General features: G+C 36.3%; 2 protein-coding genes, 1 long non-coding RNA gene, 1 other non-coding gene and 3 pseudogenes across 13 annotated transcripts; 3 read left to right on the forward strand and 4 right to left on the reverse strand.

Moving 5' to 3' along the window:
• Positions 1-12,423: 12,423 nt before the first annotated feature.
• On the reverse strand, positions 12,424-13,329 carry LOC147503524 (uncharacterized). Its single transcript, XR_015220203.1, has 2 exons — positions 12,888-13,329; positions 12,424-12,742 (listed from the first exon to the last, which is right to left on the reverse strand). It is a non-coding gene; the product is annotated as an uncharacterized LOC147503524 (long non-coding RNA).
• A 3,877-nt stretch (positions 13,330-17,206) lies between these two features.
• Positions 17,207-17,713, forward strand: LOC147503525 (uncharacterized). The gene has a single exon (XM_086604880.1). The coding sequence runs from the start codon at positions 17,207-17,209 to the stop codon at positions 17,711-17,713; it is 507 nt and encodes a 168-aa protein (XP_086461006.1).
• A 2,136-nt stretch (positions 17,714-19,849) lies between these two features.
• LOC147503526 (nicotinamide/nicotinic acid mononucleotide adenylyltransferase-like) lies at positions 19,850-24,278 on the reverse strand (annotated as a pseudogene). Its single transcript, XR_015220204.1, has 6 exons — positions 24,001-24,278; positions 21,566-21,650; positions 20,872-20,951; positions 20,545-20,646; positions 20,266-20,324; positions 19,850-20,187 (listed from the first exon to the last, which is right to left on the reverse strand). The product of XR_015220204.1 is annotated as a nicotinamide/nicotinic acid mononucleotide adenylyltransferase-like (transcript).
• A 737-nt stretch (positions 24,279-25,015) lies between these two features.
• TRNAT-UGU (transfer RNA threonine (anticodon UGU)) lies at positions 25,016-25,087 on the reverse strand. The gene has a single exon. It is a non-coding gene; the product is annotated as a tRNA-Thr (tRNA).
• A 1,028-nt stretch (positions 25,088-26,115) lies between these two features.
• LOC147503528 (DEK domain-containing chromatin-associated protein 4-like) lies at positions 26,116-35,099 on the forward strand. Of its 7 annotated transcripts, none has more exons than XM_086603970.1 (6): positions 26,133-26,524; positions 26,673-26,758; positions 26,938-27,057; positions 27,573-27,616; positions 34,525-34,580; positions 34,674-35,099. In XM_086603970.1, exons 1-5 carry the CDS (start codon positions 26,485-26,487, stop codon positions 34,535-34,537), a joined length of 303 nt encoding a protein of 100 aa, XP_086460096.1. In that variant the 5' UTR covers positions 26,133-26,484; the 3' UTR covers positions 34,538-34,580; positions 34,674-35,099. The 7 variants fall into 7 exon arrangements, with proteins under 7 accessions (XP_086460098.1, XP_086460091.1, XP_086460096.1 ...); XM_086603969.1 differs by having other exon boundaries at positions 26,134-26,524; positions 34,670-35,096; XM_086603972.1 differs by lacking the exons at positions 34,525-34,580; positions 34,674-35,099 and adding an exon at positions 28,767-29,194 and having other exon boundaries at positions 26,116-26,452; positions 26,713-26,758.
• A 333-nt stretch (positions 35,100-35,432) lies between these two features.
• Positions 35,433-55,349, reverse strand: LOC147503529 (patatin-like protein 6; annotated as a pseudogene). The gene is made up of 16 exons (XR_015192754.1): positions 54,911-55,349; positions 54,768-54,828; positions 54,539-54,632; positions 53,194-53,375; positions 40,045-40,241; positions 39,671-39,774; positions 38,966-39,094; positions 38,741-38,880; positions 38,366-38,536; positions 38,251-38,274; positions 36,781-38,162; positions 36,411-36,553; positions 36,292-36,334; positions 36,111-36,159; positions 35,936-36,016; positions 35,433-35,721 (listed from the first exon to the last, which is right to left on the reverse strand). The product of XR_015192754.1 is annotated as a patatin-like protein 6 (transcript).
• On the forward strand, positions 46,810-52,984 carry LOC147503530 (nicotinamide/nicotinic acid mononucleotide adenylyltransferase-like; annotated as a pseudogene). Its single transcript, XR_015192755.1, has 8 exons — positions 46,810-46,843; positions 48,267-48,352; positions 48,990-49,073; positions 51,339-51,423; positions 52,034-52,113; positions 52,327-52,453; positions 52,672-52,730; positions 52,809-52,984. The product of XR_015192755.1 is annotated as a nicotinamide/nicotinic acid mononucleotide adenylyltransferase-like (transcript).
• Positions 55,350-68,469: the final 13,120 nt, after the last annotated feature.

Here is a 68,469-nt window from a genome sequence, read left to right on the forward strand (position 1 = left end):
GTCTGATGGGGTGTAGGGTGCAACCTGATGAGGTTGTATCCTCCACCCTTGCCAAGTCATTGCACGGAAAGATCGAATAATACTATTGGTGGGTCATACAATTAATCGAATCGTAATCCAATCCGCGAAACGTGTACAAAAATAGGAAAGAAACATAGCATAATACGGAAATTAGAACGGGCATAAGAAGATCATTATGCCTCATACTATGGGCTCGTGCTAAACTAGACATCAAGGTTCTGGAAGGTCATGGCACATACGTCCCGTGGCTAAAGCAAGGAAGACGCTGCAAGTGGCATCATTCACGTAAAAAAACCATTCCCCTAAAATGTTTAGCATGATCCAAAACATAACAGTTCCTATGTTCATGGACAGGCTACCAAAAGCGACGTTATAGTCCCCTTGGTCCTCGATACGGAAAATGCCTGCCCTATACGACTCATGCAAAAACTCATAAGTGTAGACATGCATATTATCTACCCAATAACACCATAGGTCTTGTATTTCACCGGGCATAGCAAGTCCAACAACAAATGCTAGCAAGAACCTGGTAATTTCCATTAGTTCATCATCAATGTTGATGGAGAACACTTGTTCTCCATCTGGTCTCTCAAAGAAAATGCAGTTATCGGTAAAATAAGATGCTAGTGTTGGAGAATAAAGGTCAGCAGGTCTTACCATAAGCGGTTCCAAGCCTACGTATGTGATCGCCTCGCGAAACCAAGCACCATAAGTAGTGCTTTGGAACAAATCTTTGAAAGACTGTTCCGGTATTATTGTAGGAGATGTCATCTCAAAACGATGCTCTGAAACAGCTACAAATGATCCGGGAACAACCCGCATAAAACTGGAAATTTTTGTGTTTACGGAGGTCGGTAGCGAGTGCGCTTCCACTTGAAGCGCTGCGCGCTCGATGATTTTGAGTTCCAGGTGTTTGAAGCGAGTCGCGCTCACCTTGGGCGCGGGTGCGCTCTGTGCAAAATTTCTGACAAATGAGTAGGGCGCGAGTGCGCTCCTCTGGGACGCAGGTGCGCTCCGAGGTGCTGATGATTGAAAAATGAGACGAAACGTGGGAAACGTGGGAGTGAAAGGTGAGTGATGGAAGTTAGGTGTAGTGTGGGTTATGAGTGTAGAATGAATGAAGTTTATATAGGTTTTAAGTTGCTAAAACGGATCGGGAAGTTACCAAAAAGTTTTTACGGCAGTTTCCGGAAATACTAAAATTTCCAAACCCGAAAACGGAAACAACTCATATTCTTGATTCTAAAACAACTCTAGTATCTTTTAGGTTGAATTTAGGATAGAACCTACCTATTTTATCGAGATTTCATCCTAACCAATATTTATTCATAGATATGCCTAATCGGCCATATTCTCACCCTGACTCCGAAATAACTTCTAAAAACGAGGGTCATATAAAAATCATGCTGGAATAGATAACACCACCCCCCAAACAATTTGGGAAGGTGGGATCAATATTAAACAACCACGCACAATAAAAATAACCGCATTATATTAAATTTTTCATTCGAAGTACATTTCATTACAAAATTCAAATTACGGAATTAAAACTTACATTAAAATAACTAACAATAATAAAACTACAAATAAAAATCATCAAGCTATACTATCCCTAAACACGTCAGTACTGGTAGCGGAGGGCACACGCTCAGGAGATGGCTCCTGAGCTCCCGATGGGCCAGCACCATTCGTCTTTTGGCGACGACGCTCGTGCCTCGATGATGTATCCTCAGAAGGAGAATCCCCGTGAGGTGGGAAGCGTGCAAGAATATCGGCCCGAAACTGGCGCTGAGGTTCTAGCTCAGTCCTCATCTGTTCCCACCGCTCATCCTCTCGCTGGGTACGGATCTCAAAGTTATGGTGGATAGTAGCCTGTCGAGTCCGGAGGTCTTCGCAGATAGTGTTGAGTGAACGCATGCCACGATGAATCACAGCCATGCGTTCTGCATCTGACCAACACCTCTCCAAAGCATCAGCATCAAAACAAGTCAAGTCCTTCTCATCCTCTGAGTCATTCTCATTTCCACCATCATCCTCGTCCTCTACCCTATCCTCAGGCAACCTCCAAACTCGTTGGACACAATCCTTATAAATACGAGGATTTCGGTGTAGGGTGAGATAAATCCTATCAGACGTCGGAGTCACTCTCAACTTCAGCATGATCTTGGTTATCAAAACAGGGAGAGGTGCAATAGACTTCCCTACTCCCCTAATCATGTTAAGCAAAAACTCCAAGATACAGAACTTCGTGATTTCGCTCTCCCGAGTATCCATAGAATGTGGAGGCAGTGCAGACCCATGTCGCTGACCTTCTCCTTCCCTAGGACGTTCTGACCAATCCATCGAAGCCGCAGCCCGGTGGTTTTGGTTCCGAGGGGCGCTGGCGATTGAACACAATGCGAGCTCGCATTGTAGTTCCTTTCGGTAACTGTCGTGTTCATCAACGGCTCGACCCCATTATATTGGGACTCCTGTAATGTGGCATCCAGATGGATTCTAGGCGGAATGCCTAGAATCTCAGCCAACAACCCAGCAGTTACTTCCTTCCTCCTCTTTGCCACCGTAACAAAAATTCTACTCCCCTCCAACTCCCTCGTGTTGTAAAACCGTCGGATTAACTCTTCGTGGTAAAAGGCTTCGGTCGAGTACCACAAGCTATTCCAATCTCTACTAATCATTTCGTCGCACCGTAAAAACGCGAAGCGAAGGTCGCCGATAAATGCTTGCTCCGGCAAAATTTGACGTTGTTGAGCCATTGGAGTTTGAACTGATTTGGGGTTTGTAGAAGGTGTAGGAAGCAATGAGGAACAACCTCACTGGAACAACAATGGTGGTGATGTGGTGGTGGCGCGGTGTTGTGAATTTTTTTTTTATTTTTCGGTGGTTTTTGGTGATTTAAATTGGTGGAGGTGGTGGTGGAAAGATTTTAGAGAAGATTTGAAGTTGATTTGAACTGTGGGCGTGGGTTTAATTAGGTTTCTTTTTAATTTTTGGTTTTAGGTTTTGAATTTTTTGTTTTTGTTTGTAAATGGCGGTTTGAGAAGATGAAGAACGCGACTGTTGGGGTGAAGCAAGGGGCGCAGGTGCGCGCGGGTTGGGCCCAAGCCCAATTCGAATTTTTCAAATTTTGCGATTTTTAGCGCAACTTCAAACTAATATTGCCGCTTCGTTACCGGTCCGATTTTTGCGAATGAGATATGAAAATGATCAGGAGAGAATTTCCAATCTAATGATCCATAAAACACTCTATTCCGACCATGGATGACATATTAGATAGTGGAAAACACCTCAAAGTGCGTGCATGACGTAAGTTATGCGAACGAATGAACTCTAAATTCATAGATTATGTCAACCCGAATCGAAATACAATTAAACGGCCTAAGCAACTCTAATGGGACATCAAATATTCGAGGACAGAAACACGAACACCCCACCCCCAAACAAATTTTTTACAACAGAATTTAGAAAATTTGTTTTTTTTTAAAAAGTGGGTCTTTTAAAGTCAGATTCCCGAGACTCCCAAGATTACTATGTTTATTATTTAATATTTTTTTTACTTTTATAAGGAAAAACAATAAGCAATAAGGACATAATTCACCCCATAGAGAAACATGACTCAAAAATCCGAGAAAACATGCAAGAGTGGAAAACGTGAATTATGTTAAATGTGGACTTAGGATCCGGTACTTACAGCCACACACTCCATAGGGAGGGCCCGGTTACCTTAATGATGCACTCGCCAATATATGGAAATGAAAGGAAATGCACCAAACACAAAAAATTGAGTCATTTATAGTCAGATACTCGAGACTTTATCTAAACATATGTATGAACATGCAGTTTATCATATATCAACAACCGAAATAGTTGTGGATAATTCCATAAATAAATATCACAAAAAACATACCCAAACACAATCAAGCACCAAGATTTCCTATGACGCAACCTAGTGAAATGAAAGCGAAGTCGGATAGACCTATAATGTAACCTAGCATGCACCTTCTTTTTCATCTTTGAACGAGAGGGTGTCCTAGTGAATAAGTGTGGAAAAGTGAATGGTTGTGAAAGATATGGTGGATATGGATAAGTTGTAGAAGAAAAGCATGTAAACAATGAGGATGTAGGTTTAGCACAAAACTCATTCATGGTATAGGTAGGGACTGTCTCAAGTCTGAAAATGAAGGTGTCAAATGGTTTGTCCTTCTGAAGTATTTGTTTACTAGGTGGATTTAAAAAATTATGAAGCACAGGAGAAACAAAAGGATCGAGTGCAAACTCGAGATTCCTTTGAAAGGGTGGAATGAGGGGAGTCGGGGTGGATGTTGTGCAAAGTAGTTCTTGATAGGGTGAATCATCACCTACTCAAAGAAACTCATCGAATTCCTCATCTAGATTGGTTATATCCACATTACTATGGTAGTCCTCTATATCTTTGAGAAAGTCATCTATCTCGTCCTCATCCATAATATGTGTATCGACTAGTGTAGGGATGAAAATGTTGGAGTCTGAACTTCCAAAGGAAAGAAATTTGGGCATATGATTATCAGGGAACGTGTTGTTGAAATAATCTCGAGCGAAGCTCTCGATCATGCTAACCTCTCCATCCATAGGCGAATCGGGTAAATGTGTTTTGTTTTAAAAACATTTACTTCAACAAAGAAGATGGCCAAAAGACATGGACATTGAACCATCGCGACAATGAATGAGCGTTGCCGGTTGCCGGGAAAGGGCCCTAAGATGATCGGACACCAGTCGTTAGCGACTTCAGATCGAGGATGACAAAAAATCAGCCGGATAGTAGAAATCCCTGAACTTTTACGGCATATTTTCGACCACACCCTTAGGATACTTAATAGACCGATCGACTAATTGCAACGCCATTTTAGTGGGTTGCATCTCGCCTAGACCTATTTGTCTATACAAATAAAACGGAGTAAGTTAACACTAGCCCCTAGGTCTAATAACGCCGTCGTCGTATAGGAATCTCATAAGGTGCATTGTACAGTAGGACGACCAGGGTCCTTGTACTTAACAATCTCATTATGTTCAGATAGAGTTGGGAATTGTTCTGTTAAAAAGGCGTCTTTTGGTATATTGGTCTTATGCCTAGTAGTACACAACTCCTTAAGAAACTTAGCATGGTGTGGTAGCTTTTTAATAGCTTCGAGGAAAGGAAGGTTTATAGTTAGATTCTTGAAAACGTCCCTAATCTCCTCATAATTTGTATCCCTAGTTAACATGGCTAATTTTTGTGGAAACGGTGGTTTCTCTCTATATTTAGCAATGGTATCACCTGGATGTTTAACCTTGGCTTTTTGTTTCTTAGGTTGTGTTATAACTGGTACCTCTACAGTGGTAGGCTCTTTAGTTTCTATTTCGGTATCTAGTAAAATAGCAGGTGTAGGGGCTACTGGTGGGGTAACTATAGGCATAGTTACTTTGTTATCAACCACTCTGCCAGAACGGAGAGTGGTGATGGCATTTAGCTCACCTACATTTTCATATTCATTACTAGTATTATCGGTTACCTCAAAGGCTGTGTTTGTTGTTTTAGGATTAGGTATTGCGTGACCTGGAAACACACTTTTGGGTTGGGCTTTATCTTGGGCCAACTGTTGGCTTAAATTATTAACGGATTGTAGAAGCTGTTGGTTAGATTGAGCCATGGTTTGGAAAAGTTTTTGGCTCACTTGTATGAAGGTGTCAAGACGATCCGGTTGTGTGGGTGTAGTAGTCACGGGGTGGTGTGGATCGAACTATCTCGCGTAAATTATTTATGGGCGGATTTTGATAGTTATTATTTACCTAACGATACCTCTATTAGCATTATAATTATTATAACTACCTTGACCTTGTGCTTGACCTTGTCGAGGTTGCACTTGGTTGTTATAATTATTATAATTACCCCTCGACCGCCCTTGTCGTGGTGGAGCTTGGATAAACCGTGCGTTGGCCTAACATATTGATTATTGTACCCTGGAGGTGTGAAGTGTTGGTTATTTCACCAACCGGAGTTAGGATTTTGTCTCCAAGGGGGGTTAGGTTCACTATTAATAGAACAAGCCTGTTCATAGGCTATAGGACAGTGGAAGTTGGGATGCTCGGGGGCTCCAACAAACTACATGGATTTGAATTTACATTCATGACGGGGATAGGCTTTTGTTGAACAGAAAATGGCTTCTACCTTTTAGCGAGTGATTCGATTAGAGTTTTAAGCTCGGATCGTGTTTAATTTCAAACATACCGGGCGGCCTTAATCAGTATTAGAAGAACTAGCGGAGCGGTGGATATCGTCACTACCCCAAGTTGTTATTTCGCTTAGTTTGATCCTCTAAAAATTTATAAGCCTCCGAGGCTCCTTTACTTAAGAAACTACCCCCCATTCATTATGTCAAGGACTTCTTTATGGCGGTGTAGAAGTCCTTTGAAAAAGGCACGAACTAACGTGTCTTTCGCTAGGTTATGATGTGGACACTCTATAAGGAGATCGGTGAAACGATTCCAAGCCTCTGAAAATGATTCATGAGGATTTTGTCTAAAGAAATGAATCTTGGAAAGCATCTCATCCATCTTTAGGGGGGGTAAAAATGTTCCATAAACAAATTTGAACAAGTTTAGCCCTACGAGTCCACGAGAATTAGGGCGCTTTGCAGTTAACCAAAGACGCCTTTATCGGCTAAAGTGAAGGGAAATACCCTGAGTTTAATTTGTTCAACACTCACCGTAGGATGGTGGAATGTTGTAAGAACTTGTTCAATCCTACGCATGTGCTGATAAGGTTTTTCATGGTCTAAACCATGGAAAACGGGTAACAAATTAAAAATATTTGGGGGGATTCGGAAATCCCCCACTGGGTCTACTAGAACGATGCAAGATTTGGGGCTATCGCTCAAGGTTTTGTAGAAGTCAGAGAGAGGAGTCTCTCCTTTTTCAGGCATTATATCAGGTGGTGTGTGTGAAATAGTAGCTAGACGTGTAGTGAGTGGTATACTAGATAGGCGTGCTTGTTGATGTTGCCGTGTAATTATGTTAGGTGTTTTTGTTCGACCAGACCTTAATCTCATACAAGGTTAAGACCAAACTTAACTAAACACGACAACCTCCAAACAATCCTGATATTCTAGTATAAACCTCTAACATAAGATGTGAGGTATGGAAGAAAGGAATACCTGATTGCGTCCTTGCTTCGCTTATGAATAGCGTCTTGTTTACCCGTGTTCAGTGTATATAACAAGTTAGAACACTGAAAAACTTGAAAAATCGAAGTTTGAATCAAACCTGTGGAAATCCGGCAAAATTCAAATTTCTCGAGCGCAGTGCCACTTTGAAGCCTTGAGTGCGCTCAGTGTAAACTTCGAGTTACAGTGTTTGAGCCCGGGTCACGCTCGGTTTGGGCGCGGGTCACGCTCAGCTTCCAGTAACTTCAGCGCAGGTCGCGCTCCTTTGGGGCGCAGGTGCGCTCCGTGCAATTTTTTTTTATTTTGTTCGAGGAAGTTTAATGCTGAAAAAGACAACCACAGTTAGAATTGAACAAGGGTGGGTGGGTGAAATGGGACTTTAAGAAGAGTACTTATACTACGAAAACAATGCGAAAGTGAAACTAAGATGGCAACGGCACCATTTGATAAAACATAAAAAGATAGAAGTTTACCTAAGAAATGAACGATAAAACTCAAAACGAAACTAAAACTCATTTACGTGCCTAATTTATCAAAGATTTCTACTCTCAATCCTATTAAGATATAGTGGAGTAAATGATTCGTTCCACTCCTAGTTCTTTCGCATGGTAATGTTCTCTACGTATAAATAATCTTAACTAAAGTCTAATGAGAGATTTACGAAATGAAACTAGACTACGATGCAACTACCCACAAGATGCAACTAGTCGACTATTTAAACAACTATGGGAATACTACGTTGATTCTATGATAAGGAGTTAGAGGGGGATTGATTCCACCTTAGCTCAAATCCACTAATCCACTAACGACATTTAATCGTCAGAATCCGAATTAAACCGTCTGAGAATAACTGGGTTATTCCTAATCCCTAATTACACATGGCATTTCTACTAATTCATAACTAGCATGTGAACGATTACACCCATTCTCATGGTGAACTAATCATTTCTAGAGTGGAAAGGAAATTACGACGACTCTACGATAATCGGAATCAAGCTTTCATCAAGGCTTCTCAACCCCCTCTAATGGAGGTTTAGCCGAGAATCATCACGCTATCATTCCCAATCAAATTCGAACAAGACATGATATAAAGATGTGAACTTTACTTGTTTAAACTCAATTCCAAACTACTCATGCAATAATTGAATTAAACTAATAATGACAAATAATTGAATCTAAGAATTGAACTAAATAAGTAAATGGAAATGAAACTAGATTATGGAGAACTAATTAACTTTATTTATCTAATGAATATCAATAACAATAGTTTAATACTGAATTTAAGGGAAGAATAAAAACTAATTAATTAATTTAAAACTAGATCTAGAACTAAGGTTTAATGGCTACTTTTCTTATCCTAACCTAATTTATTTTCTAACCTAATTATCTACCATTAACAAAGAGTCAAGCTCTTGTTTTTATACTTTCAGATCCAAAAATCGTGCATGGGCTTGGAGCCATGTTTTGGGCCAGAGAATCAGGCCCAAAACCCAATTCTTTCAGTCCAAAAAGGTCTCTTCAGCTGTACTTGGTTTCAACAGACTTTTCGTCCACTTCTGCTCCTCTGATTGGTTCAAAGCTTAAATCATTGGAAAGCTCTTTCCGAGCCGGTCGTTTTGACATAAGGTAGGCCCAATTCCGAGGTCTAAGTCCAAAGATACGGCCTTTGGGAGTTCTACTGACTTTGAATGATGTTTCTGCCCACGTCAACTTTTCAGCTTTTGACGGGGCTTTAGAAAGGCTTTATCTTCTTGAATCTTGGCCTTTAATCACAGAACTCCTTAGCAACCGACCTTTGCTCCTTTATCTTGCTAAAGTGGCACATTTCTGCACATAATGGACTTTGAAGCCTGAAATGCATAAAAACACGTAATCAGTATTAACTCTTAATTATTACTCACATAATTAGTCTAAAAGTATGACTGTTACAGGGTTAAAACTACAGTTTTGGGCTCTTATCAGATACCTACTCTACTGACGATTACACAGACGAAGAAGAAGAAGAAGAAGACGATTGGCTTCAGGATCCCTACTATACTGGAGATATTCCTATGAAGAAGAAGAAGAAGAAGAAGGATAATGACGAGGAGTACGATGACGACGACGATGATGGGAGTGCTGATGACGAGCAGGATGAGGACGATGATGATGAAGAAGACTGATTTTGTCTGGTCTTATTTTGTTGTTTAGGTTTTATTTTCGTTAGTTCCGTTCTCTGTTCTTATGTTGTTTTGTTTTACCCTTGTTTTCTTCTGCACTTGTTGATACATTTTGCACTATAATATGTCTATTATCTTTCTCATCATTTGAACCATCAAACTTCACTTTCTAATCTCAACAATCAAACTTCACTTTCAACAATACAGTAAAAAATGGCGAAAACGATTTTGCCCTTTGTTGTATCTGGATGAAACTGTATGATTTGATCCAAATTGGCAAAACCGATCTTGGCCCTTCATTTTCAAGTTTTCATCTCAACATAATCGTGTGGTTGCTAATTACAACAAATCATATCACGTTGGGAACCGACGGAACTGACGAAACCAAATTTGCTGGTCCACATGGTTCTTGTCTAGAAGTATGCACAAGCGCAAAACAGTCAAAAAGCCTTTGAAAAGTCAAAATGTGTGGGCATGGTCTAATTGAGAAGGAATTGACATTATCATGGCCTATTTGAGAAATTATCCTAATATGTTTGAGTGTTTGACTCGCATCCGAATACTTGATACCCTTTTTGAATTTTTTTACCATGATAAAAACATATGTAGATAGAGCATTTTTAACAAAATGCTAACAAAAAAAAAACAACAACATGACAATTTCCAAACTAAGATACAACATGCATGCTATTAAAATGAAGACTCACAATCAAAATGAAAAAACAATTGAACAAACACCATTTTACAGATAAGGCGCAACTTAGATTATTTGTTTGTAATCATGAAGCAATGAGATAAATACACACCTCAATCCATAGTACAAAATATCGCGATTTGTATCGAGATCTCAGCAAAGGATATGAATATATTGAAGATATGAATTTGATATTTTCTAATGGCAAAACTGCAAATATCCTCGATATTTCCTTAAATATTGCAAAATTTTAGTGATAATTTGATATATTGAAAATATCGTGATATGTTTATCTCCACTTTCACTTTCTCTCTCATTTCAACTTTTCTTTATGATATCAATGGCTTATCTTCTTCATGTACTCCAAGAGTCAAATTTTTTGCTAATATTTTACAACTTTTTGAGGAGAAAGAACAAAAAAAATAGATTGAAGTTTTTGTTTAGTGAATAAGGTAGATGATGTTGAACTCCCTCTTCTCATTCTCTTCTCTCCTTTTGTCTTTTTTCTTTAGATCTAGTTTTGAATTTTCTAATATAATTAAACTATTTTTTTCCTTTTATTTTTCAAATCAATCTTTCTATTTTGACTCCATCAAATATAATCTTTATATTTATATTTATATTTTTAATTTTTTTTGTTTATAGAAAATATCAATTTTGTTTCCCCATAAATCCAATTATCAATTACGATTATTCCTTCTTCTTAATTTTCTCATTTTCTCAATTCGATTTCCTTTTACAAATCAATATAAAGAAAATTAAACAAGGAATCAAGAATATTTTGTTTCACCTTATAACATATCCAAATAAATCATGGGTACCCATAAATCATTCCAAAGAAAATTAAGAATAATTGGGTGTTGATATGAAATTATGAAAGTTTCTATTAATTGGTTATATTGTTTCACAGATTTCTTTTCCTTTAATTGTTGATTATTATGTAATAAAAGTAATTGGAATATTTTGGTTATTGTCAATATATAAAAAAATATTGAGATATATCGTGGATTTTAATAGATGCCTCCATGTATAATATCGACACATCGAGCAATATTTCAACGATATATATCGAGTTTTTGGAGGTCGATATATTTGCCTATCGCGATACTTTGTTCTATGCCTCAATCAATGACCTAGAAGGATTTGGCTTCTTTCAATTCCGTAAGATGACATTGCTTATGATAACTGATCTTATTTGGAAGGTACAAAGCAAAAGCCAAATGCAGGAAACAACTATATGGGGAATCAGATTTGTAGTTTAAAATAAGTACAAGTATGTTCACTGCATTGTTAGCAATTCGGGATACGACAAAAATTCGGTAAGTGAATAATTCATGAATTATTCGGTGACTCAAAAAAACGGTACAGTCAAATATTCGGTCAAAAATTCGCAATACGGCAATTAAATGTTTTGTTGCAAAAATTCGGAAGTTAAAAATTCATGATATTATGTTAGTAAATATTAATAATAGTTGTCATTCTTTACAACATAACAAACATATCCAAATAATTTAACTACGAAAACGTTGAAACTAATTGAACGATCCACATAGGTACTTTCATTTATTTGTTATTGGATTGAAATTGCATTTCAAATTTCAAAATACACATATCATAGCATGACATTTTAAATTTTTTCCAAAAAGTATAAAAGCAAAACTTTTGGATTAATTTATCACTAAGAATGTAAGAGTGTGGGACTTAAAGTAAGAGTGAAAACATAAAGTACATAAAAAATAACAAAAGCGCAACCGAATTTTTATTATTTTTTTTTTATTTTTGTTTTTTTAGCCAAATTTTTAAAAAATTCGCCAAAAACCGTATTATACGTTTTAAGGCAAAAAATCGTGAATTATATTCCGAATCTTTCAAACATTCGGAAGTATTATACGTATTGTCCTTCAAAAATTCGATTCGCGAATTATTCGGCGAATTGCTAACAAGGGTTCACTGTTCACAATATATTAAGGTGGAATTCAAAATATATTTCTGAAAATTAAGAGTCAACCTGTTTGGCAACCTTTTCTACACTAGAATGGAAATTTCAAATATCCAAAATTAAGGAATTATATAATTTTCTATAGGGGGTAGAAACTTAAGATTTCTATATATTCAGAAATTTTAACTATTTGAAATAGTAAGTTTTGGAATTTATTTTCAATTCTAATTCGGAAGGACAATTTCCACACAAACGAATCTGTTTAAATTCCGTCAAATCAAGTGCATAATTGTCGTTACCATTGCGAAATACCAAAAAGGGCAAAAGTGAATTACTTGAAGAAAAAAAATGGCAATGGTGAGTTGGAAATAAATTGACACGTAATGGCAATTGCGAAATACCGCCGCGTAATGAAGTGGAGTCGATCCATTATAATCAACACAATCAAGATCCCCATTCATCTCAATACAAAACCTTAACGCCTCAACATTCCCATTAACCGCAGATACATGAATCGACATCCTACCAACCGAAACTGAATTAACTAACTTAACAGAATCTCCTTTTTCACACAAAACCTCCAATAAATCAATTATATTCATTTCTGCAGGATTATGCAAAAACAAGTCACCCCAATCATCCACACGACAACCCGAATCAATTAAAGCCTTAACAACATCAATATTACCTGAATTAACTGCAAACGATAACATTGACCACCTATCGGAATCCCTCTCATTAACATCACCACCTGCATCAATCAAAGCAGAAACAAAGCTAGAACATCCACTAACAACAGCACTCCTCAGTAAACTACTAATTTCTAACTGGGTACATCCAGAAAACTAATTTCAATAGTCTTAAATTGTCAACATCAAAACATGACCAAATTGTACCTGTATAGACAATGAAGACGAGTAGTTGAATTAAAATGGCAAAGCTATGATCTTTACCAAATTTCCTCAAGTACACCACTTAAAGCCCAACTCCAAGAACACAATCAATCTGATTAAAGACCACCAAAATTCTGAAACCCAGGTGGCAGAAGTTCTGCCTCTTGGATTAATCGGCAATTCAAATTTGCACCAGAAATTACAACGAGCTACTAAAGCCCAATTTCACAGTCCCAACTAAAGGAAATGTTTAACTAGATATCAAAATCAACATGCAATCTAATCATATTTAAGACATAATGAATTTTATGAATGAATGAATTGTTCTGAAAACTATTAAGATTACATATATATAGTGTTCAGTGTGTGTCGGTGTTAGTTACAAAGAATATCTTGTTTTGTCTTCGTCTGTTGTCCTAGAGCTTTTACTGCTGACTTTTATGTTGACTCTTGTTTCTGCTCAATTCCCTCCCTCAAGCTGAAGGGAGTAATGCGAACTAAAAGCTTGTTTGTTAGTAGATGGAATCTTTGGGATGAAAGAGCTTTTGTCAGAACATCTGCAATCTGATCTTTGGTATTGAGATATTGTATATCAATCAGATGTTGAGTAACTAATTCTCTGACGTAGTGGTAATCAATTCCCACATGCTTTGTTCTAGCATGAAAGACAGGATTGTTTGCAAGTGAAATTGCACTTATGTTATCATAATAGACCAATGGTGGTGTCCTTAAGGGTATTCTGAGATCCTTGAGCAATACACAAATCCAGTAAAGCTCACCTGCAGTGTGGGCAAGGGACCTCTATTCAACTTCAGTGGAAGATCGTGCCACTGTGTGTTGTTTCTTGGCCGACCATGATATTGGATTAGGACCAATGCATATAACAAAACCAGTTATTGATCTTTTGTCCATTGGGCAACCTGCCCAGTCAGCATCAATATATGAAAGCTTGTATGTCTAGTGATCCTTTAGTAAACCAAATACCAGTGAATGGTGCCTTTCAGGTATCTAAGTATTCTCTTTACAACTGCCATGTGAGTAGCCCTTGGATTGTGCATGAGTTGGCATACCAGGTTCACTGCAAAGGAAATGTCAAGACGTGGCCATGTAAGATATTGTAGAGCTCCTACAATGCTCCTATATTCAGTGGGATCAGCTAGTAGTTCTCCAGTATGATTGTCCAACTTGGAACTAGTAGAAATTGGAGTGGAAGCTGGTTTAACATTGGACATCTTTGTTTTGCATAGGAGATCAAAAGTGTACTTTGTTTGTGACAAAAATAAGCCTCTGAAATCTCTTTGTGCTTCGAAACCCAAAAAATAATGAAGAGAACCTAAATCCTTCATTGCAAATGACATACTCAATTGTCTTATAATATCAAGAGACACTTCTTGGGAGTTGCTTTTTACAAGAATGTCATCTACATACACAAGAATGTAAGTGATAAACTTGGAGTCTTTCTTGACGAATAGAGAGTGGTCAGCTTAAGAGACATTAAAACCAATAGACAATAGAACTTGAAATAATTCTTCATACCATGCTCGAGATGCCCGCTTGAGTCCATAGAGAGATTTTAGTAATTTGCAGACATGTGTAGGCTTCATAGGATCAGTGAAAACTTGAGGTTGTTTCATATAGACTTCTTCCTTTAGGTGACCATGTAGGAAGGCATTTGAAACATCAAGTTGTCTAATGTCCCATCCATAGTATACAACAATAGAAATACAATTCTTCTCTTCATAAACAAGCTCTAAATCATCTTGATCATCTCTTAACTTGTGAAGAACTTTTGTGGAAACAGAAATCTAGGGACAAGGATATCCCTGAAGGTGATAGGAATACAAAGTACTTTCACATTAAAACTCTGAGACATAGAAGATACAATAAAATTGAATGGTTGAAAACTTCTAATGATACTTGGATTTCTAATCCTAATGATATAGGTCAAACTCTTGTAAATCATTTTTCTAACCTTCTAAATGTAAATAAATCTGTTAATACTAGCCCTATTACCTCCCTCTTTCCTGCATATATTTCTATTGAGCAAAATATTGACTTCCTTAGACCTGTCACACCTGAAGAAGTAAAAAAGGTTATGTTCAGCATTGGTGGTCTGAAATCCCCTGGACCTGATGGGTTTCCTGCCATTTTTTTCCAATCATCCTGGGACTTGCTTGGATAGGAAGTAACAAAGATGGTCGCTTTATTCTTCTCTCAAGGTCATTCTCTAAAGCATCTTAATCAAATAAACATTGTTCTCATCCCTAAATGTCCTAATCCATCTTCTTGTAGTGATTTTAGACCAATCAGTTTGTGTAACATCTCTTACAAGGTGATATCCAAACTCCTGCCTAATAGACTAAAGACTATTATTGGCTCTTGTATATCTCCTTATCAGTGTGCCTTTGTGCCTAGTAGACAAATCACAGATAACATCATCCTTGCTCATGAGATTATGCACACTATCAAACATAAAAAAGTGAAGTCTGGCCTTATGGCTATAAAGCTTGACATGTCTAAAGCCTTTGACAAGGTTAATTGGAACACCCTCTCTTTTATCCCCACATCTCTTGGGCTTAATCAGAAGTCAGTCAATCTTGTCACCCAATGCTTTTCATCACCTCAGTTCTCGGTTATGATCAACGATACACCTCATGGCTTCTTTAACTCTTGCAGAGGGCTCAGACAGGGTGACCCACTGTCACCCCTTCTTTTTATTTTATGTATGGAAGTGTTAACCATAATTCTTAATGTAAAAACCCAAAATAACAAGCTTCATGGAATAAAAATCTCAAGAAATAGTAGTCCTATTTCTCACTTGTTGTTTGCAGATGATGCTTTCATTTTTTGTCGAGCAAATCTTGATGAGGCAACAGAACTTCTGGATGCTCTAAACCTCTTTTGTGAGATCACAGGTCAAGAAATAAATTTTGAAAAATCAGGTATCCACTTCAATCCAAACATGCCTTCTTCTGATACAACTAACATCATGCATTTGCTTCACATGCGGAAAATAACTATTGGTGAAAGGTATCTTGGTTCAACACTCTTTCTTGGTCAACCAAAAACTAGGATTTTTAATCATCTTATTGATAAGGTAAACATTAGAATTGCTGGGTGAAAAAGCAAGCTGCTTTCACAAGCAGCTAGAACTGTACTTATTAAATCTATATCATCTGTTATCCCTGTTTTTCATATGAGTACCTTCTGCTACCTAACACTGTGACCTCTACTTTGAATGCTATTCAGAGAGATTTTTGGTGGGGGGAAAATACTAGTAAAAAACATCCTTTGTATTTGAAGAGTTGGAGCTTTATTTGCCAATCAAAAAAAGGTAGTGGCCTAGGTATTAGAGATATGGAAACTAATAACATTGCTCATCTTAGTAAAATTCTTTGGAATATCATCACTAAACCAGACTCACTTCTTTCCACACAACTGAAAGGTAAATATCATCCTAGTGTGAATATTTTACCTACTGTACACAAATCTGGTTCATCTTGGTTTTGGCAGGGAATGCAAACAGTTTACAATATTATTGTCAAGAAAAATGCTATGTGGCAGGTAGGCTTAGGTAAGGATATAAATATCTGGACAGACTCGTGGATTCCTGAACTTTTGAATGGTACAATACCAATTACCACAGTTCATAATCCTCTGTACAATAAAGTTGCTGATCTTATAGATATAAATACTAGAACTTGGAAAATAGATATCTTAAATTCTCTTTTTGATATTAATACTTCTCTCAGTATTCAGAATATATACATTCCTAGGAATAATCCTGTTGATAAACTACATTGGACCTTAACCAAAAATGGACAACACTCTGTAAAATCTGTCTACCATCAGTTAAGCTTAAGATATGTCACCAATGTGAATCACAATACTAGTCTAGATTTCTGGAGAAATGACCTCAGACCTAGAGAAACTTTGTTTGCTTGGAAATTTTACCATTCTATTGTCCCAACATGAGACCATCTTAGTACTCTTTTCTATGTAGCTGATAAAACTTGTTTGCTATGTAACTCTTCTATAGAATTTGTACATCACTTACTCTTGGTTTGTCCTTTCACAAGAACTCTTTGGTTTTCAACACCTTGGAATTTCAAACTAATAGATTTTGAGAATTTGCAGGTGACAAAATGGATAGACATGTGGTACAAACCCCCAGTGGATTGGCCGATTGACAAAAATAATTGGACAAGTTTATATATATATATAACTGGATTATATGGCTAGAGCGATGTAGAGTGTTGCATGATAAGTCTAAACCTAACTGGACACATGTATATAGACTAGTACAGGGTTTTGTAAATGCCATGGAAGTTGGATTAGACCTTAATCTTGTAAACTTTCAACCTGTCCCTTTAGAAACATGGAAACCACCACGTATAGGGTGGGTAAAATTGAACATTGATGCCAGTTTTAAGAAAAATATACCCCATCCCATTAGAATTGGTTATGTACTTAGAAATTCTAATGGATGCTTCATTGCAGTAGGAACAGACAGAAGGAGGGGCAGAACTGCAAAAGAAGAAGAATGTAAAGGGGCACTTACAGGAATTCAATGGTGTCAAAAATTCAGCTCATCAATGAAAGTAGAGCTAGATGCGAAAGATGTATGCAACTTTTTGGACAAACAAGCATCAAGCATTTCCTGGTCTTCAAAGAATATACTTGAAGATGTACTAGAAGCTCTTGTAAATTTTGATAATATTAGTATTAAGTGGATCAATAGATCAGCAAACTTTGTAGCTCACAAGTTAGCGTCATATGGCCAAAATCTACCTCCTAGTTCTAAGTGGCTTACATTGCCACCTACCTAGTTGGTTGATGAACTATTTTGAGGATGATAGATATCTGTAATCTCTTAAGAATGATTAGTCTGATAGTTGTAGGTTTAGCTACAGGGCTAAAAGTCTCATTAGAATCAACTCCACTTTTCTGATGAAAGCCTTTGGCAACTAGTCTTGCTTTCAGTCTGTCAATGGTTCCATTTGATTTTTGTTTGATCTTGAACACCCATTTGTTATCAACTAGATTCATAAAAGAAGAATATGGTACAAGAGTACATGATACCATGATAATATTTAAGACAGAATGAATTTTATGAATGAATGAATTGTTCTGAAAACTATTAAGATTACATATATATAGTGTTCATTGTGTGTCGGTGTTAGTTACAAAGAATATCTTGTTTTGTCTTCGTCTGTTGTCCTAGAGCTTTTACTGCTGACTTTTCTGTTGACTTTTGTTTCTGCTCAATTCAATCAGTCAAACGAGCTCAGTATACCAGAGAGTTCTTCACCGTTTTCACGAAGGCAGAGAGAGATGTTTTGCAGGTTTTTGTTTTTTCTTTTTGGATTGGTGGAAAATCCACAGAAAATTTGTGTGTAAATTTGTTGTGGCAAAATTTACTCACCTCTCCCCAGAGTAAATTTTGGCACCAAAATCATTGCAAATTACAACTTGTGGCAAATCCAAAAAAAATTTGTCACGAGTCAAAAAACACATCAAACACTGGCAAACAAATGAATAGTGTCATTTATTTGCATTTGCCATGGCAAATGGGGTTATCAAACACAGCCTTAGATGGTTTTGAAGAACACTTCAATACTATATACTAACTTTCGGCATCATCTGTTTATCGATGGTAGAATAAAATTGGCATCATCTCTTTATCGATGGTAGAATAAAATTGGTTATAACAGTCTCAACATATTAACTAAATTCCCACGTAGGAGGGAGTCCACGCCATCGATATTAGAATTCTGGACTCCGCAGTTATAGGCATCCAAAACACATTAGAATTCGAAATCTCACCAAATTTGGTTAGGGTGAGAATTCTCATAGTTTCCAAAACAGTCATTTCCATGAAAAATAATAGATAAATTTCGAAGTAAGTCTAAACTCTTGAAAGTCAGTTCTAAACGCATCCTTGAATGACATAATATTCCATGGTTGTGAACAAATTAATAACTGAATTTTGCGCATTTTTAGCTCTTATAATACAGAAGGAAAATTGTTATGAATAGGGAGCTCTAATGATAAAAAAAAAAAAAGTTAGTTCAAGCGAGAGTATTACTCTCCCCTGCTCAAAGCAATTTAAGAGTTGCTCACTTTGGGGAATTTCATAATGCTTCTAAGATCCCAGGGGCATTCAGTTGCAGCAGCAAGGTTTGGTAGTTATGGGTTCTGTCAACCTGAGCAACAATGTCCCTTCCCTAGACATTTAATTGCATAGCAATGAGGGTGAGGTGAGCCCAGGTTATGAAGTGAGGATAGAAAACAGCAGTGTTCTAAAAAACGCTAGGCGGTAGTCAAGCAGTGGGAGAGGCCCTAACGCCTAGGCTTTCTAGGCAGTGCCTAGACGGGCTAGGCAGTTTTTTTTTCTTAATATATTTTATAATATAAAAAGTAATACACACCTATACTACAATAAATGAACAAAATCATTTACCATAACTCAAAAAATAAACACAAACAAAAATACTTATTACAAAAATGTGTAATAGTTGAAGAATATCAACTTCATATAAAAACATACTCTTTTTTATAGTGGCATATAATTTATATTAGACTTTAGTCTTTTAAACTCATTCAAATCTTTCGGCTACACAGGTCTTTAATTTTCGACATTTAATTATTCAAAAAAAAAAAACTTGACTGGACCGCCTAGAGGCCGATTAGTCCGCCTAATTGGTACGCCTATTTTTTAAACGATTTGGGCCTAGGCAAGCCAGTTGGGCACCGCCTAGTGCCTAGACCAATTTTTAGAACACTGAAAACAGAGGGGAACAATCAAGAAAAACTCGTCTTCTAAACTGTTCCTCTCCTCTCTCTCAAAAAAAAAACACCCTTCAGTGATTAGGCCTGGAACCCCGGAGCCTGCCCTAGTATAAGAAATTTATAGATGGAACCTACCATCCTGGTCCTGTACTTCCCCTACACTATGTCCAGATCAATGCCAAATAAAATAATTAATATAAAAACATTTTGCATGCAGTAGATTTAGATCCGCATTTTACATGAAAGAGACTGTACAAAATCACACTACCAACACACCTAGTTAACTTGTTTGTTTCACGTGAAATGCCTACGCCCACATTAATAACACCGTCCTAGTAAGAAAAGTCTGTAAATTCAATTCATGGGTTAATCATAAAGGTCTGAACCATGATTGATAGCCCACAAAACTCATTTGTTCGTTGAATCCAAATACAAAGATTGTTGTTTGACATACTCAATTACGTCATCTGGGGTTAGATATTTAATTGACAGCCTTCTCGAAATGCATTCCCTGCAATGAGAGACAAATATAAGACTCCTTATACAGTTTATTGGCTGGCTTTCAGTGAATAAAGTAAATATTATTTACCTTACTCTTGTTGAACTTATCTGATTTGGCACCAATTCGTCGACAACTTTGATGTTATTCTAGAGGGGAAAAAAATCATAGTAACAAATTTTTAGACTGCATTCCTCTATAGATTTCACACTGTGGTAATATTCACCCATGGACTGGAAGTGTATTAATAAGTACATAGATGGATGATATTATTTTGATTAATTAAATAATTGTGATTTATTGACGACTCATCATACATTACGCTAGAACAAAACAACAATGCGCAGTATAACCAAATATTCCTTTTACCTTATATTAATTCAAAATGTCATCAGCAGAAATTACCCTTTCAATGTCTTTTCCTTCTCTTCTTATGCAGACAACACCATAATCTCTACAAATAGCCCTGACCTAAAGAATAAGAAGAACTTAATCAAGTTTTTAGCATACATGAAAAAAATAACAATTTGTTCAATATGTAAAGTAAAAATTAGCATTAGCCCTCACCTCTTTGCCCTCAATAAATAAGAAATTTTTAATCAAGCAGGCGCGCAACAATTCTAAGGAAAAAAAATCTAAGAAAGATCTACTTATTTGAGACCAGTTCCACTATTTCCTTCATAAATGTTCAAGTACCTGTTCACGGATCCATACTCCAGGAATACCGAACGATTCAAGCAGATCAGAACCACAGACCAGTATTACCCTGAGGGACTCTATAGCACAAAACAAATTGTAGTCTTAAAATTTCACCAGGCACACAGTGAAAGCAACAGACTATTCCCATTATGTACCAAACATATCCCATGATAAATGACACTTCAAATTTAATCGTATTTACAATTAGGTGTTGTCAATATTAGAGGTACAATACTTGTTCCTAGAAAAAACAACTAAGAAGACAACAATGTCATAAATATAAATTGCACAAGATCTACCAAACTTGTTTTAAGAAAACCACGCTAGTCAATGAAAAGATACAACAGTGTGTCTCAAGTATTCATTACCACAAACTCTCCTTCACCTATAATATCTAACTTCTTAGAATCGTTGGATTTGGATTATGGATGTCAATAAACTAATTTGTGCCAAGTAGAAAATCAACCGGTTACAGGGTCCGTTTAGTGAGAAAATCATGAATGTCAAGTCCAATTGTCTAGAACCTAACCATCGCCACCACTATTTCTTAGCATGCACAAGGAATTATGAAGACCGAAAATTTGCATTTTGCATTTCTCTTTCTTATTTAAGATTAAAAGTACATGCAATGTAAGAGTATACATCCAAAGAAAGATTATGGACCTCAATGCACAAAATTGGTATAAGTTACCTCTAGGAATTGATTTGCTCTCACAAACGGAACTTGAAATTCTAGCCAAAACAGTTAAGGTGCGCTGGTAATTACTTTGTTTAGCCTGCAAATAAATTATAAAGCTTTCTCGATAATTAATTAATTTTCAATGTAATGTGAAATTATTATCACTTCAGATTAAAATCACAGTAAGAAATATACCCTATCTTCTAGAAAAATAACATGACATTAGTATACAAAAAACACGTGTTATTCTCTATTGAATACAAAGATTAATGTATCCCTCCAGTTGAAGAATCTTTTTTTTTTTTTTCTACCCATAGAAGAATTCAATTGGTTTTGGAAGCAAATCTAGTTCTAGAAAGTCATTAACATAGAAGACACGGCAACACTGATATGGGTTACAACAAAGAACTTATGACATCCAGGACACGGATATGGTACCTAACACTTTATTTGAAGAAGCTCAAAATCTGTTACTATACTTTAAGGTGTACGGGGTAAGTAACTTATGCCAAAACACTTGTTTACGTCACGGGAACACTTTGCAGGCAACATATCCACCCAATACATGCTTATTCAGACCTCAAGTTGTCTATGCAATCAATAAATGGAGCACTAGAAAAACCTATTTCTCAGTTGTCTCTATAGCAATGCAGTTTGGTCTAGCATCAAACAGGTCCTAGGAATTCGGGTATGTGACAACAATGTTAACATGGATTTGTTGAAGCTGATGCAAATTTGTATAAGGAATGATATATTTTCTGAAAAGCCTGAAATATGCAATGCTTTCATCTGTGTTACTATGTTTTATTTGGAAAGACCCCAAATCCAGAAGGTTCAGGAGCTCGAGCCAACCTTGGCATGTTGTGACAACATAATGAAAGAAATGAAAACCTAGCTACCAGGACTACTAAGTAGTATCAGGGATCATGTCAAGCAAGATCATTCTTAATAGACTTGGTATTATGGTGGAGTTCAAGCATGTGAACTTTAATCCAGTAGTCATGGATTGAGAATTCAAGTGTAACATTGGGGAAGTAAAAGTTATGATGCAATTACAGACGCAGATGTGATGCTGGTGAATTATAAGATATGAAGAGGGCAATACTCTCCTGACCCACACACACAACTTTAAAGGATATCAAACCAGACATTTACCAAGAACTATATGCTATATTGTTGGGACGCAGAGGATGCGACAAGCAAAACCAGAAGAGAATCATAGTTGAAACTGACTGTATGAGGGCAATGAACATAGTCAGAAAGATAGAAAATCTATCTTGCTATTGTGCTAAGTAGTAGCAGCTATGCATGAACTTTCACATTGGTTACATGCCTTAACTGTAAGCCTATATCCATGGGTGGAGCCAGGAAACTTTTACACATGGGGTACTTAGAGAGTCGGAGTAGCTCCGCGGAGTAACTGCTTTTTTCTCCCTCTTCAAATATCGTCTTTTGCGAGGTTTATAAAGTTATCATCTAGTATGAATCTAACTAAAACTACCAAAATTTGAAGTGGAGTAGTTCCTACTACTTGCTTTCACGGGTGACCACTCAAATGAGAATTTCGGACGAGTTAAGTGGAGACGCGGAGTCGTCATGCAGGATTTAACTTGCGCACTAAAATCAGACCCCATGTGAACTATTGAGCGTTAAACTGTAAATTTATCAAGTTGAATACTACAAAAGAACAAAATGATTTAAAAAGAGTCGAGCGGGACGCAGAGTCGTCATGTAGGATTTAACTTGCACACTAAAATCAGACCCCATGTGATCAATCGAGCATTAAACTGTAAATTTATCAAGTTGAATACTATAGTGAACATAATGATTTAAAAGGAATCATGTGTAGTTGGATTTAACATGTTTTTGTAGAAGTTTATAACCTAATATGAGCTAACCCTGACATGTGTTTTACAAGTTAAAAAGACAACGTCTTGTAACAGTCCACTACATGAAAAGAAACAAGGCAGTGGCAATGCAATAGAATTATTAATGTTAAATTATCGGTAGCAAGGCAATAGTATTAGTTAGTGTTCAAATTTTCACCTGGAGCACGTGCCCCAGGTCACTGTAATGTGGCTCCGTTAATGCCTGTATCCATCACTATATGGAAACCAATAGGGCAACATATCACTTAGCTAGTATTGGCAATGAACTAGATAGTAACTGTTATTTCACTCCTCTGGATTTGAAATACCGTAGATGATAGAGTGGCAAGCTTTATCCAAGATATTAATGTAGGGGTCTGTCTAACTCCAAGATTTGTTCAAAGAAAAAGAATATGAAAGTAGGACATTGTGAAGGTTGACAACTCGACAAACAGATACATACTGCTAATATAATTTCAAGACACAACCAGGAGAAAAAAGATGGTTATTCATAAACCTAGAAAAGACTATAACTGTCATAGAAAAGGGAAATCAAAGTATATTTTGCATATTAACTACCTCCCATGAATCCACCATTACAAAAGACGAGCTTCTACATGCTAGTTCACACAATTGAAGTCGATGTTCAGCAGATACCAGGCCCTATAAAGTACGCGAAATTAATAGTGGCTTCCATATTGCGACACGTAGAACGAAAATTAAATAAATAAAATGTACAGTAAATAAAAAATTTGCAAAACCTGAGATAAGAAAAATGTACGATAAAATAAACGATTACGTTTAATAAAAAAAAAATAATGTAGGTTATGACCTCAAGAGGCCTCATTCCTTTTTTTTTTTTTTTATTGGTAAGTCTGTTTTTAAACGAGATCATTCCTCATTTCAATGCCAAAAGGCATTTGTGACATATTTACTCAAATAAGATTCCTATAAATTCATCAAACTTCATAAAAATTTGTACCCCAAATCCATCAATATTCGTCCTCATTATTTTTTCCTTTAATCACAATCATTGCTTAGAAGGAGATCCTATCAGTGAGCAACGCTTATTCAAAAGACCAAAATACCTAATTCCTTTTCCACATCCTTTTGACAAAGGTACTAGAGATAAGAGGCACAATGTGCAACCAATACTGCTTTTGGTGCCTTTGAAATGCATAAAACCTAAATAACACTTCTCAAAAGAAAAAAAACAAGCAGACGAAGATTTGTATGTTATCATAATGAAATTTTAATCCATTGCTTTGATAACAGGCAACAGATGGCTACATACTCTTTTCATGTAGCCATCTGTTGCCTCCAAGAACATAACAACCGTCCAAACTCAGTGCATCTCTTGCCAGTATGCTATGGAAGCTCGCAGTTTAATATAATATAAGCTTTACCTATTAACAGCATCAAGTATGGTGGCATCACTACTCGGTGATGGGAAAGATAGTTTGTCCAAGGGCAGTGAAATATCCATTGTTCCTGAAACAATAATCACTTTGCAGATATTATTAGTCCATTGATTTCATTCATAATTCTGGGGAACAAAATTATAAAAAACAACAGATATTAATAAATTGAGAGAAGCTCCCAGTGAGGATCAAACTCGCGACCTTTCGCTTACAAAGCGAACGCACTACCACTATGCTATGCAAGCTCGCAGTTTAGTGGTTTTGCTTTTTTAGATTTCTATTGTTTATTATTTTTTATATAACGAAATTTACACGAGAAGGATTGTATGATGGCTCAATTACTGTATATTTTCCTTCGGGAATATTTGAACTAGTATACTGCATTGCAGTGGGGGCGTGAGCAAAGCCCCTGTGCATGCTATGGTTATTCGAAAAAAATAATAAATCAAAGAACCACGAACCTGCAAAGTCTCGGTGGGAATTTGATCACGGCCACAACAGTGATCCTCATAAAGAGAAATCTCATTACTAGAATTATGATAAACACAAACATCCCTCTGAGCAAGAACTGCCCTTTCAACCAAACACTCCAACCTTCCATCCGGCACAATAACATGTGGCGGAAACAGCTCTTCCAACTCAACCAACAACTTCCTCCTCCTCCTCTTCCTCAAATCCTCATTACTACTACAACAACTACCCATATCCTCATTTCCATTAAAAAAATCCCACCAGCTAAGTTATGTACTCTCTCCTTATCAACACCCAACACCGATATCCGTTTCCGAAGTATCGACAATGCCGATAAATGATCCCCAGTGATTTAAAAACTCGGTAAATATATGTTTAAACAATATAAATAAAGCTGATTAAGTAAACACCAAGGAGAAGTCCTCCCAAGATTTCAATGCCATATAGTCATTCATAATTAAAAGTAACGATAAGATCGAGAAAGAGAAGTACCTCTGCAAGCATGGCAACAACAAGGGAGCACAAATACATTACTGCATCATCTCAGGAACACCAAATTTCATAAGCTTCTTCAAAAATCAAGTTAGAAGTAAATAATAACCACAATAAATAATTACTTTCATAACCTAACACAAAAGTACCTTTGGGCCTATGTTTCAAACGTAAGCCCAAACTATTTAGCTCTCAGGTTGGAATGTACGGGTCGGTTTTTTAGCGGTTTCGGGTTGGATTTTATTATTTTCGGTTCTCTGTAGTATGAGAATTATAGAACATGGTAGCTTATTCGAACATCGTGCAGGCTGCATCAACTCTCTCAATCTACCTTTTGGTTTTGCAGTGTTTCTGGGTGTATTCTCATAATATTCTGAAGCGCTAAGAACAACATACTGTGCGTACAAATGCTAGTTGTATATAAAACCATAAGCAGTATCCCTAGTAGACCTGCATTTCACTTCTTTTCTGTATATAAAACCAATCTACCGTGCACGTCTGTGTCTATCCAGTTTTATGCCCCAGTAATACCGACCAAGAAAAAAATCCGAAAACATCAAGTAAACCACTTGGATCCTTTGTTCCACCTTGCTCGATGGATCTCCAGTCCGACTTAATTAGCGGGCAGTCTCTTGCAATGTAAATAAGTAAGTTGCAATTGATTGTGCGCTTCCATTGAATGATGCTAGTCCATGGTGTGGTGATGTGTTGCGTTGAAAGTTAGTCATCCTTTGTATATTTAATCTATTGGTATTTTCTGTGAATTGATGAGTAGTTTAGTTGTCAATTTTAGGGCGTGTGAAGCCATGAATTGATTAATTATCATTTCCAGGAGTCTTTTATTGTTCTTCTTAATTTCTTATATAGGTGCATTGAAGGATAAAAATATCTCTTTGATATTTTCCAGGCAACACACGTTAGAAGTAATGTATCCCAGTTTTCTGGCTAACGAGGTAAGGGTTTTAGAACGAATCCTGATCTCACTTTTGTATTCTTCAACTTTGTGTGTGTGTGTATGTTTACTTGGCCTGATTTACTTATGATGTCTATTCACCACTCTGGTTTGATCGATACAAATTGTCTGTATATATCTTTTTCAACTTCTTTAATGTGGAGTTTTTCTTCAATTCAGGAGAAACAGAGATTGAAAATAAAAGAAAGACTCGATAAGTGCGTGAAGGAGAAATTGTTGGAGTTCTGCGATGTTCTCGACATAGGCGTGGTGAAAACTACAATAAAGTCAATAAAGAAGGTTAAAATCTCGCCATTAAATGTTGGGACTTGGAGTTTTGTTTTAAAAAAAAGGGGAATTTTGACTTAACCCCCCACAGTTTGGTAGAGTTTGCATTCCACTTCGTCAATTTTTTTTATTTTATTGGTAAGCCTGTTTTAAATGAGATCAGTAACTCTTTGTTGCTGGTGCGGTTCGAGCCCCAGACCTCTGGTATCATCACCTAAAGGTTTCACCGACTTTGCTAGTCGGCACCTACTTACGTTAGTATTTTAGCTATTGACTATTTTACCTTTATGAAATAGACGTTGCATTGCCCCCCACATTAACACGTTAAACCTAGTTTTGCGAAAACCACCCAAAAATTGTCATTATTTAATTTTTGCTCTCTCTCTCTTGTATTTTACATATTGGCCATTTTGCCCTTATGAAATAGCCGTTGGGTTTCTCCTATATTTTATTCCTTTTGTATAAATCTCATCTCCTCCTCGACTCTTTAGTCTGAAATGAACACAAATCTCATCTCATTTTTATAGGCGGTGGCACTTGCGAGGTTAGCAACACAAATCAACCATCTCAGGTTCTATTCTCACACTTAGGGGCTATTTGTTTTTTTGGATTAAGTTATAAGAGGGTCTTATAAGACCATGTGTTATAAGAGGGTCTTATAAGATGGTCTTATAAAGTGGTTTGTTTTTAATTTTAAGTTCCTCTTATAAGTACTTTTAAAAATAGAAAAAACAAATACATGACATCTTATAGATGGTTATTTGACAAATATAACCCTATTTTACATCACATTTAACTTGAATATATTAATTTGAAATAAATGTATAGTTTGATTTTCGGTTTCAAATCAATTTTGATAATTAGAATATCGATTTTAGGAAACTACCTTAATTGGCGGTGGTAGTGGTAGTGGTCTTAATAGCACGGTAGTGGTGGTAGTGGAGGTGATGATATTGGTTTTAATAGCACGGTGATGGTGGTGGTAGTAGAAGTGGTGGATGTCTTAATAGCACGGTGGTGGTGGTGGTGATAGTCTTAATAGTACGGTGATGGTAGTAGTAGAGGTGATGATATTGGTCTTAATAGTACGGTGGTAGTGGTGGTGGTGGTGATTTTAATAGCACAGTGGTGGTGGTGATAGTCTTAATAGTATGATGGTGGTGGTGGTGGTGGTAGTGGTGGTGGTGGTGATAGTGGTGGTGGTGGTAGTGGTGGTGGTGGTGATGGTGGTGGTAGTGGCGGTCGTGGTGGTGGTGGTGATGGTGGTAGTCGGTGGTGGCTAGGGTAATAGAGTTATTTGGAAAATAAGATAATGAAAAGGGAAGAAGAGAGAAATGAGGCTAGGGGTATATGGACGGGGGTGTTTGAGTCATTTTTCAAGTTATAAGACTTATAGAATTGAAGTAGATCTAATTTTGGTACTTATAGAATTGGAGCCTCTTATAAGACATTTCTAGTAGAATGCCTCTTATAAGAGGCAAAAAACAAACTAAAAAAATGTCCAAAATCACTGGGCCACATCTTATAAGAGGTTATAAGATCTCAAGGTCTTATAAGAGGCAAAAACAAATGGCCCCTTAATCTTCTTCCTGACCATCTTCTTCTTCGTTTACTGTTCACTTAAACATTGGGGGGTTTATGCAAATAACATATTAACGTTTAGGGGGTTTACACTAACTAATATTAAACCTCAAACTTAATTTGTTTTGTTCTGTTTTCAGATTGCAATGTCATCATCAAAAGCAATCAACTATGAGTCTTGTTTTCTTTGTGGGGATGCAGGGCACTAGAAGGTTGATTGTCGTTGGCTTGATTATCCCTGTGTTTTAGGATGTCCAGATACTATGAGGGTTCACTGGAGTGCACAAGAACACAATAAAGGATTGAGATTCCTCAGATGTAATAGTGCACCAAAATGCAACGGTTACAAATGGATAGATGTACCAACTAAAGCAAAAGGGAAGGCTGTGGAAGTGGAAATGGAAGTGGAAAGGAATGAAGTGAAGAACAAAGAGAAGTCTAAAGAGGAGGGGAAACTTAAGTTATGTATTGATATTGTTATTAAGATGAATATTGAAGGCAATGTGTTTGATGTAACTGAACTTGTGAGGAAATTAGCATTTTAATGTAATGGACATGTTCAAGTCTATATTTAATTCTGACATAGTGTTCAAGTCTACATTTAAGTCTGACATGTTAATATGATCAAAAATGCATAACAGCAAACATGCCTTAAAATTATCAAAACACAGCACTTAAGTCATTGAAGTCTTACAACAAATCCATAACACAATACTTAAGCATACATAACACTTCTCTAACACTTAATAGAATAACAAATCAAGTACATTTTACATAGCACTTGACTCAGATCTGACACAACAAATCAAGTACATTTTACACACAAATCATTGAAGTCTTACAGTAAATCATTGAAGTCTTACACATAGCACTTAAAGTTAACCTCAGTCTTACAACAAATCTATAACACAACACTTACAAAACCCCATAAAAAACACAGCATTAATGTAGTCAAGACTCTGCCTGTGAAGAAGCTTGAGAGGATGTTGTACCCTTCATGGATCTCTTTCTTGGAGGTGGCATTGGTGACATTGGTGGCATTGCAGGTATGTTCAGGGCTGGCCTCAATGGAGCAACACTTTCTTGAGTTTGAATAGGATCAGACTGGCTAGGTTGTGGACCTTGTGAACTTCCAAATAAAAGTTCAGATAGATGACATTGATCAGAAACATTCCACCCCCCCCCCCTAACACCTCATCTGCCTCTTCCACCCCCATCCTCACTTGCAGTCCCCTCTTGGCTCCCATCTGTAGCATTTCTCCCCCTACCCCTACTCCTGCTTCTACCACCTCTACTTCATCTCCCACTTGCAGGCAGTTGACTCCCATCTTCACTTGGAGTCACTTGGTTCTCATCCTCACCACTTGTACCCCTACTCCTGCTTCTACCACCTCTGCTTCCTCTCCCACTTGTAGGCAGTTGACTCCCATCTTCACTTGCAGTCACTTGACTCTCATCCTCAGCACTTGTACCCCTACCCCTACCTCTAACACCTCTGCCTCTACCTCTTGCTGGCAAATCACTTTCAACAACTTGACTCCCATATTCACTTGTAGGTAGTTGGCTCTCATCCTCACCACTTATACCCCTACCCCTACCACCTCTGCCTCTACCTCTTGCTGGCAAATCACCTTTAGCAACTTGACTCCCATCTTGTGCATTAATTGGTCTGAGAAGAAAGGGGTTTGGGAGTGGCCTTGTTCTTGGTCTCCCAGGCCTTCCTCTTCTTCTATGAGATGCTCTCTGCGGCAAATGCAATGGCATTAAGCTTCGCGTTGGCATTATCTCCCACCTGACCTCCTTGACAACCTCTGGCATTATGCCCATAAACTTGGCACCTTGAACACTTACTTCATTAGATTCATCTGTACCTCTTCTTCTATTCACCCTTGGCCTGTCAGGCTGTCTTTGTCTGATTGGTGGATAGATATACTCTTCTTGAGTAGGTTGTTACAAACACACTACTATCAGATAACATACTACAACTATAACACCAAACATGAAATGAAGTGCAACTTTACTTACAATAGGCCATTCATCTTCATGCAAGTAAGGTACAATGTGACCAAAGACAAGCTCTTTTGTAAGTTCTTTGCTTGAGAAAATAAGGGCTACAATACCTAAAACAACACAAATGGAAGTATAATGATTCACAGAAAGACAGAAATAATTCACATAAATGACTCACAGAAAGCAAAAGATAGAAATGACCCCTTCACAAAAAGACAGACAGAAATGATTCACAGACCGACATAAATGATTCACATTATAGCATAAATTATTCACAAAAATGATTCATAGAAAGACAGGACATAAATGATTTTAAAAATGGGGGGTTTAGGCAAAACGCTACCCAACTTTAGGGGGTTTAGTCAAAACGCTACCAAACTTTGGGTGGTTAAGTCAAAATTCCCCTTAACAGAAAGACAGAAATAATTCACAGAAAGACAGGACATAAATGATTCATAGAAAGACAGAAATGATTCACAGAAAGACAGACAGAAATTATTCACAAAAAGAGAAATTCAATGATCTTACTCAATCCATGGTTGCCTCCTTGGTTTAATGACAACTACAGCATGAAAAGCAAGGAATGCCAGTGACTTGCCATTCATGACAATCACATGTGTGTCTCTTTAAGTCCACATTCCACCATTTTCCAGTAAAGACATTAGTCACTAAAAATGTGTCTTCAATTGCTGAACCACTCACATTCAAATTTCCAATTTTGCTGCTAAGGTCAATAATAATATCCTTAACCTTTGGCACTAAATCATTATCATTCCATGGCTCACATTTCTCTTTCCTGTCATATAATAACTTGATTTGCAAGATCATCACTTGTGAAATCATTTTGACAATGGGTTTGTCCCTAGCCATCAATATATGACTATTCCATGCTTCTGAAAAGTTGTTAGACAAATAATCAGACTTACACACTTCATTAAAGTATGATCTTGCCCACAACCTTGGGTCTTCACCCATCAGATAGTCTTTTGCTCCACTATCAAGCTTTTCCAACTCATCCACCAGTTTTGCAAACTCTGACTCTGAATATGTTTTAGCAGCACTCCAGACTTCAAGCTCAACTCCTCAGTACTTAGTTTTCATGTTCTTGACCATGTGTCTGAAACAATACATCTAGTTACAATCAGGGAAAACAGTTGCAATTGCAGAACACAATCATTTCTACCTGTCAGAGATAATAGTCAACTTCTAAGGGTGCCTATTTAAGTGTGGTGCCATCTTCTCCAGAAAATCAGTCCATGTCTTTGTATTTTCAGCAATACACAAATAAAAAAGAACATGGAACAATTCATTGTTACCATCCAATGCAATAATAGATAGGCAGACACCTCCATGATTCCCTTTGAGAAACAACCATCAAGTCCTATCATAGGCCTACAGCCTTGCACAAAAGCATCTAGACTAGCCTTGAATGCAATACACACAGTCATAAAACTATGGAATTTTTCATATCTAGAGTGCTTTGCAACACTTCCTGGGTTAGCTTGCAAAAGCTGCCTACACAACTCAGGTAATTTTGCATAAGAAGTATCATAACAACCATGGATCTTCTCCATTTCCATGTTCTTTGCATGCCAAGCTTGTCAATACTTAATCCTAACCTAATACTTATCCATCATTTCCACCATAACATCATTAGGTGTGTATACCCTATGATGAAGTCTCGTTTCTTTCTCAAGTCTGGTTGCTATCTAGCCTGCATTTGCCATTAGATTATTGTCTTCCCTATCAGACTCACATGTGTGTGTGTTCACTAACTTCCTACACTTCATTGTATGTTTATTTGGTAATACTCTCACATAAATCATCCAGGGACAGCCATCAGCCTTGCATTTCTATTCAATCTTATTACTATAATTTCTTGTGTATTCAGCAACAAACTTATTACTAATAGCATAAAGTCTGACATAATCCCTACACTCATACCTATCCTTCCAGCACTGCCCAACCTCCAACTTCAAAGATTGTGGAACCCCAACCACTCCTTCATCAGTTGGTATGTTGTATGTTCTCTCCAAGACCTCATTTATTCTACCAACATCCCTTTCATCTAGAACATTATCATTTCCTCTCAAGTTTTCTTCAACCAACTGTTCTTCTTCACTATCACTCTCTATCATGATCGTATGTATTCTTCATCTGATGAGAACTCACTATGGTAAGCCTCTTCTGCATCAATTTGATCCACATTTAATCTACCCCCTTCTGTATGTGCTCCACCAATTTGGGTTTCATCTACATATGAAATTAAAACCAATGTAATTAGACACTATAACATAAAAATGTCACATATGAAATTAAACCCAATCTATTAATATACCATTATTAGTGGTCACATTAGCAGTACCAGCAGCATGGTCATCCACTCCAAAGTTTAGAAAATCCAAGTTGAAATAGTCATCAACAACTTCATCTAATGAATAAGGGGTAATGAAATATGTAAGAAGAAGAAATGAAAAGTAAGCTCAGAAGTAAGCCCAATAAATGAAGACGTGCCTGCAACTTGAGAAGAAGAGGCTTGGGAAGTATAGTTTGCCTTACTTTTCTTTTGACTCTGTTTAGAGCTGCTTTGGGACTTAGAGCTTTCTGGTCTTCTTCAGTAGACCAACTAGGTTGGGTTTCCACCCCACCCAAATGGTCCCCTCCAAGTGATTCACCACTTAAAGTCTGGGGCTGAGACCCACTACCATCAATATTGTATTCTAAAAGTTTTCTACCCTTACATGAACCACTTGTCAAGTCCACAATCCTATTAACTTCGTCCACAGTTGGCCACTCATCGAGATCAAATTCAATCCCCTTCTTGCATGGTTTCCATCCTACAATTACAACATCATCATCACTTACTTCTTCATCATCGCCACTTACTTCTTCCTCATCATCATTACTACTCGACAATTCCTCAACCTCAGTAATTTTCACATACAAATTAGTATATCCACTTCTATCGGCTTTTGCATGAACCCACATATACTTCAAATCATCATCAGAAACTAGCTGCCTTAGATTTCCTCATTCATTCCAATTAATCTCTAATATAGGGTTAAAGTTGCAGTCGACATGTTTGGTGATCCACTCAACTAATTCTGCTATGTTTGCCTTCTCGCCATCAACTAACTCTGTATTTAGTTCATGCCCACCTATATACACATTACGCCTAACACCATCCCTAGTAGCTTCTCTCCATTCACCATTAATATGCAATTTAAGAACTCGATACCTTAAAGCAGCCATTTTCTCTGAAACTACAACATACAACAAAATGAGAATTCCCCCAAGTAATCAACCTAAACCCTAAAACATAAAGGGTAGAAACACACAACAGAGAGAGAGAGAGAGAGAGAGAGAGAGCAAAAAACGAAACAAAAATGTAATCTTTTTAAACAAAACTAAATTAAATGTAGATAAACGAGACTTACCAACAATCTCCACATACAAAGATCGAGAGAGAGAGAGTGAATCGAGAGAGAAAGTGAAAGAATTGGATTATGGCAATATTTGGGTGGTTTTCCCAAATGGGTATTACGTTTTAAGGTGGCGGGAAACCCAATATAAGGGCAAAATGGCCAATATGTAAAATACGAGAGAGAGAGAGAGAGCAAGAATTAAATAATGACAACTTTTGGGGGGTTTTCGCAAAGTTAGGTTTAACGTGTTAATGTGGGAGGTAATGCAACGTCTATTTCATAAGGGTAAAATAGTCAATTACACACAAAATTTACGGAGTGGGGGGCAAACTCAAATAATTTTAAAAATGGAGGGTTTAGTCAAAACGCTACCAAACTGTGGGGGTTAAGTCAAAATTCCCCTAAAAAAAGTAGCATTTCTAGTCTTTCAACACTTACAAACGTGTGGTTTCTTAACATGCAGGAAGATATTGTGACAAAACCCGATCTACAACTAATAGGTCACTTGCAGAAAAGGAGGTGGTTTTATTTTCTAAGTTGTGTGATAAATGCTCTGAGGTTTTTGTTATTGTGGTCCTGATCTATGAGTGTTTTGTATGTATTGCCAGTCAGGTACTACTAAAAAGCGTAGTGTGGAAACAAGCATGCAAGAGTCTGGACGATCAGCTGCAAAGCGCTCATCCCCGGTACGTGTTGTTTCTTAACCAATTACTTTGCTATATATTTATTAGGTAAAAGGTTGAGGAAAAAAAAAGTTCTTGAAGAGGGAATTAGAAGAAGGGGCAAACTACCTGAAGATTGTGATGATATTATGAGGGAGATTGAGGAAAGTATGAGACAAAACGATAAAGTTGTAGGGTAAATTGATTGATTCAATCTTTGGTACCTGGATGCAGAAATGGGTACCTGGATGAAACGGAATTTGTGATATACAAGTACACTCACTACACCATAACAGGCTATTTGCAACGGCAAAAAAGCGTTGCGAATCATTTTCGCAACGCTTTTTAAGCGTTGCAAATATGGCGTGGGTAAAGTGTTGGAAATTTTTGCAACGGTTAACCAACGCTTTTTAAGCGTTGCAATAATGATTTGCAACACTTTTTATAACTATTTTGTACACAAATTTAAAATATTTGCAACGGTTTTTTAATTTCACAAACGCTTTTTAAGCGTTGGTAATTTATAAAAATATTACCAACGGTTCTTAACCGTTGCAAAGTTGTTAGTTAATTTAAAAAAAATTAATTTAAAAGTCGTTTGTAACGGTTATGAACCGTTGCTGATGGGTTGCTGATGAAAAAAAAATAATTTCTCATATTTTGTAGCGACTAGCTACACCTACAAAAAGATGCCCCCTCTTGCACCATATACATAAATCATAAATTCTTATTTAAGCTAAATTTATCCTGTACACAATACATTTTCATACTATTTTACAAAGAAACCATAATATATATGGGGAAAAAAACTGATAAAGTACAAAACTAATCCAACCATATACATTCACAACTTTGAGCTATTTTCTAAACCTCACAAACTTATTGTTGGACTCTCACCATAAAAAAAGTTTCATATGATGATCCTAAATAAGAGATAACAGCTTGCGTTGTTGAAAACCCTACGCCCATTTACTTCCACAAATGCTCCAAAAGAGATCCTAGGATTAAGATAAAATAGTCAACCAAGAAAAGATCATGAAGCAGACAATAAGGGGATTAAAACCAATTTAAAAGATAAATACTGATAATCTAAGGTATAGTGGATTGAGCTTAATAGTAAAGAAGGACTAGGGATTCTCACCTCTACATCAAAACCCAAATAGAGATTCAAAACCCAAATAGATGATAGGGCTACAATATTTTGCTTCTTACCAGTGGATACGCCAAGATTAGCGACTAAAAGACTGGATTATAAAGCGCAAAGATCAATCCAATGAGAATTACCCATAAAAACTGGCGCAATGGAAGCAAAATATAATGTTATCGTAACTTCAATAATATTTCAACAATTAAAAGCAAAACTTTGTTTAATCTTATAGTATATTACCTCATATTTGTGTTTAGCTCCAGGCCTCCAGCTTGTAAATCAGTTTCCACTGCACCACAAACACATCAAACACAAACACAGAATACATTTTTTACATATTAAGGTCAGCAAAATTCAACATGTCTAGGCCCACTGCTAGTAATTAGGCACTGAAATACACAGCGGGAAACATGGCCCTTACCATCAGCTGGAGATTCCGGCAAGTATTTTGCAAGGCGATATTTCTATACAGAGAATAAAGAACACTAGGTAAGATTAGCTTAAAAAGACAGAAAATTCCAATAATATAGCGGGTAGTACCTGCAAGTGGCTTTTCACATGATAGATAGTTAGTCCAGGTACACCCATCACCCTGAGAACACCCTTCGGTTTAAGGCAAAATGCTCAAGTACTTTGTACAAAACGGCCTATATCAGCACCATTTAATTCCTTTGTAAAAATTCCTGGAAACAAATCAAATCAATGGTGAAAAGTATGCCAATGAAAATGACAATTGCAAAACCAAGCTGGCACTAGTTTACATTACATCAACGCCTTTTATTTAGGTAACAAGATTAAGCAAACGGAACTAAAAACCAAGCATGTGTGTGAATCAAGTCAATCAACAGTTGATTTCGTATTTGGTTGAATTACAATGCAGGCATTACTGATAACCGAATTTTAGGTGTACCTGGATCCGGACGTAACTACCACTTTGACTCTGCCCAAACGCCATAGCAACAGCATGGTCAACCAAATCAGCAGCCCCATCACCAGAAACTTCGAGCCATAGGTCGGCTTTACTGTTTAGCTTTCCACCCTTTGACCTGCTCATAGTTATAGTTACCCTCTAGAAATTGACCACTCCCTAATGACAAAACCATTAAATCTTCAACCCTTCGCACGAATGGAAACTCTTGCTTGCTATGCAATACGTGCGTAATTGCAGCTGCAACCGGATTACTCATAGTTAATCCACCTTCAACTGCTAAACACTGTTTCTGCCCATCAACAGACTTCATTAAAACTGGTTCAAACACAGCCGGTTCAGCCATGGTAGCTCGGCAAACTTCCCATAGCCTAAAATCAAAACTCTCTGACTCAAAAGCATCAGCTCTAGAAAACACAAATGGGGCGAACTTCGAAGATCGTAACCACGGAATCAGCACGGGCTTCAATGTATCTTTCAAAGTTAGACTCGACTCTTATCTGAAAAACGCTTCTTTCATAATCTTCTCCAACTTGTTAGTAACTGAAACTGTCCAAAAAACGATGTAACAAACTTCCATTAGAAGAAGAAGATGCAGGTTTAAAGAATCTTTTTCCTTGATTAACCAAAACTTCCATGTCTCTTCAGCTTTGAATATAGGCCTATTATCACCTTTCGTACCAAAAAAGCATAGCAGTAAATATCCCTCCAACTCCTGTCCCTGCTGCAAACGTCAAAGTAATCTGCAATTCTTGCTTCTGGGTTTCCAGACTTTTTTTTTCAATGCTTGTTCAAGATAAGCTAATGCTTTTCCTGATAGAATTCCCCGCATGCCACCTCCGTCTATGCTTAATACACAGATCTTACCTCTTTGGTTCTTGATTGATGAAACACAATTATCATTTGTAGATGCTGTAGGAGCTATGGTTTCATGTGCTGGAGATATTTGTTTTGGAATCCAAAGCTTATTTTGATCATCGTACCCAAACAGAAACTTGCTTTCGAGGATAGAGAAGATTTCGTAGCTGAGTTTATCTGTATCGATACTTGGTTCTTGCATTTCTGATCGATTACACTGCAAACCACCTGTCCACCACCATACACTACAAACCACCAGTTCACACACTGCACCACCAGTCCACATAATTTTGTGGCATACGGCAAGGGCAAACTGTATACGAGCCTACCAGGTCTAACCGGCCAATAGATTCTCAAAGTACATACTTCAATTGTGTTTTGAGGGTCAGTCATTACAACTTCAATTGATTGCTGATCAATGGAATGAATATCCTTACCTTATACCATGCCCAGGACCACAGTTAATATTTGAGATAATTATTGGAGCAGAATATGAACTTGATAGCCTAACAACAAAATTCAGTGATTTTATCGGAATTTATTAACAAATATTACTAGATGCGAACATATACCAATCAACATATAAATACTTACTGTTGGCGCCATTTTCGTGCAATTCTGCAAATTAAAGCAAGCTGAGACGATTAGCTTTAAAAATTGCCGAACATACTATTCCAAAACATGTTAATGGGGCAGAACTGTCGGTTACCTTGCTGTGGCTGTTGCGGCATGAATTAGACCACTAATTTGTACCCCATCCATCAATAGTGCCATAACCATCAACTATGAGACCAGTAACACGTCTAAATGCAAGCCATTGGCTTGAATCAATCCCATCCCACTTTTCGATATCTTGAGGAGATAATATAGTTCCAAGTATCTACAAAAAAAGAAGACGTAGTCAATCACCAATCAAGAGAAGTCTTTCTAACTTGAGCCATAAAACTCTACTGTATCGAGTATCGACATGGACATTATTAGGATGATCTTTTGGAATTGCTACTGTTTCGGCCATGTTTATGTTAGCATTTTTACTTTCAGTTCTCAAAAAAGCGAATCGAAAATGTACTGCGATTTTTCGTACCTGAATATTTATCCTTGAAAGTTTGCATGGGCCATTGAACGTAATGGGATTAACCAAAAATCTCCTTTCTCCAGGAATAATCATGTTAGCACTTTCGGCAAATTCTAATTACATGTAACATCCCACGCCTTAAAAAATGCCTGGTAATCAAAGATGGAAGTCATAACTGTTAAATTATATATTAGGAAGAAAGCTAGCATACGGAAGAGAAGTAAAACAATTTACTTGAGAATCATCAATGTAGCCACCCCCAACAGCTCCATAGTCTAAAACATTGATCTCTTTAACAAAACTACAAGAAAGAACAATAACATTTGAGCAGGATAGAGTGACAAGTATCAAGACAAGTATACCCTGTGCAGAACAAAAGAATAGTTTTAGGATTCACCAAAGTAGAGACAAAATGAAAATAAATAAAAAGAAAATGAAAAAAGGAGAGACAAAAAAAGATAGTTAATTGAGGCATATTGAAGAAACCCATTCAGAAAGAGAACTGAGCTACTCACCATAACATATGGTGGAAATGTGGAATGATCCTTGTATGACAAACTTAGAAACTTTTCTTTTATAGGTACCTTAAGGCACTTAATTTCAGCGTAAAATGTTGCACACACTCTAGAAAATGTAGAATCAGTTTATTTTGTTATCATTTCGACCAAATAGTATACTTGACTTCCGATTGAGATTTTAATTTTTAATAAATAGACCCAACAACAATTGTAGGGTACATATTCAACTCGTTGATTTATACATACTTTGAGACCTGTAAGTGTACTTCTCATCATTTCGAAAATCAAGGGAAATATATTACTTATTAGAGAAAGCAAGATGGATAGAAGCTCTTCAAGAGCATGAATTATATTAAAAGCCACCCTTAGAAATATAAGCAAACAATGAAGGATAGAGGTTTCCACGCATTGAAACAGTTACCATAAAGAGTGGGAATTTACTCAATTTAGATCCATCAAGAGTGGGAAAGCAAGAACTGATTGTACGAATCTTTATCAGACAAGAGTTTTCGCAACTCGTCCACACTACAAGGCATTCGACACTACATATCAGTTGAGAAATTACCGATAATATATACAAGATAAAACTTGCTATAACAAAGTCGAACACTATAATCTTTGTTTTAAGAAAAGATATAAAACTAAAACATGTAGGCAATAGATAAATTAAATTACTAGTCAATCTGGCCGTCTAGAACTAGGGGCTTGGTCTTGTGTAATTTCTCAGAATTTGAATAAGACTAAAAAGAGATCTGTATATATGTGGTTAAGAAAAGTCCAATTAACATTCGATACCTTTTGTCCTTTAAGAGATGAATGATGGCTACGACTTCAGAAGGAGAAACAACTTGTCCTTAAGCGATTGTGAGAAATCAGATGGTCTTAGGGCATTAGTAGTAGTAGTACCCGGTGTAGATGGGCGTGAGGAATCTGGTGGAGAATACCAAGAAGAAGAAGATGGCCCAGGAATTTCTTGTTGCTCTTGAGAACCCCTGCAAATAATAATAACAACAATCTTTTAAATTTGAAAATAAATTTAACAAATCATCAAAAAACAGGAAAGAATACCATGATACATAAGAACTGCAAAATATCACTTGATACATAAGAACTTCCATAAAATAGGAAAGCCAATAGCCAACTAAAAATTCTCCACGCCCCTCACGCCATGAATTCTTATATAAAAGAAATTCACAAGCGTGGAGAACACATTAGCAAATGCTTCTTACTGCATGTAAGTATTCTACTACCAAATGAGATGCACCTTCAATGATCCCTCTTACAGCCAAAGACACCTTAAGAGTAAGCCAAGTATTAGAATTTCTTATAAAAACAAATGGAGACAGACGTGTGTTTTAAGAAAGAGATGTGTTTTCTTTTCACAAACAGGAAAATTTTCTTCGCTTTTGGAAAACATTGAGCTTTTTAAAACAAACCGTCGAAATAAAAAGAGATGTCTTTTGAAACAAACTCTCAAAATTGAAAACGGTGAATCAATCAGTTAGAACAACTTTGATTAGTGTGGAACTGAAATTTTTTACTTTTCCTAGTGAGAAAGACAACAGTTGTTAATGGTTCGATTAAACAATAGAGAATGGAAGAATTATTATTTTTAACAGAAAACAAAGAACCGACCATTCTTCTTCTTCTTCTTCTTTCTTTGATTGAGGAGTGCGAAAATTAGGGATCTTGAGATAATGCGGCGGTGAGAGAGAGAGAGAGAGGAGAAAAAAAAAAATTATGTTTTATATTTCGATAATTTTGGTTCGATATTTTTGGTTTCCCTCTGTTCGCGAAATTTTTAAGTTTGTAACACTTCTCCAACGCTTTTAAAGCGTTAGCAATTAATTCGAAATTCACCCAAATAAAGCAACACTTTACAACATTACCAACGCTTATTTAGCGTTAGTAACTTACTAACGCTAAATAAGCGTTGCAAATCAAAAAAGGTGCGTGTTGCAAATATCCTATTATGGTGTAGTGACTGATGGATTGAAATATAGTATTTATTACTAGTATACTGCGTGGCAGTGGGGAGTGAGTGGAGCTGCGGCGGAGAGAGAGAGTTGGGTGATCTTGGGAGAGAGAGATGGGTGAAGGAGAAAGGTATTTGGGCGAAAAAAAAATAAAAGAGAAGATGAGGACACCTCGCATAGCCCCCCTTCTGCCAAAATCATTCGCTCTGCTCACTCGTTTATTTTCTTTTATTAAACAAGTATATAGTTTTTAGTTTTTAGTGAGCCCAATCACAGTCATGTGTATTTAACCATTAACTCAGTCCAATTCTATACAAATGGTTCTACTGCTTAATCTTCTTCTTTTTCATCATGTGCACGTATTGGTGAGGTTGAATATCTTAAATTACATATCAAAGAAAATGCAATAGTTATTTTGAACTTTACATTGCTATGACCTTTTTTTTTTAACTGAATTTGGGTGTTAGCCTTACCCCTCACCTGCGTTAAAATCTCAAATAAACTTAATTATATTTATCCTCCTCCACATATATACTCATTTGGATGAACAAAGTACCACTTGCGTACATTTTCAAGACCAGCCAGAAAATCTGTGTCCCTGTTGGTTTATTTATATACATGAATGAATTCTACAGTGTAGTCATTGTGCTATAGATAGAATAGGAGCCTTCAGGTTCCAAACATACCAAGGAGCTTCTTCCTCTGCTCTCAGTATATAAACTGATCTTTTGGAATCAGATGCAATTATAATTTTTGTACAATGTAACAAATAAGCAATACAAAACCCCGTAGTCCCATTAGGATACCCTGCGTCTCTTGAAGTCAGGGGTGACTTCATTCCACCTGCACCATGTGTAAAGAACACTTGCTATGAACTAATGTTTCTTGGCATTTTATTGTGATTACGTGTTGTACACGTGTGGATGTGATCAAATTTCAAAACATGAAAAATGACATTTAAGAGGAATGCGGGATAGTGTTGTGAGTCAATCCTTAATTAACTCTTCCAAATTTAGAAGATAATGCTATTTTGGTTCTTATATGTATCTTTAAACTCGGGTTTATATTAAATTGTTTTTCCGTAAAACGAGAAAGACCGGTAGTCCTAATGTGGTGTAAAAGGAGAGTGAATGTGAATCGGATGATGAGTTTGAAAAGGAGGAAGTCAAGAAAGATCAACTCGTTCCTCGATGGATCGATGATGAAATTTGAAAGCACTCGAAAGTGACATAAAGGGAAGTGAATCTGGAGAAGATTCGGAAGAAGAAACAAGAAACCATAATTCTGGTTCGAAAGGATCATCAGCGAAGACCACATCCTTGGCGAAAGATAAATCTGTTAAATTCTGTGTTAGTGGTGATGCTAGGAGAGTTGTGATATTGATATATTAAAGACACCAAGAAGAAGACCAAAGAAGACTAGAGATTTATTAGGGTTAAAGAGTTCTTAGGTTGAGAGAGTCTGAGAGAGATTGTTCTCTACCCAGAGTTACATACTTATACTAACCTAAAATATGATAATAGCAACTAGTAGATATGGATGTCCACACTTATAGAAACATGGGACTTTCCATATTGGACATATTATAATACTGACATATTCTAATACTGATATATTTTAACACTCCCCTCAAGTTTAATTACGCAAAACTATGCAAATTACAACTTGGATTACAAAAACAAAAGATAAGAATATTGCTCCTTTCGCGAAGATATCTTGGTTGAAGAACTTCGAACAACCGCTGTTGAGGCGTTATGGAGTTAAACCTGTCGGTGTAAGCAATGACCTAACCTCGAATCTTGAAGGTGTACTTGATCCTGGCTGAAATCATAACACCCGGTGTAGTGGCGTCTTTGGCTACTACTACTCACTTCATTCGTTATTATGGGCGTCATAATATAAATTGAAAACAATAACGGTGACTTGATGTGCGCTTCTTGGCGCTACTATCAATATCACCGTTAATGTCAACAAAATACTATTATGGGTACTCACGAAACATACGTCATGATTGAGGCTTGATCAACACGAAACATAATGCGGATTGAGGCTTGATCGCTACACAAAACATACTTGCGGTTGAGGCTTGATCAACACGAAACTTGTTTGCACTTTAGCTTGATCGCTACGAATCTCAAAGACTCGCAGAGTAGGGATGTCATCTTGAAGATCGAATAGTGGATTGCCTTGTCATGAAGAGTTCGTTGAGGCTTGTTGGAATATGGAGACATGAGTACTCTTCCTCATATGTTTCCATATTCTCCTTCCTTCATATACTTCTTGAATGTCTTCATATCTCCTATTCCCCTCTCGAGTTGGAATATACAAGTCCATTGAAACATCTGAAGGCTTGTTTATTCCGACTTGAACTTGAAACTGAGAAAACTAAATACCAACTTATACAACCAACCAATGCCCACTTCAAAAAACAATACTTCATACTCTAAACCCTACCTTCTTCTTGTGCCTCCATTCTTTCTTCTTCTTCTTCTTCTACAGACTCAATCCCTTTAACCTAACAAGCTAATACTTCAAACAAACAACTTGATCATGTTCTAGAAACTGAGACAGAAGACGACATCAATACCAATTGCGCGGAAGCGAAACAATACTAAGAAACCAATACTGAGAAACTTCGGATCTCTCTCCTAGCATTCTTCAAACAAATTTTAAACACTAGCGAAATCTCAAAAACTTACTTTAACATGACGATGAACAGTACCGTGAATAGTAACTATGAACAAATTAGTTAGTGAACGATGGCGTGAACGAATGCCGGTGAAACGATGAAACCGCCCGAAAAAAAAAAAATTGAAACTTGAATTGAGATATAAGAACTTCTTCTTGTGAGAAATCCTTCTTCTTCTTGAAACTTGACTTGAATACTATACTGAAAATTAAAACAAACTGATTTTGATTTTTTTTTCTTGGTGAGGGTTTCCTCTCCTAGCATACCAATGAACCTCATCTCCGATACCATGTTAAATTGCGTGTTAGTGGTGATGCTTAGGAGAGTTGTGATATTGATATATTAAAGACACCAAGAAGAAGACCAAAGAAAAGACTAGAGATTTATTAGGGTTAAAGAGTTCTTAGGTTGAGAGAGTCCGAGAGAGATTGTTCTCTACCCGTGAGTTACATACTTATACTAACCTAAAATATGATAATAGCAACTAGTAGATATGGATGTCCACACTTATAGAAACATGGGACTTTCCATATTGGACATATTATAATCTTGACATATTCTATCTTGATATATTCTAACAACTCCCCTCGTCCGTAATTACGCAAACTATGCAAATTACAACTTGGATTACAAAAACAAAAGATAAGAATATCGCTCCCCTTTTCGCATAGAAACCGTCTTCATTGAAGAACTTCGAACAACCTGTTGAGGCGTTCGAGTTTGCTTGTCGGTGTAGGCAATGACCTAACCTGAATATTGAAGGTGTACCTCGATCCACAACCGAAATCATAACACCGGTGTAGTGGCGTCTTTGCTTACTACTCACTTCATTCGTTGTTATGGCCGCCATAATATAAATTGAAAACAATAACGGTGACTTGATATGCGCTTCTTGGTCGCTACTATCAATATCAATTTGTTAATGTCAACAAAATACTATTATGGGTACTCACGAAACATAATGCATACTGGTGAGGCTTGATCGCTACCGAAACATACGTGCGGTTGAGGCTTGATCTACACCAAAACATACTTGCATTGAGGCTTGATCACTACGAAACTTGTTTCCGGTTTAGCTTGATCGCTACCAATATCTTGAAAGGCTGCAGAGTGGGGATGTCATCAAGAAAGCCCGAATAGTGGATTGCCTTGTCATGAAGAGTTAAATCGAGGCTTGTTGGAATATGGAGACATGAGTACTCTTCCTCATACGTCTCCATATTATCCTTCCTTCATATACTACTGAATGTCTTCATATCTCCCTATTCCCCCTCTCAAGTTGGAATATACAAGTCTGTTGAAACATACAAAGGCTTGTTTATTCCGACTTGAACTTGAAACTGAGAAAACTAAATACCAACTTATACAACCAACCAATGCCCACTTCAAAAAACAATACTTCATACTCTAAACCCTACCTTCTTCTTGTGCCTCCATTATTTCTTCTTCTTCTTCTTCTACAGACTCAATCCCTTTAACCTAACAAGCTAATACTTCAAACAAACAACTTGATCATGTTCTAGAAACTGAGACAGAAGACGGCATCAATACCAATTCTTGTGAGGCGAAAACAATACTAAGAAACCAATACTGAGAAACTTCGGATCTCTCTCCTAGCATTCTTCAAACAAACTTTAAACACTAGCGAAATCTCAAAAACTTACTTTAACATGACGATGAACAGTACCGTGAATAGTAACTATGAACAGTGTTAGTGAACAAGAATAACCAAGAAAGATCTTGGGTGAACGATGCAAAACCGCCAGAGGAAAAAAAAAAATTGAAACTTGAATTGAGATATAAGAACTTCTTCTTGTGAGAAATCCTTTCTTCTTCTTGAAACTTGACTTGAATACTATACTGAAAATTAAAATAAACTGATTTTGATTTTTTTTTTCTTGATGAAGGTTTCCTCTCCTAGCATACCACTGAACCTCGCTCCGATACCATGTTAAATTCTGTGTTAGTAGTGATGCTAGGAGAGTTGTGATATTGATATATTAAAGACACCAAGAAGAAGACCAAAGAAGACTAGAGATTTATTAGGGTTAAAGAGTTCTTAGGTTGAGAGAGTCTGAGAGAGATTGTTCTCTACCCAGAGTTACATACTTATACTAACCTAAAATATGATAATAGCAACTAGTAGATATGGATGTCCACACTTATAGAAACATGGGACTTTCCATATTTGACATATTATAATACTGACATATTATAACAAAATCCAAGAAAGTAACAACTGAAAAGAAAGAAACTCCAGTCAAGTTACCTAAAAAGTCCCAGTGACGAACAACTCTAAGGCCAATGATAGCATTGGTGAAAGTCCAGTTGTCTTCTCCAGGAGGAAGAAAAGTCAAGAAACAACTAACAAGAAATCCTTCGCTCCATCGAAGTGTTCTTCTAAGGAAAATGACAGTATGGAGAAATCTGGTAAAATAATTTTGAATCTTGATTTTGTGGTTCTTTGTTAAGTGAGTTAGGATAAACTTTAAAGGTTGGTCAAAATGGAATAGAAGCTTGGTTCAGGCTTCTTAATATGTCAATCCGCATAATGAGTTTTCTTTGTCTCAAATTTTGAGAAAAAATAAATTAGAATAGTAATAATAGAATGTGTAGTTTAGTTTGACTTGATTATTTACTTTTGGTAGTCCATGTAGGTGAGTAGAGCAAAATCTTTCGACTAAAACCTGATTGTCTATAATTCTTGAAGGTAAAAAGAGTGCAAAAGGAAAGGATAAAGTTAAAGAGGCATGTGCTCCAACTGACGAGGAACTCAGGAAGGTGATCTATAAGATTCTGAGTAGATCTGATTTGAAGACAGTACGCTTAATTTTTTTTATTCACCCATATATGATAAACTGCTCGCCTGATATCATTTTGTGGTTATCGTGACTGTACTGTCCTACATATATGCACTTGCGATTGTTTGGTAAGTTCACTTATATATATTGTGTTTATTATTTTGCATATGCTAAAAAAATCTTGTTCTGACATTCATTCTGTTGGGATCCGTACAGTTCTTCCTTAATGTATAAGTTTTCAAGTTGTATTCAAAATTGGAAACTGCCAATTTTCATCTCTTAACAAGAAAAAAGTCCAATAATGTAGTTATGTACTTGTCCTCCTTTTTTCTGGTGTAGTGGTATGTATACATTTTATTTATGTTAGCTGAAGCAATTCAAATGGCCAAACATAAAACTTGCTTGTGGTATGTTAGATCAAGTAAATTTTCATTTATGTATGAACAAATTGCCTGCAGAAATGCCCACTTGCAAAAGTGTTAAAATTGTGTGTGTGTGTTTTCTTTTCCACGTTTTTGTGGATATATTTTCTAAGCCATAGGTTTACTCGTCTACCTCACTACACTTCTTCTGGATGTCATTGGTTTTTCAAATTGTGGCATAAGTTATCCATTCCATTTAGAGATGACACATGGCCTAAACAAATTATCAAATTTGCCTTGGGACACCAGTCTTTAATTCTCACTGTTGTCGTATCAAACTCCGCTCTTCCATATTTGTCTATTGCAAACTTGTCACCGAAGCAAGAGCACAGAGATGCATGCAGATAACTTTAGGGTTATACTTCGGGTTAAAACCACAGTTCTCTTATTAAAAATATAGATTCATTGAACAAACTTAGTTTCTCCAAATTTTGTTAAAATAGAAATTCTCAAAATTAAATATTTAAGCCTTATTTGTCAGATGGAAGGATTTCTGTCAAAGTAAGTAGACTCAGTCAGTTTACCAAAAACAAAAAGTAGACTCAGTCACTTGAGAAAGGAAACAACTTTATTTCTTTGATAATTGAGTATACAATTGGTCAGCTCGCATAGAGGTTCCATGGTTTTATTGGCATTAATGTGGCTGGTTGTGAAGTCCAGCATGTTGGCTAGCCCACGTCCACTCTCACTGCTGCTTGGCGTGTTCTAAAGGACGTATGCGGCACGACATGCAGAAAGCACCAAGAGATGACCTTCCAACTTTTATATAATCCATAAATTTGTGTTTCATATTGGTTTTAGAATGCATAAAGAAGCAAATGTTGAAACATGTCGATTGAGTTTTCACCGAATCAATTACTTAGTGACCTTTTGCTGCAAAAAACTTGTTCACTCATTGTTGCTAATCCTGAAAAAGTATGCATCAACCAATTTTCTTTATGCAAGAATTGTCGTGGCTAACATATGTGAACCATTACAACTTGTTTGAGTGCACGTTAACCCATATTTCTTAGATAATAATACTTTTATAGTTTATGTGGATATATGACCTGTCAGAGCAAAATATGATATTTTTTGTTTACTTTTCTGAAACTTCTAGTATGCATTTAATTAATTCACTCATGTACAGAATTGGCAAGAGATGCACTGAGTTTGGACGGTTGTTATGTTCTTGGAGGCTATATGTCACCTGTAAATGACGCATACATGAAAAGAGTACGTAGCCATCTGTTGCCTGTTATCAAAGCAATGGATTAAAATTTCATTATGATAACATAGAAATCTTCGTCTGTTTGTTTTTTTCTTTTGAGAAGTGTTATTTAGGTTTTATGCATTTCGAAGGCACCAAGTGCAGTAGTGGTTGCACATTGTGCCTCTTATCTCTAGTACCTTTGTCAAAAGGATGTGGAAAAGGAATTAGGTGTTTTGGTCTTTTGAATAAGCGTTGCTCACTGATAGGATCTCTTTCTAAGCAATGATTGTGATTAAAGGAAAAAATAATGAGGACGAATATTGATGGATTTGGGGTACAAATTTTTATGAAGTTTGATGAATTTATAGGAATCTTATTTGAGTAAATATGTCACAAATGCCTTTTGGCATTGAAATGAGGAATGATCTCGTTTAAAAACAGGCTTACCAATCAAAAAAAAAAAAAAAAAAAAAAAGAATGAGGGCTCTTGAGGTCATAACCTACATTTTTTTTTTATTAAACGTAATCGTTTATTTTATCGTACATTTTTCTTATCTCAGGTTTTACAAATTTTTTATTTACTGTACATTTTATTTATTTAATTTTTTAGTTCTAATGTGTGCAATATGGAAGCTACTATTAATTTCGCATACTTTATAGGGCCTGGTATCTGCTGAACATCGACTTCAATTGTGTGAACTAGCATGTAGAAGCTCGTCTTTTGTAATGTTGGATTCATGGGAGGTAGGTAATATGCAAAGTATACTTTGATTTCCCTTTTCTATTACAGTTATAGTCTTTTCTAGGTTCATGAATAACCATCTTTTTTTTCATAGTTGTCTTGAAATTATATTAGCAGTATGTATCTGTTTGTCAAGTTGTGAACCTTCACAATGTCCTATTTTCATGTTCTTTTTCTTTGAACAAATCTTGGAGTTAGACAGACCCCTACATTAATATCTTGGATAAAACTTGCCACCCTATCATCTGCAGTATTTCAAATCCAGAGGAGTGAAATAACAGTTACTATCTAGTTCATTGCCAATACTAGCCAAGTGATATGTTGCCCTATTGGTTTCCATATAGTGATGGATACAGGCATTAACGGAGCCACATTAGAGTGACCTGGGGCACGTGCTCCAGGTGAAATTTTGAACACTAACTAATACTATTGCCTTGCTACTGATAATTTAACATTAATAATTCGATTGCATTGCCACTGCCTTGTTTCTTTTCATGTAGTGGACTGTTACGAGCCGTTGTCTTTTTAACTTGTAAAACACATGTCAGGGTTAGCTCATATTAGGTTATAAACTTCTACAAAAACATGTTAAATCCAACTACATGATTCCTTTTAAATCATTTTGTTCACTATAGTATTCAACTTGATAAATTTACAGTTTAATGCTCGATTGATCACATGGGGTCTGATTTTAGTGCGCAAATTAAATCCTGCATGATGACTCCGCGTCCCGCTCGACTCTTTTTAAATCATTTTGTTCTTTTGTAGTATTCAACTTGATAAATTTACAGTTTAACGCTCAATGGTTCACATGATTTTAGTGCGCAAGTTAAATCCTGCATGACGACTCCGCATTTCCACTTGACTCGTCCGAAATTCTCATTTGAGTGGTCACCCGTGAAAGCAAGTAGTAAGAACTACTCCACTTCAAAAAAGCAGTTACTCCGCGGAGCTACTCCGACTCTCGAAGTACCCTATGTGTAAAAGTTTCCTGGCTCCACCCATGGATACAGGCTTACAGTTTAAGGCATGTAACGAATGTGAAAGTTCATGCATAGCTGCTACTACTTAGCACAATAGCAAGGTAGATTTTCCATCTTTCTGACTATGTTCATTGCCCTCATACAGTCAGTTTCAACTATGATTCTCTTCTGGTTTTGTTTGTCGCATCCTCTGCGTCCCAACAATACAGCATATAGTTCTTGGTAAATGTCTGGTTTGATATCCTTTAAAGTTGTGTGTGGGTCAGGAGAGTATTGCCCTCTTCATATCTTAAAATTCACCAGCATCACATCTGCATCTGTAATTGCATCATAACTTTTACTTCCCCAATGTTACACTTGAATGTTTGATCCATGCTTGAACTCCACCATAATACCAAGTCTATTAAGAATGATCTTGCTTGACATGATCCCTGATACTACTTAGTAGTCCTGGTAGCTAGGTTTTCATTTCTTTCATTATGTTGTCACAACATGCCAAGGTTGGCTCGAGCTCCTGAACCTTCTGGATTTGCGGTCTTTCCAAATAAAACATAGTAATACAGATGAAAGCATTGCATATTTCAGGCTTTTCAGAAAATATATCATTCCTTATACAAATTTGCATCAGCTTCAACAAATCCATGTTAACATTGTTGTCACATACCCGAATTCCTAGGACCTGTTTGATGCTAGACCAAACTGCATTGCTGTAGAGACAACTGAGAAATAGGTTTTTCTAGTGCTCCATTTATTGATTGCATAGACAACTTGAGGTCTGAATAAGCATGTATTGGGTGGATATGTTGCCTGCACAGTGTTCCCGTGACGTAAACAAGTGTCCTGGCATAAGTTACTTACCCCGTACAGTGGTATACCAGCTGACTTAATTCTTGGAATCCTTAAAGTATAGTAACAGATTTTGAGCTTCTTCAAATAAAGTGTTAGGTACCATATCCGTGTCCTGGATGTCATAAGTTCTTTGTTGTATCCCATATCAGTGTCGCCGTGTCTTCTATGTTAATGACTTTGTAGAACTAGATTTGCTTCCAAAACCAATTGAATTCTTCTATGGGTAGAAAAAAAAAATAGATTCTTCAACTGGAGGAATACATTAATCTTTGTATTCAATGGAGAATGACACGTGTTTTTTGTGTACCAATGTCATGTTATTTTTCTAGAAGATAGGGTATATTTCTTACTGTGATTTTAATCTGAAGTGATAATAATTTCACATTACATTGAAAATTAATTAATTATGAAGAAAGCTTTATAATTTATTTGTAGGCTAAACAAAGTAATTACCAGCACACCTTAACTGTTTTGGCTAGAATTTCAAGTTCCGTTTGTGAGAGCAAATCAATTCCTAGAGGTAACTTATACCAATTTTGTGCATTGAGGTCCATAATCTTTCTTTCAATGTATACTCTTACATTGCATGTACTTTTAATCTTAAGTAAGAAAAAGAAATGCAAAATGCAAATTTTCGGTCTTCATAATTCCTTGTGCATGCTAAGAAATAGTGGTGGCGATGGTTAGGTTCTAGACAATTGGACTTGACATTCATGATTTTCTCACTAAACGGACCCTGTAACCGGATTGATTTTCTACTTGGCACAAATTAGTTTGTTGACATCCATAATCCAAATCCAACGATTCTAAGTTAGATATTATAGGTGAAGGAGAGTTTGTGGTAATGAATACTTGAGACACTGTTGTATCTTTTCATTGACTAGCGTGGTTTTCTTAGAACAAGTTTGGTAGATCTTGTGCAATTTATATTTATGACATTGTTGTCTTATTAGTTGTTTTTTCTAGGAACAAGTATTGTACCTCTAATATTGACAACACCTAATTGTAAATACGATTAAATTTGAAGTGTCATTTATCGTGGGATATGTTTGGTACATAATGGGAATAGTCTGTTGCTTTCACTGTGTGCCTGGTGAAATTTTAAGACTACAATTTGTTTTGTGATATAGAGTCCCTCAGGGTAATGCTGGTCTGTGGTTCTGATCTGCTTGAATCGTTCAGTATTCCTGGAGTATGGATCCGTGAACAGGTACTTGAACATTTATGAAGGAAATAGTGGAACTGGTCTCAAATAAGTAGATCTTTCTTAGATTTTTTTTTTCTTTAGAATTGTTGTTGCGCGCCTGCTTGATTAAAAATTTCTTATTTATTGAGGGCTAATGCTAATTTTTACTTTACATATTGAACAAATTGTTATTTTTTTTATGTATGCTAAAAACTTGATTAAGTTCTTATTCTTTAGGTCAGGGCTATTTGTAGAGATTATGGTGTTGTCTGCATCAGAAGAGAAGGAAAAGACATTGAAAGGGTAATTTCTTTTTTTTGATGCAAGGGTAATTTCTACTGATGACATTTTGAATGAATATAAGGTAAGAGGAATATTTGGTTATACTGCGCATTGCTGTTTCGTTCTAGCGTAATGTATGATGAGTCGTCAATAAATCACAATTATTTAATTAATCAAAATAATATCATCCATCTATGTACTTATTAATACACTTCGAGTCCATGGGTGAATATTACCTGTGTGAAGTCTATTGAGGAATGCAGTTTAAAAATTTGTTACTATGATTTTTTTCCCCTCCAGAATAACATCAAAGTTGTCGACGAACTGGTGCCAAATCAGATAAGTTCAACAAGAGTAAGGTAAATAATATTTACTTTATTCACTGAAAACCAGCCAATAAACTGTGTAAGGAGTCTTATATTTGTCTCTCATTGCAGGGAATGCATTTCGAGAAGGCTGTCAATTAAATATCTAACCCCAGATGAAGTAATTGAGTATGTCAAACAACAATCTTTGTATTTGGATTCAGCGAACAAATGAGTTATGTGGGCTATCAATCATGGTTCAGACCTTTATGATTAACCCATGAATTGAATTTACAGACTTTTCTTACTAGGACGGTGTTATTAATGTGGGCGTAGGCATTTCACGTGAACCAAACAAGTTACTAAGTGTGCTGGTAGTGTGATTTTGTACAGTCTCTTTCATGTAAAATGCGGATCTAAATCTACTGCATGCAAAATGTTTTTATATTAATTATTTTATTTGGCATTGATCTAGACATGGTGTAGGGGAAGTACAGGCCTATAGTTTGGCATTTACCTTAAGAGCAGATTCACATTGATTACTTCTTATAGTTTCACGCCTTCACTGAAAGTTTCCAAAACCAATCTCTGCCAAAGCCTAGCCGATTTCACTGAAATAGATTTCCTCTCAATGCTTCTCAATGCCTTTAAGGGCAACTTTAGTTCTTTAACTCAACTCAATTCACCTTCTCCGAAAAGCTTCACCAATAGCAATAACATTCAATTAGAAACAACACAAATTGCAATTTATTTTTTAAACAAATCCATCTGCTAAAATAAGACTAAAGTATGATATACAAAACACAAATAGGAGTGGATAGAAAAACCCACAGCAAAATTAAAACTAAATGTGTGATCTCATTCTCTTTGACAATGTTAAACCATCGGTTAGAAAGCAGATCGGATCACCTTTGAATGGGAGAGTGGGGAGAGAGCATTCGTTCATTCGGTTTAAGAGAGTGAGAGAAAGGAATATTCGAGTCCGAACGATCAAGAAGATTTGGAGAATTGGTTGATGAGTTAAAGTGGAACTTTTGAGTATATATCCAATAAAAGTAGAAGAGTTTAATTTGATTGGATTAAAAAGTGATTTTTCTTGAGTTCAAGAAGCGGCAGAAGATAGGGGTTGAATAGTTCTTGTAGCTAATGAGAAGGAAGAAGGAATTGTTATGAATGTTATTTTCCTTTATGTGTGAACAGTAGCTGTCGAAGATAGAGTGAAAGGTGGGAGATGAAGAAGTAGAACTTGCACACACAGAGAGAGAATACTCGAACCGTAGAGATATATCTTTAGATAGTACAAATAATATGTTAATCAAACTATGGAACAATTCATTACATATTATACATGATAAACAACACTAAGCTAGACATAATATAAGACGAAGAAACGAAAATCAGAGCCAGTACCACTATAAACTATGTCTGTGGGAAGATCATTTGCAACTAAAATGACCCCTTAATTCATTTTTCCGGGTGCCATGTGTTATATGTATAACCAGATGTACAAAACCATGGTGCGCCCTATGAGATACCTTCCTTAAATAAACTTAATCTAGAAGTAGCATAAAGTACGGAGGTGGGATGTGAATCAACGTTAGAATCTTAACAAAGACCTAGGTCTTAGTCTACCAGAATACTGACTTACAACTATAAAATGAATATCCGAAAATAGCTGTGGCAAATTTTAACCATAACACATAAAGAAAATTCAGTAGTGACCAAACCACTCCAATAAGTAGTTTAATGATGATAACTGGTACATAGTGAAATATATACAAATGATGGACTAAGGAATTACAAAACTAAATGTAAGAGCAGGTTGTAATGACTAATAGACTATTCCTAAAATTAAAACTTACTTCTAACAATGAGCAACCACCCAGTAATTGCTATAGATCTGAAACTTCCATTGCACGACCTCTTCTCTCAGCCACTGAACCCAAATAGAGAGACCTGAATAAGGGAAATTGTCAACAATCTTATTGGAAAGTGAAAGTTGTCAGTTGTCTTAAATATCCACACACAGATAACAATAAGGTTTTGAGATTTTTAAATCAAGAAACATGGATAATGATCGACATGACGAACCTCGATGGAATCTTCTGAGATTTGAGCCAACATTTAGTTGACGTTTGGAGAATGATTTGACCTGCCAAGAAGAGAGATTAGCCAAAAATAGATCTTCCATTTAAAATATAACAAATTCATTTCAGGAAATGTGTGTTATATACCTTTCTTCTTCTACTTGAACAGAGTTTTGATTATGCAAGCAAAATCTCTTATTGCTAAATCTCCTGACAGAGAAGTCTCAATAATCCTTCGTTAATTTCCCTGGATATCCTCTATCTATCTCTCTGCGCATTGGCTGTGAAGTGTGAAGTTGTAAATCATATTCTCTCATGAAAATTGAAGGAAACAAAACAATCGCACATAGAGGAAGTGAGAGAGTATCAAAGCCCCACGAAACATCAATATCTCATCATCAGGATAGTTTATGCTACTTTCAACATGAGATTAACAAATATTTCTATTGCTATTTATCTTACACAATCTTATGAATTCCTTTATGTGTAAAAACAGTAGTGGTGAGTGGTCCAAGATAGAAGAGAGAGCCAAAGCCGGAGACGAAGAAGGAGAGAGAGGAATATTCCGGAAATGTCGAGATAATATATTTAGATACTAAAAAGACAAAAATACCCCCCCCCCTCACACAATAACCGAGCAAAAAAACAAAAATACTCCTGTGACCTACGTGTGAAAATTATTGTTCATCAACCCTATATATATATATATATATATATATATATATATATATATATATATATAAGCTAGATCGAGTTTAAGATAATTCTATTTACAAATTACGGATTAATATCCTAAACCACAAAGTGAAGAGAGGCCATATCTCATTTGATCTCTTAGTTTCCAAGACATACGCATGTCCATAATCACCATTTAACGATTTTTCGATTTATTTTCAATAAAAATATATTCTGATTCAAAAATTTATGTGAGACATTTTGTAAAGCCTTTTCAACACACAAAATATTTAATAGATCCCGTGTCCAAAATCTAATAAAGAACTAAAATGAAAATTGTTAAAAGAACTAAAGAGAAACAATTTTCTAAAAATGGGGAAGATATACAATTCCTATACATAAATTTTAGCTTTTAAATTAAGAAGACTATTCTAAAAATATTGAAGAAGGAGGTGGTTCAATTTTAATAGAGATCAGGGAGCCAATTGTAATTAATAAATATGAGAGATGTAATTTAAATAAACGTAGGGAGGTGGTTCTAAAATCTTAAAATAGAGAGATTAGAAATACACTGTTCGGTTGAGAAGTGTGGCTCCTACAAACCCGGCTATCATATAGTGTAGATATTTTAGTGATTTTAGGGTACTCCTGCTGTCACTGGTGCGCTGGAAACTCCTCACTAGATTCAAGACTTTGTGGGGCAATACACCCACTCTCTCTCCTAATTAGAGGACCTAGATTCTAGAGCACAGGTACAGCCTGTGCACTCTAGATTTTGGTTTTTTCTAATATAGTAAGATACTAGGTGAATTGTATTGTTAATCTTGACTGTGACATTAGGTTTGAAAATTTATGATATGGTATGGGTTTAGCGAAAAAAAAAAAATATCAGGTGAAAACTAAACAAACAAGTTATAGTGTTTGGGCCCCACCTTTGGTGTGTGTTCCCAGACTTGGACTCCGGCCCAACATCTGTCCGGACTTCGTCCGACCCAATACCTTTCCAGATCTAGCCCAACATTCCGAATTCAACCCAACACCTTTCCGGATCCGGCCCAACATGCATGATTTCGGATCCAACTCAACATGATTCCGAACTTGGTCTATATCCATCCAAATGTTTATAGGTGCATCTGACACAAATTTAATTAAACATACACGTTCTGGCCAATAGATGACAGATAAGTAGGAAAGAATATCTCAGTCAAGAGATAAAGATGAACTAAATCTTTAGAGGTTTGGGGGTTAGAGTGGAATCCGGACATGTCCAATAAGAGAGCATGCTCTCACTTTCAGAACTACACAAGCAATAATGCTGAGACTTGATCCCTGTTTTCGGACTTGGGTATGTAGGCAGCCATCAGAGGTCAATCTCACATTCTCCATCAATCTATCCACTGCTCACAATCATAATCGTGTTTGAGAATTTCTAGTCCAAATATTTGGCGTCGTCTGTGGGGTTTTTTCGAATATACCACATCCTATTCAGAAAAGCCACAACTTTTTCAAGAAGAATGGTAATCTCCCATGAAGATTAATAATAAGAAGAAACGAGATCATTATGAGATCAGTCTCGCACTACATCAGCCTAAAAGTTCAAAATTAACAAGTCGGTCATTTGTATGCATCATCAATATATTCCGGACTCTAGACTCATTTGTATGCATCATCAATATATTCCAAACTCCAAACTCATTCTTTTTAATAAACAGACACTTATGTATATTTCAAGTTCCAGTACACTTATCCGAACACATCCAGAACTAGTTTTCATCTGTGATATATTTCAAAGCGAAATTCAGTTCTCAGTATCAACGCGAGATCTACAGAGATTTTCGTCTACATTAAGCAGGAACTTCAATTATTCTTGATCATAATCATCTGAAAGTTGTTCAGTAAATCACAGAGATTTTCTTTCAGAAGACCACAAATAATTGTTACTGCAAACAACTCCTATTGAATCAATTCATGGGCTACTAGCTATTATTTTCTCATCAACATTTGAGAGCTAAGTATTTATATATCCTTTTTTAACTTGAATACATTAGGGTTATTAGTATGAATCTTAAATTATCTTGTGTCTAGGTATCTCTGAGTGTCAAGTTTGTCATCTGCGCGATCAATGATCAAGAGGTAATTATAAGTTAATATAAGTAAGATATATATATATATATATATATAAGCATTCAACACCATCTTGATATAATCCCCCTGAGATGAAGACATACCTTAGTCAAAAGAAGATGGTAACTAGTTTAATTTGAAGGCTCCTCCTTGCAAAAGAAGTCTTAGCAACCACAATCCTTGCTTCACTTTTCCAAGTAAAATAAGCCTAAGCAACCAAAACTCTTGTTGCACTTCTTGATTATATCCAATAAGAAAATCTAACCCTAGCCAACATGAAAACAAAGGGTAAAAACATACAAGAAATTGCACTTCAACTCATAAAACAAGTCCATAAGTTGTAAGCAAAACTAACATCACTTCAACTCGTGAAATCGCACTTCAACTAAATGAAATGAAACTTTAAACCTTTCAAACCCCAATCATTAGATTCACTAAGTCTTAGTCTCATTAACGTAACTACATGAGCATATCAATGTCGGATATATTAAACAACCACTACTACATGAGCATATCAATGTCAAATATATTAAATAACCACTAGGGAGCAAATGCTTAATCAAACAACCCTTGCCATGTTCTAACTTGTTTAATTTGTCCACAAGGTAATTGGAGAGACTAAGATGAGAAACCCAATTGAATGTTACTGGAAATCCAATATGATTTTGTCTTATATATGCAAATTAGTTTTACATGAACACTTCCACTGGTTACATACCCCATTGAATAATACATATCTTCAACAAAAAAATAAATAACAGTAACAAATTGAATAACACCCTCATCAAAGCTAGTCTGCCTTAACCCTAAAACTTATACAAAAAAAAAGAGGTCATGGAAGATTATTCTCAAATGAATAATCACGAACACACCTTCAAGATGGAGTTTCTTATACCCTACAGCTCTTGGTGTTCCACCAGTGACAGAAAACTAAAGAATCACCTGCTGAAAAAAAAATAGTGGTTACCTAGGTAGCCTTAAGCAAGATCTTTCAAAGAAAGAGAAAAGAGGCAAATTGCCAAAGGAAGCCAGGCAAAAGATACTCAATTGGTGGGAACTACACTATAAATGGCCATATCCATCGGAGACATAGAAGGTTGCTTCAGCAGAATCAACTGGTTTGGATAAAAAACAGATAAAAAACTGGTTCATAAACACAAAGGAAACAACATTGGAAACCGTCAGAGGATAAGCACTTCGTAGTGATGGATGGGTTTCATGCCCAAAATGCAGCTCTATATATGGATGCTCACTTTAAGGCAGATGGTAATTACATGTTGGGAACATGATGCCACACACAGTGGGACGTGGAAGACCTGATGTATCTTTTGGATGTGCGTTGGAAAATGGATTGTTGTTTGAAGCAGGTCAAAACATGAAATTTGTGTCAACGCCCTTTACAATTCTTAGTGAAATGTTGATCCTTTATATCGTACCATACCTAGTTTTTTAGATTTATGGTAATTACTTCATGTTGCTAATTAGTTTATGTTTCAAGTACTGAAGACATGATATATCTCCTTCATATCAAGTTTGTCTAAGAGAGGCAGGACATGTAAAGCCTATTTTATGTTAATGATGAGTTTCTTATTGTCTTCAAAGAAATGGTTATATAATTGGTTACCTGGCATTCCTTGTAAAACTTATGCCAAGTTTAAAACATATCAGCAAGCAATAAAACTAAGGTATCATCATATCATTCAAATGAACACCATTATAATTAAAAATCAATCATACATCACAAGAAAATCAATTTTGAATATCAAAAAAACATTGATAGGGTTATATACTAAACGCATTACTTTTGTATTAACTCTAATTCTTTATATTTTGAATGAGAATCATATGAGCAAATGCTATGCATATTATATATGTTATTAGTTATATGCATGTGTCTAATACTTTATGTTGTAGATGATATGGTGTGAACACACAGAAGATCATATCATCAGTACCTTATAAAGTATAAGTAATCGTTCACAACCTAGATGGATTTGGACAAACCATTGGTATGGTTGTAGTATAATCTGGTATTAGTCTATCTTGACTATAGGATTACACTAGTACACTTTGTGTGTATTAAACAGGACCAAGTGAGGTTGTTTCTCTTTATACTGACTATATAAGAGAACAAACTCCTCTGTTATTATGGATGCTTGTCCTCCTAATCCAGATATAATAACGGGCACTTACATGCATTGTACATTGATTTAAATCATCAATGAGTGAGATTCATTTGTGAATCAACAAACTCGATGGATTGGGTAATGACATTGTAAAGGTGTGCTGTTGATTATAGAAGGAATTCATGTCCCGCAAGAAGTCGGGTTGATGATGTCCTCTTGAGGAGCTCAAAAAGATTGTCATGTAAACCCTGCAGGTGGATTTATTCCGACATGACAATGAGGTTGAGTGGTACTACTCAAGGACATAAGAAGTTGATTAATGTAGTTGTCAGTAACTTGACTTAATCAACGGACATTCGATATCTTAAACACGGGGAGATCAACGAGCATATAATATGGAGCCCATAAACGCTGACACGTAATTTGGGATTAGGGTGGTAGTGCAACAATGGCCTTTAGTGGAATAAGCCATTTGTTGATGGACTTGGGCCGTGTGTTCTGGGCGAACATGGGAAGCCTAAGCCCGTCAGGAGGCCCAACCCTAATTTCTCCTCATGGTCCCTGTTGTAGCCTATAAATATAATACTCTCTCTCTGGCTGAAATTCACTATTCACTGGATTAGAAAAAGAGGCAAGGAAAGATAGATCCAAAATTGGATCTAGCTTTGTGAGAAAGAAGGGGGTTGGTAGATCGTTGTCCACATAACGTCCAATTTATTCTAAAGAAATACAACAGAAGATCAAGGGGTTGATTGTTGATTCGGATTCATAAAGCTTGGATTCTCAGAGTTATCAAAACCGGATCTAAAAAGTATGTTTTCTATCCAAAACCGTGAACCCCATTAATTCCGCTGCGCGTGGGTTCTCGCAATTTGTAGAAATATTCGTTTTGAAAATAACGGTTCCTATAAACATACCTACTAATAAATTTTCAGCAACACAGGTTGGTTAACTGGTAAATCCCAGTCTGCTGATTGATCTCGAATCTACCACCTAACAATTAGAAACTAATAATTGAAGTTAAGAAACTAGAAAAACATATGCCAATTAGAAACGGCAAGAAAATGATCCCAATAGATGACCTTGTAGCTGCCACAAGGTGCCTGAAAGAAAGTTCATTCTTGGGAGGAATGCAGCCTAAAAGCTGGCACAAAACAGTTCACAGGAGAATCAATTCTCAATCACAAAGATAACTATACCTCAGTCCACTAAATCACTGTATTTCACCACCAAGATGAATGAGAAATCCCTACGTTGTCAATTCATATATACTTAGTGATGTTAAAAATTGAACAATAAAGCCTTACTATTTCATTGGACACCCCATGCTGTAAGACACACATCTAGCATGATTAAACGAACTTAAGTCCACCCAATAATAAGGCAACCACACTTAATTAGAACTAGTCTAGACTAATACTGTAATACACATAGGTACAAGCATTGTTATTAAATGAAAATGACTAATACATGCAAGATCTATAACATGCAATGATTTTATGTCTATGCCAATTCAATGAGCTGTAATCTATCATAGAAAAAAAAAACAATGATAAAATTCCATTATTCTACTCTACCTACATAGGGGTTTATAAAGAACGATATGAGATCACCTTTGCAGAAAGTAAAAGAACAATTTGCTTGAACATTTCACTTGTTCTGTAAAACTCCAAATCATTGAAGCACAAACCTGAAAAATAAAACCTGTAAGTTAGTGAATTGCACTGTAAATGATTGCTTGTCTCCTCTTTGTAAGTATTAGTGTCGAAACACAATCAAAGAAAAATAACTACAACTAATAGGAATTTTGATCAGATGGACGGTGAGCATTAGAAACAAATAAGAGCCAGAGAAGCAAATCTTAATCGAAGTAATGAGATGCACTTACAGTGAAATTTCTCTTTGAATGCGTTGAATATTTACATATATTCCAAGTTCCAAATAATCTCAAAACTATATACTAATTCTTCACTGCAGAACCAAAGCCAACCAATCAACAGAAAAAAAAAAAAATCTTAATCAGCTCCTTAAACCTAACAAGTTCTCGTCTCTCTTCAATTCATAAATTAAACAAACCTAGAAGTCAGTTTCACCATTCAGATAACTAAGCAAAAATTAACCTTGAACAAAATCATTTGAAGGAACAAAAATTATTTTACCTTTACAAAAATCAAATGATGCAAAACAAGCGGTGACCAAACACATCTCAAAATGAAGACGTCATTGCTTTGATTTTGAAGTAAAAACGAAAGTAGTGACACCATCTTTATAAATTGGGGAGGTAGAGAAGGAGAAGTGGGGTTTTGCTACAGACATACAGTTTTTCCCTTTTCCTGACTTATTTTTTGTTTTCTTTTTTTGAGAACGAGCTTTATCCACGGTGGGTGTAATTTTGTCCAAAATATAAACCACCGTTTTCGAGGAACAGTGGGGTATACGAATACCACAAAATAAATTAGGCTATATTTGATAGCACCGTGGTATATGTTGAAATATATACCATTGTTTTACAAAAATAGTGGTATTTACTTGTTCCAAAACTAGAAAACTGTTTTGTACCATGGTAAATGACTATAAGCCACTGTTATGAGCGAAACAGTGGTATAAACCAGTTTACCAACCATGGCTAATGTGCATTTCTGTAGTAGTGGTTTTCTTTATAAGTAAGATTTTAACAGGTCCGGAATCTCAATATAGTAATATTGAGAAAATAACATTAGCTTTAGTACATGCTACTAGACGACTGAAACCTTATTTTCAGGGTAGGACCTGTGAGGGCTACATATTCACATCCAATGAATATCACACACGTGTCTATCATATATAGAACTACCAACCAACCTAGTATCCTCGTTCTCAGAGCTCGCTTCATAGTGACTCCACTCAGGCAAGTAACTTATTCAACTCGCACCTAGAGCGGTATCACCTGTGAGCTCGCTTCAAAGTGACTCAAGTCAAGCAGACGATCTCACCCCGAAACGACCTCCATAGCGCTCACTCCATAACGGCTGGTAACGTATGTCTTTATTACAACCATCAAGACCGAAGCTTCAGGCCCGCAGCTTATTAATTCTTCATAACTCGCCATCATGGCTCATAAATGACCTGAAGACCTAGATCTGACCTGAAGCGGGAGACCAAGATGCACGGGTATCTTGCCTATATAAAGAGGATGAGGAACTACGTCTGACCTGATTCAAGTCCCCCCTCCTAAAGAGAGAGAACTTGATACGTAGGCAGTTCATCCATACGAACTCGATCAAACCCACACTCGAACATCCTCTCTCTCTTCCTTGAATCTGTAAGGTGAAACAAAAAACAACCTTTACATTGGCGCCGTCTGTGGCTCGATTTCTTGAGTTCACAAACCTTCAAACAAAAAACTTTCGAACAAAATCTCAAGCCCACGAAGCATAGAAAACCTACAAGATCAACTGAAGGCTATGGCTACCCAGATGGAAGCCATGAACGGTAGCATCGCCTAGCTCCGACACGAGAACGCCACTCTCAAAACCCATATTGAATCCCAGAGCCCGAACGGGGTTACCGCTGAGGACGGGATCAATGAAGTCAACCAACCAATAGATCAACAGCCTCTCCCAGCAGATCGAACAGAGCACTGGGAAGAAGGATGCCACTCAAGTCATCTACAAGATGCTGAAGACGTACCAGGCATCACCTTTCACGCTCGAAGTACTCAATAAATCCTCCCCCCAATATTTCATTTAGCCTCGGTTCTCAATGTACGACAACAGCACATGCCCTAGTCAGCACGTAGCTCGCTACATTCAGAGCCTTACACTCTACAGTGCACAGGAGTTCGACCACCTACAATGTCGCTTGTTCCAAGCAAGCTTTAAAGACGGAGCTCATGACTGGTTCTACTCGCTAGGACCAAACTCAATCGACAGCTTTGAAAAGCTCACTGACTAGTTCGCCAGCCAGTACGTCTACAATAGACGTAAGACAACCGACCTCAATTCACTCTTCCAATTGTCTCAGAAGAGCAACGAACCAATTCACACCTTCCTGGAACGTTTCAAGATAGAGCTACTGTCCATGGAGAGCGGCCTCAAGGAGTCTTTCGCCATAGTGGCCTTCTCCAATGCGACCAGGAAAAACACTAATCTATCCAGGTCGCTCATGAAAGAGCACCCTAAAACACTGGCCGAATTGTACACACACGTGGAGAAGTACATCAAGCTTGCGGAAGGCATCAAAAAAGAATGGCCGAAGGCAGTAGGCGAGTTCGCTGCGATCTCATATAACGCCTTGTCCTCCAACAAGCAACCCAGGCAACAGGGTTAGCAGACCAGCAACTGAAACCAAACCAAAAGAGAGTTCGTTGTGCTTACAAGATCTCCAAGTTACATACTGGATAAAATAAAAAACACGGCCTATTACAGACCTGAGGTAAAACGGCCAGAGGACACACCAGCGAAGCCGTACTGCGCTTTCCATAAAGCAAAGTGTCATGAGACCAACGAATGCCGGGGGCTCAAGTACTACCTTCAAGACCTCATCGAGGCAGGGCATCTCAAACACTAAACTGATATACCTGATGGCGACCTGCACCACAAACTCATGGCTCGCAGAGAGCGGAGCCGAACTCCACTGCGACCAAGCAATAGAGCTCGCTCTCACATTAGAGGACGTTCACACGAGCGATTGTGTCACGAGCGTTGCCAGCACTCCTCTGACAGAGACACCAACAGAACCATAAACATGATCACCTTCCAGGACGACTCGGTCACGTCCTCCAGAGAGAAAATTATTTTTTTAAAAAAATTAATGAACCAAATACGGTCATTTCTAAAAAAAATTAAAATATATATTGTAGAAATTAAAATTAAAATTAATATATATATATATATATATATATATATATATATATATATATATATATTTGTAGAAATTAATTTTTTTAGAAATGAAACAAATACGTAGATTTTTTTTTTTTTTTTTTTTTTTTAATTTCTTATGATGGATTGGTTCATTTCTAAAAAAAAATTAAAATCTCTCTTTTTCTTATATAAATGATCAGGTAAAACACCTGATTAATGTGGAAATGATCAGTCAGCAGTAAGAACACTTGATAAACAAACTGAACTTTTATTTATATGGATTGATGTTTATGTTACAGGGGGGAAAGTGAGAGCACACTGGACTTAATACAAAGAAAAATTGAAAGGTAAATTAAAAGATGATTCTCAACAAGGGTGAGGTTTCCTTTTTATACTAGTCGGATCTCAAAATATAATTTGGAGTCCGCACAAGAAGTGGCTACGTGTGCTAAAAGAGTAGCAGTCAACTGGGCCACCATGACAAGGCATACTTGTCTTTTACTTCTGTCTTGAAAGGATAAGAATCCTTATAATGCTCAAATCCTATTTAACTTTTGACTTTGGAGAAAAGCGAAAGGTAGGATGTCCCTTTTAAGGGTCCTACTTGGACAAAACATTGTAATTCCAGCTGTAAGGATAAGAATCCAAAGCAAAATAATACTGATTCTGTTTCTAGTCCTTATCGTGGGCCATAATGTCAGCCACTATGTTCAGGAGTGCCTAGTTGGGTACGTAGATTCTCAGCAACTTGGATAAGGATATCATTTTCCACATCTTCTGATTCTGACTCAGAGGAAAGGTAACCAAGATGATTAAGGAACTCATAAGGTCCTTTTTCATTAATAATCTTGAAAATTTCCAAAGCAGATAGGCTAAGAGCTAAAGAACTCGTTCTGCTAAATTGTTCATAAAATTTGGTTCTATTGGAATTATCCAATGATTCTGTGAGGATTAAAAATCTATCAGATTCAGACAAAAGAGTGAACTTTGGATACTTTTGTATTGAATTATATCTGATAAACCACTTCATCTGATGAAGACCAATATCATGAATTTCTGCCATCTCTCTGATTCTGTCTTCTGCTGTAATGGTATGAAATTTCTCCATAGATTTCGAAAGAGTAAGAGCTTTTGCTATATCAAAAGGTCTCTGTTTGTGAATTCGGACCAAATGTATTGAAGGATAAGTTTCATATTTCGTATATTCCGGACAGGCTGTGGTAAATTCACAGTAAACAGTTGCATGCCATTTCATCATAGTGTTTTCTATGGCTTGAACCAAAGGAAAGGCCAGGAATGTTCTGTTATTAGTTCCTGCTTCCAAAGATACCTCTGTACTGATGGTGATGGATTTAATAAATCCCATCTCTAATAATTCATCAATTATATACATATCTCCAGTCTGAAAATATTGCCAAAATGTGGCAGGAAGGAGGATGTGTAGATTTGGATGCATGTTATGGGTTCCTTCAGTGATATGGGCAATTCCTTTAACAATTAAAGGACAAGTTCCCAAAATGATTGAATTCCAATTATTAGTCCATTTATGAAAATGTGAAGGAGGGAGATTTTGAATTAATTCTGGCAATGGTGATGGAAGGGATATTTTGGCTTTATTCCAAAAGGATTATGAAAAGTCTCTGGAGAGAGTACTCCAAGACACACAATCAAGGGATCTCTTCAACTCACTGGCTTCATTATACTTTATTTTGAAATCAGACCAAGGCTTGATTGAATTCTGGTTCATCTTGCTAAAATATTTAGCGGTAATCTTGAGGATCTGGAGAAGACTCCTCTTATTATTCTGGTCAAAAGAATTGATAACATTGTCCAAAATGAACTTCTGAAAGCTGTGAAGCTTCTGATGTGTAAAGAACTTATGTCTGTTATCATAGACATAAGGTAACTCTAGATTATCAAATCGTACTCTTCTTTTACCAGTACAATTAGACTTTCTAGAAAGATTATGCAAAGAACTCGCAATGGTGTTGATATAATCAGACTCCAAGGTTTTACCCTTGTTGGTGCTGTCAGGTTTACTAACAGACTCCTAGGAATAATCCCAGTTATGGAGGCCTAAATTGTCCTCAAAGTTGTTGATAATTTCAACATCAACAATATCTTGTAAAGATTCAGAGGCCACTGGTGGTTGCTCTGAGAGTTGTCCATATAATGGATTCTCCAATGATTGGAGCATTCTGGATTCTATAAAAGACATTAAATTACGTCTTAGATGCACATGATATAATCCCGGAGAAATATTCTCTAAATAATAAGGAAAAGTATGTCGTTTCCAAAATATTTGGATACTCATAGAAAACATCATTTTGTGAATTATATTTCACAATCTTGGCTCTTCGGTTCCTGCAAAGAAAAAGAAATAAATTCGAAAACCAAATGGTGATTCTCGAAGTTAGTGTAAATACCATAATTATCAATTTAATTAATAGGAAGAATGGTATTAAGAAAAAGGGTTCCCAGTATAATTTGATGGGTAAGATTTTTTATTAATAAAAAGAATAGAGGTATATTAACCTCATTCTTACTAATAACAACCTTAGTAAGTTTATGCTGAATAGCTATTTTACTACCACTAGCACTAGTCATAGTTTGAGTATTAGTTTCAAAATATTTTTTAGGAATTAACCCTTCTTGGATGCAATTCATATCTGCACCACTATCAACTAAAACAATATAATCAGTAAGAATATATTCTTTGTTAATAATCAAAGTTATAAAAATATTCCATTTTCTAGAAAATATAGAGGAAATAAAATTGCAGTGTTGGAAGTCTTTGTCAGAATTTTCTGTAATAACTTCCTTGAATCGGTGTTTCTCAATTTTAAACACTCTTTGCTTTAATTGAAGAATCTCCTTGTTAAGATTCTAGACCTCATTATTCAGGTCATGAGAAACAAGAGATTTTGAATAACTAGGTTTATTCTTTCCTAGGCGATAAAAAACCTCTTTAAGATTGTAACCTTTAGAAAGATCAACAATATTATCCTTTACTGCTTTAAAGCAATGTTTAATTAACTTTAGCTTAGTGTCAGGGTTTGTAATAGAATCTATAAGATCTAAAACAGACTGCTAATCATGGGTTAAGACATTAATAGTCAAACCATTCATCTGTAAGATAGCTTCCATGCTATCACATTTTGCTTGCAGCATGTTACATTGACATGGTGATTCATTATCTGAAGAACTGGAATAAGGATCGTCATATTCATTTTCTGTATCAGAAGAACTAGTATTAAGTAAAATCTTACTTAATTGTAATTTAAAATCTTCATCTATCTATAAATTATTAAGTTTCTGCTTGGTCTGGCACCTATTAGAATAATGACCAACCTTTCCACATTTCAAACAAGTAACATTACTTTTGTTATATGGATTATTATAGAACTCCTAATTATTTTTCCAATTTTTATTGAAATTCTTTTTATTTTTATGAGAATATTTTCTCTTGTAGGGTTTCTGGGTTTTGTGAGAAGAAATCTTCTTCTTCCTCTCAGGAAGAATATCATAAGCAAATTGCTCACAAAATTCTCCTAACTCTTTCTTACCAGAAAGATTCTGCTTTTTAAGCTGATGTTGTAGCTTTAAATCATTACAAAGGCTAAGACCTTCCTGAATGATATGATTAATAAGACTCCCATATGTATGTGACTCATAAGAAATACTAGATCCTCCATTTAGATCTCTAAGCTTTTTTGTAACCTTTTATGCAAAGAAGTTAGGGAGACCATCAATAAATTTAGATTTTCAATGCTCACTATTAACATCATGTAATTGAAGCATTTTGGCTAAAAAAAACATCCTTATACCATCTAAAATGAGATAGAGTAGGACATCTAAGATTTTGGAGAAGTTCTCTATTCTTCTCAGCAGTCATGCCTTCAGGTCCTATAAAATGATGGACAATAGACATACATAG

This window comes from Coptis chinensis, chromosome 4 (assembly GCF_015680905.1).
Source record: "Coptis chinensis isolate HL-2020 chromosome 4, ASM1568090v1, whole genome shotgun sequence".
Lineage (NCBI taxonomy): Eukaryota > Viridiplantae > Streptophyta > Magnoliopsida > Ranunculales > Ranunculaceae > Coptis > Coptis chinensis.

Excerpts from the sequence above, each read along its gene's own strand:
- LOC147503525 (XM_086604880.1), top strand. The coding sequence starts at position 17,207 with ATGGAAGTTGGATTAGACCTTAATCTTGTAAACTTTCAACCTGTCCCT.
- LOC147503528 (XM_086603965.1), top strand. The coding sequence starts at position 26,485 with ATGATGCTAGTCCATGGTGTGGTGATGTGTTGCGTTGAAA. Across the intron at positions 26,525-26,672 it reads GGTGATGTGTTGCGTTGAAA|GTGCATTGAAGGATAAAAAT; the intron begins GTTAGTCATCCT and ends TTTCTTATATAG. Across the intron at positions 34,581-34,669 it reads GGTCACTTGCAGAAAAGGAG|TCAGGTACTACTAAAAAGCG; the intron begins GTGGTTTTATTT and ends ATGTATTGCCAG.